This window comes from Pecten maximus, chromosome 2 (assembly GCF_902652985.1).
Source record: "Pecten maximus chromosome 2, xPecMax1.1, whole genome shotgun sequence".
NCBI lineage: Eukaryota > Metazoa > Mollusca > Bivalvia > Pectinida > Pectinidae > Pecten > Pecten maximus.
Window position 1 is genome coordinate 15,530,731 of NC_047016.1, and position 56,798 is coordinate 15,587,528.

At 36.6% G+C, this 56,798-nt stretch overlaps 4 protein-coding genes across 5 annotated transcripts in view; 2 read left to right on the forward strand and 2 right to left on the reverse strand.

The window, feature by feature from the left end:
- LOC117319255 (phospholipase A and acyltransferase 2-like) overlaps nt 1–3,360 on the reverse strand; it is a 19,134-nt gene extending 15,774 nt beyond the window's left edge. The window contains exon 1 of the mRNA XM_033874091.1: nt 3,302–3,360. The gene's annotated coding sequence lies outside the window, so the exon portion shown is untranslated. The remainder of the gene's footprint in view (nt 1–3,301) is intronic.
- Nucleotides 3,361–10,408: 7,048 nt separating this feature from the next.
- LOC117319265 lies at nt 10,409–15,845 on the forward strand. Of its 2 annotated transcripts, none has more exons than XM_033874101.1 (2): nt 10,409–10,705; nt 12,423–15,845. In XM_033874101.1, the coding sequence occupies exon 2, from the start codon at nt 12,458–12,460 to the stop codon at nt 13,958–13,960; it is 1,503 nt and encodes a 500-aa protein (XP_033729992.1). In that variant the 5' UTR covers nt 10,409–10,705; nt 12,423–12,457; the 3' UTR covers nt 13,961–15,845. The 2 variants fall into 2 exon arrangements, with proteins under 2 accessions (XP_033729992.1, XP_033729998.1); XM_033874107.1 differs by having other exon boundaries at nt 10,409–10,547.
- Nucleotides 15,846–18,706: 2,861 nt separating this feature from the next.
- LOC117319275 (WD repeat-containing protein 46-like) lies at nt 18,707–35,711 on the reverse strand. Its single transcript, XM_033874110.1, has 15 exons — nt 35,640–35,711; nt 33,220–33,375; nt 32,245–32,421; nt 31,939–32,016; nt 31,605–31,717; nt 29,742–29,829; nt 29,180–29,346; nt 28,414–28,564; nt 27,663–27,798; nt 24,164–24,263; nt 22,177–22,330; nt 21,689–21,836; nt 21,369–21,463; nt 19,965–20,057; nt 18,707–18,980 (listed from the first exon to the last, which is right to left on the reverse strand). The coding sequence occupies exons 1-15, from the start codon at nt 35,667–35,669 to the stop codon at nt 18,750–18,752; spliced, it is 1,917 nt and encodes a 638-aa protein (XP_033730001.1). The 5' UTR covers nt 35,670–35,711; the 3' UTR covers nt 18,707–18,749.
- Nucleotides 35,712–35,752: 41 nt separating this feature from the next.
- On the forward strand, nt 35,753–48,853 carry LOC117319284 (cell division cycle 7-related protein kinase-like). The gene is made up of 11 exons (XM_033874117.1): nt 35,753–35,818; nt 36,284–36,448; nt 37,854–37,940; nt 38,241–38,376; nt 41,712–41,805; nt 42,965–43,107; nt 43,482–43,644; nt 44,158–44,453; nt 45,157–45,239; nt 46,120–46,269; nt 47,806–48,853. The coding sequence occupies exons 2-11, from the start codon at nt 36,328–36,330 to the stop codon at nt 48,063–48,065; spliced, it is 1,533 nt and encodes a 510-aa protein (XP_033730008.1). The 5' UTR covers nt 35,753–35,818; nt 36,284–36,327; the 3' UTR covers nt 48,066–48,853.
- The last annotated feature ends 7,945 nt before the right edge of the window (nt 48,854–56,798 follow it).

The window sequence follows — 56,798 nt, forward strand, 5'->3', positions numbered from 1 at the left end:
CACCCCCTTATCAGGTTCCAAGAAATTGCGATAACAATATTTGATTATCGAATTACAAGATGGTAGCCTGGCGGCTATTTTGTTTTCTAGATCAGAATCTAATTAAATGGACACAACAACAGCCACAAGGAAACCCTACCATTAAAGTTTTAGAGAAATCCCCGAAGTACTTCTCAAGAAATGGTATCTCCCCTGAGAGGAACTCGCTTCCGCGCGAGGTCTAAACCTCTCTTAGGGGCAATCAGGACTCCCTGGCAATGCTGATATTACTGATATACTGAAGTAATCAGCTACGTGCTTGAATGGGCAGCGCGAACGGAAGTACAGGACGTTCGGAATAGTAGTAGTTTTCCTCGGAAGAATCCGGATTGTTCGAACAATTTCAAGATACAAGAAGCTTTATTTCATGTCGAATATGGCAATGGGTAACATACGTTCTCAAGAGCTTGTACTTCGACAAACATATAAGCATTATACTGCAAACATAGCAATTAGCAATATATATAAAGCACATAACATGATGCAAAGCACATGGACAAGACATATAAGCACAGAAAGCATTTGGAAATATAAAATTAACTTTGATATACAAAGAATGACATATCACGATTCACTAATTCAGTGTTAAGAGATTGATGGTTATGAATGAACACTTGCATTTCTCAGGCACAGGGTTACTAGAGTATATCCTGGATTTTTTTTTTTTACCTTTTGCTATGCAATGTACAGTATAAGCATATATGTATATTACACTTCATTATTTATGCTTGATAATGTGCTCTCCAATATTACCATCTTCCAACTTTTCGACGTTTATACACCTGGAATTGAAAATATACTTAATAATTCAAGCAATAATGATTATTCAATGTAGATTATGTTTAATTCGGCGTTTAACATAATTACGAAACTGTGGACTGATGCGTAGGGCTGCGAGATGTTAGTTTTCCGTAGACTAAATCACGACGAGACACTAGGTCGGTATAACGAATCACTATGCCTATATTTCGTTATTTAAGAAATAATTTAATTTTGCTTGTAACAAGCATTTTCATTGGCTCCAAAAATTATGTTATCATCTCATAACATAAATAATGACTGTGACGTCAGCGGAGTAATCGTTGTTCACGGGATTTTGTATTTATCGGTGTGTTTTTAAATATCTGGAGCAAAATAAACATGTTAAACTTAATGAAAATGTTTCTTATCGTTGTTAATTAAATTATAAGGGTTAACTGTAATATTTTTTTACGTTATTGAGCTTCGCGGTTTATTCAGAGTACACCCAAGTTTTTTGTGTTATTGCTCAATAACGTAAAAACAATATTACAGTTAACCCTTAAATAATTTGAATACATTTTATGTTATGGAGATATAGCATACCAAAAACGGATGTTCTCTAAAACATAGTACTGTCGTGGTGAAACCTTCAAATGTAAGGAAGTTATTTTGTGATATGAGTAATAGATCAATATCTGATATACACGTCTTTGATTTGATGTGAGATATCAGACAATATATGAAGAGGTATGGTCGTTTTCCGCTTATCCTGACCTAGGCCACGTACAGTGATAATACAGGTAAAATATCACGTGATCCAAGTGATTCCCACAGTACCAAAATAGATCGTCATGGTCCATTGGCGCGTTGTTTGTTGTCAACGGATTACATGCATGTAGTCAATCAATTCCATATGAAATAAAGTTAAATTGACATGTTAAATAGGAGTTTCCATGAATGCCGGTTACCAACGCTGCAGTTCATTTACATTTTACTTTGAATGTTTTCACTTTTTTTATCCAAGTGAAAATTTTCTATCTCAACATTTCTATCTAGTTCTTCATACTAAATATTTAATATCAAATATGCATCTAATGTTGAAAATACGTTTTAAATACGACCAAATGGTATCATTCTTAGAAACCTAACATATGAATAAGATACATCTTGGTGATTCGAACTTCGAACCTTCAGGTTGCTAAGCGATGGTTCTACCACATGAGCTATGCCGACTTACAGGAATGTAAAGTTTATGTTACCAGTTATAGTCAGTCTAGTTAATGCTAAAATCTAAATATTTTATCAACTTTTCGATACCAGCGCATGGAGGACCACTTTTTAAGAATAGGATTTTTGTTTTAGTTTATAGAATAATTTTTGACATTGTAAAAATTGGTCTACCGATGAGCTCTATGTCAAAAAATTATATGAATGCGAGAAAACCCCACTCGAAAGTTGCAAATAGCCCGATGATGCAACTTTACGATCATTTAATGAAATATCCATTGCAATGAACAAACATTTTTTTCGGAAATAAGTGTTTTTAAATGCTATAGATTTAAGGTTGTTTTTATTTTTTTGATTTTGAAAAAGGTCACCGTTAGTTCGAAACAGGCCAATATGCGCCATACCTCTTTCAACAAATGAGAGGCCCAGGTCCGGCTGATATGTCGGATGACCAATTTGGGAAAGAATACCCCTGCGCTCTTGCGGTCAAAGAAACCGAGCCAAAACAATAGAATTCTACAGTAGGACTTATGTACACTCTAACTACCCATACTTTGTTTGGGGGGACATGGACATATTCATAATGATAGGAATAACAATTGCAACTGTACTGTTAGAGATCAAGATCTTACCCATTGATAACTTGGCCTTTATTATACACAATTTAGCATACGCATGTTGTTCATGTTTAATAGATCTACATTGTTGTTCATTGTTGCAACTTTTACATTCCGATGACGTCACACTGTTTACAGGTTCCGCGTTGTGTCTCAACTGCCTGACAAGAAGAAATCCGGTTTTTTTTTTGGGGGGGGGGGGGGGGGGGGGGGGGGGGGGGGGGGGGAGGGTTAGGTGGGGTTTTTTCGCAGTTTTCTTGTGTTTAAATTGATCAGATAGTGCCTACAGAAAAATAACCCCAATCATGTTTGGATCGGCTGTCATGGCAACAACGTTTACTATAGTGTTGAATCTTCTAAATCATATAAGCTTAGAGTCTAGTACCACAGGGGTTTGTAATGAATGTTAATGATAAAAATCAAAAATAGAGCTTGGTTCAGTATGTACATGTGCTGATCCCGGCTCTATTTTTCATTTATATCATGAACATGTATTACAAACCCCTATGCCTGTGGACGAAACGCACACAAGGAAGACATGAACCAGTACATATGTTCGGCTATCCCACCATCGTTCCAAAGATATATTGAGACCGTGGCAGATCTACCATAGACGAACTCCTCGGATTTATACGTGAATCAAATCTACATGAAAGAAAAGATCTGCTGGATCTTACCTATGAGCGGCTTCTTGAACGGGCAGCGCGAGCGGAAGTACAGGGCGTTCGGAACACCTGTTAGATACTCGGAAAATGGAGACTCGGGATTGTTCGAACAATTTCCTTATTTATGCTTATGTGGTCTTTAATATTACCATCTGACCAGTTTTCGGCGTTTATACAGCTGGAATCTGCTTTAACGTATGCTGAGTAATTCAAACGAAAATTATTATTCAATGTAATTTATATTTAATTCGACGTTTATCAAAATGATAAACTGTAGCCTACTGGTAGACTGATGCGTAGGGCGGCGAAATCAAAAGGCCTGCTTTACCCGATCGGAACCCATTATTTAAGTTTCCCTGTATTGTTAATACATGTATCCCTGCATTGCTAATGTTTCCCTGTATTGTTCTTTAGACTATTTTCCAAGATAGAGTAAAACCGTAGCTGTGTGTACGCGCATACCAGCAGTCCTGTGACCTGCTGGACAGAAATACCAAGTGATAGGATTTTAATTCATTTGTCAAGCAGAACTATATCCATATATTGTATTGTGTCTGTGATTTATGTCGCGAACGGATCTGACAACTTCTAAGGTCAGGTAATTATCGATAAACCATAATTTCACGGGCTCCAGCTTCACTCCAATTTTCCGAAAAACAGCATGATGATTGTTTCAGTAGATATGTACCAGAAGTAATTGTTTTTAAATATTAAATATTAGCTCAGGAAATTCGAGGGACGAATATTGAATTTAGATATTTCAGGCTCGACTTGATCACGTTTTGCTAAAGTATTTTCTGTACCTAGCAGTGCCGTGGTAGTTTCCTCCTTTTTCTTTTTGGAATCGGAAGGTGAATGTATAGGCCCCCGTAACCAATTTATGGTTCCTGAAACAACTGATAATTATACTGATAATACCAGAAAGTAAATAGTTAGATGCCATTCCGGTTTTAAAAATCTAAATTACTTGAATCTTGAATGGTACGATTCAACAACCCAGCGTGTTTTCGTAATACGCCTGTCAGCGTTTGCAGTTGCAGCGTGATGTTGACTTTCACGTTGTTTCAGAAATGAAGGCATAAAATGCTTATACCCAGAATATGTCAGTTTCCACAAAACAAATCTAAAACCACCATCGACTATTATATAATCATCTTCATCTAAAAGGACACTCAAGCTCACGGCAGACTCTTATTTTTGCATCATTTTCAGAACCAATAAATGGACCAACCGTGTCTAATATATATCCATTTGGAAAGACCAATCCAAACTCAGGAATTTGACACAATTTTGATTTACTTTATTACACAATACGTCTTTTTCTCTAGAGTGATCGTCACATTTACCGATGAAGATATAAGTGCCATCCAGAATGAAAGTTACTCTGTTACCATTTATTAGCATTATTGCCGAGAGCTGTTCACGGTTCCATCCTGCCCATGCTATAAACTCGTCAGTAGCAATGTATTTATAATCAAATAAAGGAGAGGAATGTGGCATGTCAGCTTGTCCCTGTTAGAAACGGACACTGTGTCATCAGGTTTCAGTCCTTATCTGATTGGTTCGGTAAAATAGATAAGCCAATCAGACAGCTCCTTGCAAAACTGGTTTGAAAACAAAGGCACTCTCTCAGAAAACAGACGATCCATGCTTCAGAAATATACGGAGATAAACTTATGCCTTTTACCAGTAATACACATGTGGCTTATGTTTAGAACGTTACCTAAAGGTTAGATGAGAGTGTTAAATAGATAAATTAACTACAAAATACGACAAAATGTGAAAATATCGAATTTTCTATTTTTTTTACGATGGGGTTCGAACAATTTTCCGATGATTTCGAACGGAAGCTGAATACCTTTCTGTATTCTGTAGTACATTTCGGGGATAATTTTAACTCTGGTAATTACCAGGTACAGGTGCCTATGCTTGGACACTGATATAGAGCCTTGATAGGAAAGACTTTGGTAATAAAACAAATGTTGGAGTAGTACATTGTAACGTGGGACAAGCGAGGTTGTTCTCCAGTTGGGGAAAAGAAAACTCAATAACGGATATGTACAAAAATAGTAAATCTATATACTTATATACACAACACAACACAAAATACAGCAAGATAACTACAAATGTTCATGTCACACTCTCACATCTTACACACACTTAACAATGTCTCTGCACATGTCTCCTATGCTCCAGAAAACACTAGGTGGAGATCAGCTGCATACTACTGTCATATATATAGGACACAAGTCTGTTGGTCTGATGTTTACCCACGTGTGGCAATATCCTATAAGAAAATCACAGACTAAATAACATTTTGTCTGTCTGCACAGCCTCCTACACGAATGGCTGATATCATCGTGCGAATGGTGAATATACATGTATTGTCAATCACTGACATATGAGAACCCGTCGTCAGATCTATCTGGGTCTCCATAACTCGGCAAACTGCGCCTTGTCTTCAACATAGGGCTTTTATTCACTGAAGTCCAGTATGGCAGCATCTGGTCCTGTAATATGACTCAGGCGGTTTTGACCATCCGGCTTCACCTCTCTCCAGTCCACATTATTGCTGTTGAGATATAAACACACTTGCTACACACAAATACACAACCATAAATATGACATGAATAATGAATACAAGTATAGGAAATGTAATATTGACACTTTTTACCCCGAAAAAGTGCTGGTCCATGTATCAAGTTAATCATACAAAAACTAACCGTACGATCCCTATGGGCTTCCATACAATAAAATTTGACTAGCACTAAAGTTTTATAAAGTTATATGAAATATACAAATAACCTAAATACTTTCCAAATATCTAATACACATGTTTATATTTGGAAGTACGATTGAACAAATGTATATTAATCAATTACAACAGTTACAAATCATTGAACGATATGCATGATTGGACCGCACGTTGACATAATGCACGAACAACATTCCAAGGTAAAATAATCCCTTTTTACACAAAATAAACGATGATTATCCAATTTATATATAATTACTAACTGATAAAACAAAACTTACCACAGACTGTAAGGTTTCTGTGCCCGTATAATGTTAAAAACCCTCAAATCCGTCGACACGGCCTGTTAGAGCACTGTCATGGCTCCTGCTCGTGTGCGCTCACTCGCCCTCTACGGAACATCCGTTACGCCATACAGATAGTAACAACACGTCACAATATATACAGACACACATGACAAATATACAAATACAAGCGATTGTGACATACATGTGAGAATTATGAAAGTCTCCCTGAATGTTAATATTGTGTACGCAGGAACGGTTGTCAATTATCTTACACCAGTGGATAGGGTATAAGGTCACGTGAATTCATCAGTAAAGAAAAGGGATTAACCCCGACATTGCAAGACTTGTTAGAAAGAACCAGCAAGGGACTTACTAAAAACCAAGTTAAGCATGTGAGGACCTTGCTCCTTCGACATGCCAATGCCTTTGCAAGTGACAATCAATCTATTGGGAAGACTGGTGTTGTGAAACACAATATCAACGTCGGTGGTCACCCGCCAATAAAGCAGTCCATTCGTAGGCTGCCAGTTCATACAAATCAGAGAGTATATAAACATATCGACGATATGCTGGACAAGGATATACAATGTAATTAAACCTTCAACTAGTCCTTGGTCATCTGGTGTAGTTCTATTGAAAAAGACGGACGGCAACACTCGATTTTGTGCAGACTATAGGCGCCTCAATGATGCAACTATTAAAGATGCCTACCCACTTCCAAGAATCGGTGAATCGCTAGATCAGTTGTCTGGAGCGTGCCGGTTGTCCACACATGATTTATGCTCGGAATACTGACAAGTAGATTTGGAAGATGAGGATAAGCCAAAAACCGCTTTCTCGACCACATACTGGCTATATCAATTCAAGATAATGCTATTTGGCCTATGTAACCCCCAAGCAATTAGCAACTTTCGAGAGGCTTATGTAAGTCGTGTTACGGTGGGACATCTCATATGATGATATAATTGTCACCGGCAAAACGATTCAGGAAATGTTAAGCAATTTGGCGAAAATACTAGAACGCTTGGCAGATGCATGTTTGAAACTAAAAGCGAGGAAATCTACATTGTGTGCAAAAAATGTAGAATTCCTTAGATATATAATTTATCCTGAAGGGGTATCCACTGATCCGAAAAAATACACAAGCTGTCAGAGACTGGCCAGAACCTACACTGTGACGGAGGTGTGATCGTTTCTCGGCTACCTGACAGCAACGACTGTGGTCGATATTATTGTCAGGGAGGTGGGAACAAGGCTTTCCTTCTGTGATCCATTCCGATCAATGTAAACAGTTCGAGTGACAGCTTTTCTCGCAAATGTCCGAGATGCACATCAAAAAGACTCGCACCACCACATATCATCCGGAGGGTGGTGGTGTGGATGCAATGTTGGGATCATAGGTCAATGACTATCACACGGATTGGGATGATTATCTGCCTTTTATTACCATAGCGTTTCGGTCAGTGATTCATGATTTCATGCAGCCCCAATGCCTTCATGCTTAATATCACGTACGAGATGCCGAATAGCGTGATGAAAATCTCATCAAATCAACGGAGACAGTGCATACTCATGTCAGGCAATATTCCACTGGAGCAATGTTACGACAAAAAAATATATGGCATGATCAAAAACTCAGCTGGTGGTCTTTTTCGACTAGTGACCTAGTCTTGTTTACTTCCCAGGGTATCTTTCAGAACATTCTCCAAAGTTCACAAGCTATTGGAGATTCCTTTTGAAGTAGTCTGCCAATGCTCGGACGTTGCCTACAAGGTACATTGTGGGGCCCGCGGAACACTCCGAAAGAGGTCACGTGAACTGAATGCTACTAAGAAGACAGCAGCAGTTGGCAGGCGAGTTGTCCACTAGCAATGAACCGACAAAAGAAACCCCGAAACCCGAGCTTGGAGGGACTAGAGGGCTAGATTCCAAAAAGCAGTGAAGATGAAAACAGATCCGGTGATCTGTGATGATAACGAGACACTTGAAACTAGTTGGAATGAGAGTGAAAGCATCCCTACTGCGCAACGAACAGGACGATCACCACGCTGTCTGAACGCGTGACTGATTTTGATTAGAGTAGGCATTTGTGAATTTGTGCACATATGCTTCCACTACTGCTAGTAAATCCGATATTCAAAGAAAAGGCATAGCACGGAACAGTTAGCAAAACATATCTTCTTGTGAAGCAAGCAGCCAACCGGCTAATGAAGAGGAATCATGGAAGGCAAATGACCCTGGTGATCTCGCAAGCATAATTCTGAGGTTGTAGGACTCCGACGACGATGACGACAATGGTGATGACCACTCCGTTGATGCGGAACCTAATATGACGGTCATTCCCGATCCTAGAGTGAGAAAACCAACACAGCCAGAGCAAGTGTTTACACCCAAACAAGTATCGGAGAAGCTTCGTCCTGAGGATCCTTGGAACTGTATCCCTCAGAAAGTCCCTCGAATGGATTGACAGACTGCGTATAGCTTTTGCTTGCTGTGGTATTTAATAGAAACTAGATTCGTCATGCGGGATGCATGGATTTAAAGAGGGGGAAGTGTGATGGTTATGTGATTTTTTGGTTGGTGTTATTCCCCTTGAAGAACGTTAAGTAAACGTTTTTTGGAATGTTCATTGGTTTCTATTTAATAACTTAATTATGATTAGAGCAGCTTTATCAAAACCAATATTACCAGAACCATTTATCAATTACTTTCTATGGATATGATTTTGTGTGTGTGTGTATGTTGCAAGCTATTTTTTGTTAACTGAATAAATGTGATGATTATGCAAATGATCTAAACCTTGAGTTTTCACGTATGACTAGGATAGAATCAAAGTTTGGAGCTGGCTGTGGGAAAATGTATACAATTCTTCAAGCAGGAAAGGTAAGAACATTGTATACCAGAAGCTCATGCATAAGAGGTCGCCTGCAATGCTATTCTGGTTGTTATATTGTACGTTGCGTTCATTTGCATATATACAGTACCGGTAAGTGAACGGTTTAATTGGGAAAACCAGAAACTCCTGAATAAGAGGTCGCCTGAGAAGGCTACTCTAGTAAAACCTGCAGCTGATCGGGAATTTGTGAGCAGTGACGTGGGCAGTGGCTATTTACCTCGGAGCTGCCAGGGATCAGCTCAGTGACAGGGCGACTCGTAGCTAATGGTGATAAGTTTGGTATACTTCTCGGAATAACAATGGTAATCGACAGTATTAACCATGTGTTACTCACTGATATCATTTTTTTAGTTTCATTGAGGTATGGTATGAATTCGCGTAAAAAGATTCTTACAGAAGTTTCCAAACAAATTTTATTCATACCCCTATGAAACTAAAAAAAAAATATGACATCAACGCTTATAATTAAATTTCGAAATTGATTTTAACATGCGTTACGTACAATTTAAGTCATCTAATAAGGGATTAATTTTCAGAAATCAATACGCAACGTCAATGGTCACATTTTTCGCGCCATTTTCGGATTTTTTTTCATAGAATATACCGGATATATACAAGTCTCTGATTATCGGCCCCTGATTATGGATACAAACAATGGGAAATTAATATAGCTATGAATCAAAACTGATTGAAATATGTAAATGATGCATTCCTGTGATAAATATAGGGACAACTACACGTAAACATAACAACATAATTTGAAACTACTAACTACTTCAAAAAAACGTTATCCGGGATAAGCAAAGGTTTGCAGACGGAGACTAAGTTATGTTGGAAAATTGTGTGCGAAATGTTTTTGAGATGGAACGTCTGTATAATTCGAATTCAGTACAGTTCAATAAAGTTTATAACCTTTTCAGATATGTTTATCTATGTTTTTCACCCGTGAGTTTTTTCACTGCAATCTTCTTTCTCTTAAGACTCACATGTAATAATTAAGTCATAGACATTTATTTTAGTCCTATCCGGATTGCAAAAGACGACAACCGTCTTGTGGTTTATAGACTCATAGACTGCAAATTTGTTTAGTTTGTTTATATCATGGCTTTGCCATCCAAATGTAAATATACTATTATAGTTGGGGACAATCGGAACACCTCGCCTCCGTCTGCGAACATGACGAGGGGTTCCGATTGTAGTTGGGGATTCCCAGTCTCCATTCCCGGAAAACCTTACCTCGAAAGAGTGATAGGGCGACGCAAAATAAGATCAAATGTAGGCCTGGTAGACGATTTTGAAATTAATGACACTGTTGATAAGGTTAGCATACAGAAAAAAAATTGTTCTGTGATATTACGCTGTCATACTTTTTCATAATAACTATTCTTTAACCACTAAAATTGTTTGGTGCCTGATCATCTCTCCTCATGATCTGGGAAGCATCCGTGGTATCTCCCTGACATGGCACCAGTTATCGGGTAAGTTTCGACAAGGTCAATATATTGATGGACAGTTAGTGTAATCAAATAATAGATGACACTCTTATGAATGTTCTCCATATAATCCCAGGCGCCTCGTCTGTCAAAATACCTATTATAATTATTACGTCATGAATATACACAACGTACACTGGCAGACGACAGCATCATATACAAAAAATTCACAACAAAATAATACATCAAATAATAGCTGTTGATTACACAATCATTCTCATCCCAGTAGACCATGTAAAACCTTTAACATTGTTGGAATAACCCCAGAACTAGACATGTATATAACAGGAGAGGAGAAAATGTAGCGGCCAGACCGGGGTTCGAACCCGGGACCTCCGAACACTAGCCGGATTCCCTACCAATATTGAGCTAGCTGGTAAAAAATGATGGACCCAGTCCAGTCCCGCTACACACCTCCTTCTTTTTTTCCCAGTCTTCGCCCTCGAAGACACACGAGACCCTTATGTAGCCGGTCTGGCTGCTACATTTTCTCCTCTCCTGTTACATAATTGGCGAGCTTGCCTACCCATGTTTAAAGCATTAGGAGTATGCTTAGCAGGGGGATATCAAAACTTTGGGGCGAAGACCTGAAAAAAAGGAGGAAGGAATATAGCGGAACTGGACTGGGTCGATCATTGGTGACCAGGTAGATCAGTGGTAGAGTGTTCGTCTATACTTTGGAGGGTCCCAGTTTCGAACCCCGGTTTGGCTGCTACATTTTCTCCTCTTCTGTTACACTTATACAACCACCGTGGGTATTTTATTTGGGCGCCAATTGTGTAACAGGAGAGGAGAAAATGTAGCGGCCAGACCGTGGTTCGAACCCGGGACTTCCGAACACTAGCCGGATTCTCTACCAAATTGAGCTACCTTGTCACCGATGATCGACCCAGTCCTGCTACACATGCACCCATTCAGACATATCTCCGCTACAAAGAACACACACAATAACACAGTGGAACCTCCTTCCTGTAGCAGCAGTACAATGCACTTCAAGGCACATATCACCCTTCTCGCGCCCCTGCAATTCCTCCAACAGATCAACGTTAAAGCTGATGTAATCGTCATTTCTGATGGAATTGTTAACCATTAAGAGGAAAATTTGATTAAACATTATTGAATTTATCTGATCACTTTTTACTTCGTTCAACTAGCTAAAGGTATTTGGCCATTTTTTTTTGTTACATGGCGCCCCTCCTAAGTTTCTCACTGTGTAAACCTCTTAACGTTGCTGGAGTAATCACTTATAAATTATATGCATATAATTACATGTCCAAACCAAACTCGGTGTGAAGTTTGTGGTCTGGCATCCAAGAGTTGTTCAATTTTTAAAAAATGACTGGTATAGATTATTGATGAATTGACCTAGCGTTTTCAACTGCAGTCTGTCAATCTTTAAAATTCAAAGTCAAGTCTGAAGACATGCTCTTGTAAAAGTCTCTGTTACAGTTGACCAAAATTCAATCCAATACAGATGGACAGTAGGAATCTTTCAAACTGCCAAACTCTCGAAGTGACAAGTAAAAATTTAAACACTTATTCTTAATATATGAATTTTAACCATTCCTAGTCACAAGCTCAAATTGGATGCTGAATTTGTATAGGTGGTGTTTGTATGATATTGATTGATTTCCTGTTGAAAGTTGCATATAAACCAAACATTGTCAGGCATATAGATTAATCTGCATATTTTTATTTATAGGCACATATATAAGGCGCCGGTGATTGCAGACAGTCATGTCCGAACCAGAGGTGTGTACCATCTGTATGGATACATATAAAAACCCAAAGATTTTACCATGCAGTCACACAATGTGCCAGGAATGTCTAGAGAAAATGATAGCATCTGGATATAGATCAGATGTTCTTGTGTGTCCGATATGTAGGAAACAGCATCAAGTTCCAGAAGGAGGTGTAGGAAAGTTTATGCCGAACTATTTTGTTTCCACGTCATCAGAGCACTCCATTACATGCCATGTATGTGAAATTATTTTATCAGATTTTCAAAAGAAATCTGGAAGATGTTCATATTGTAATGGGCAAATGTGTGCTCCCTGCTATAAGAACCATAGACACCCCGAGAATGAGGTCAGAGGATTTCAACAGGAAGATGAATACAGTGACGGTTTGAATTTAGATGGCTCTCATCGCAACACTATGCATAACCTCATGATGCAGCTCCAGGGCAGGGCTCAGAGCATCTTAACTGGAAGCATGGTACATTCATTTCAGTGTGAACAGCAACAGGAACAGCAAACAAGAATCTCACGTATTGTGGTGACAGAGGATAACAAACTGTGGATCCTTGTAGGAAAGGGACCGTTCATTATAAAGTATGATTCCAAAGGCCTAGAACTTGATCGAAAGTTTGTAGATGGAATATTGTTGGACATTGCATTACACAAAGATGGTTCACTACTTATGATAATAGAAAACTATCACTCTGTGATGTGCTATACAGAGTCACAGATTAGGGAATATGTGAGTGCAGTAGACAGTCTCAGCCCACAGCGTATTCTCATGCTACCATCAGGGTTTCTATTTGTGAGTGCTGTAAACCTGACCTCTGATCAACGACAGAATGTCATCCTTGTGTACAACACTCAGGGTTCTATTATCAACACTATAGAGTGTGACCAGCAGGGTATGGCATTTGGCCCAATTACCTCCCTTGCCAGCAATCTTAAACATGGACACATTTGTATTGTGGATGAAAAACGACAATGTGTATTCTTCCTGAGAGAGGGTTTATTTCCCCTGATTTATACCCGTCCTAATGGATTTCCTACTAGAAATCGTGGAGGTGGATTTTCCAACCCAAGGTACAGGGGTTTTAGACCAAAATCACTGACTTGTGATTCTAAGGGAAATGTGTTTGTGTATGATGATGCATCAGGGATGATACATGTGCTGAATTCCTCAGCCAAACTTCTAGGGTTTGTTCTGACAAATGATGAAGAATTATCAGGAGATCCAAGCTGTATAACCATTGATAATACTGATAGGCTTGTGATTGGGGACAACACATCAGGGAAAGTTCGCATTTATGATATTGATGCCAATTACAATAATCTTGGTCAGATAGAGGAAGATGCTGGGTCATTTTTTGCATCAATTCAACAGCGCATAAATGATGCAGGAGATGGTGTTGTCCAGGAACTAGCAGATATCTCCAGCCAAATTAGTGTAAACCCGGATACTTTGATGAATTTGGTACTTGATAGACAACAGAATGTCTGAGTTAGTAGCTTCACCATTATACATAAAATTATCATAACTAACATATACATTATTTGTCAGCTTTAACATGGGGTAAATAATGAAATGTATAGAATTGTATTTGCAGTCTGTTTTGTGGAATAAACAAACTTCCACATTAATATTCAGCATTAAGCTATACATATTGATGTTATTATCCTGTATCAAGACTACCCCCTGACATAGATGTAACATGTTCCCTAGGTCTATCACCTGATAGGTATACAAATTGGTTTAGTGAGGAGGATCTCTACTGAAACCATTAAAATTACTGTGATATGTACATTTAATTAAGGTGCTATAATATATATCCACAACTGAAGTGTGTGTGTGTGTGTGTGCACAGGTGTCTGCTTCTGGTTAGTATTAATAGAAAGATGTATTAGCCCTACTACAAGGTGTAACTCTCAAAAAACCAGAAGTGGGGTGAGCTACGATTCCCTTTGAATTTAAGTTCAATTCGTTTAAACCACCAAATGCACGTAAACGTCAGTAAGGTACCTTGGTTTAGAATCCTTCAATATCAATGCATGTTATTCCTTTGTCATGTGACAATATTTTAAAGATGAGAAGATGGATCAAAAGCAATCATAAAAGCCGACGATGCATTGACTGTGGAATGGGAGTAATCTGTATACTTTAAGAGTGGTATGTAGGGGCAGTCTGATTGGTTGACAACTCTATACACAATACTATAATTGTCGACCAATCAAGACCACCTTTCAAAATCTATGTATCGACGATTCATAGATCTTCAAGTGTTACGCCTTGTTATAGTATGAGTAGGGTTTGATTTTTTTTTTTTTTTTTTCACTTAATGATACCCAGAAGCAAAGGCCTGTGGAAGGGTGTTTTTCTGCCAACTGTCTTTCAACTTCTAACTTATTACAATGTATGCTTGGTACACACAATACTTATGTGGACACCTTCTGTAGTGATGCAAGGGATCGCATTGGGGGCTTGGTGGTTCAAAGGTCACAAATTTTTTATATGAGCTCACCATGACCATATGTTAACTACACTGGTTGCTTGTGCCAAGACTTGAGTCACATCGGGTAGCTCTTCATTTCCGTAGGTCAAAGGTAGGTACAAAAATGTATCATATGAGCTGTTGCTTAAAATAGAATCATAGTTCCTTACATTCAATTGGAGAATATTGATCTGATTCTAATGAAACTTTTCATTAGTACAGGTTTTGATCTGAAAAGTGTATATCATTGGTAATTAGTTCTCGCATAAGCCAAGCAACCCCCTCCCCTCCCCTTGTGTAAATCACGAGTACCATATTTATTCTCGCAAAAGCCCTCAGTATTCTCATTAAATGAGGTTGCTGGCAAAAACAGCTTCATATTCCTTGATTTTGACATACATTCAACCAGATATTTTATAAAATCTACTGACTATCGTATTTGAAATTGCAGATAATTTAGATAGCAGATTTAAAGACGGCAAAATTAACTGCAAGAGAGGTATTTTCAAGCAACCAGTCTGAAACATCTAATTGGTTGAAAATTTGGACAAATGGAATTGTGTGATTTTCATCAAAGCTGGTATTGAAGTGTTATAATTATATAATTCATCACCACAATGACATTATTTAATTATTTAAACATAGTATTATTTTCAGTGAAATTTGTTGATACATGTACCCTACATTTATTCCAAGTCTATTTCTAGGCAATGACTTCCTGTGATTTCTGGCAATTACAATATCTATAGTTGAAAGCATGTTAGTTCACCCACCCAATTAAGATTGAAAATTTACTTATTAATGAGTATGTGCAATATAATTAGTGCTGTCAAAGCTTACAAAAACTGTACTGAGGAGTTTTTGCATTTGTGTATATTAAATAAATTAAGCAATGTTCACGTTTTTTGTATGTATTGCATGTTAACATAAACATCCAACTTCGAGCTGAGGTATTTAGCTCACCTGGACCGAAGGTCCGGTGAGCTTATGTCATGGCGCAGCGTCTGTCGTCCGTCCGTCGTCCGTCAACATTTGCTTCAAATTGCTACTAGTCAAAATGTTCTTATTGGATTTTGACCAAATTTGGCCAGAAACATCCTTGGCAGAAGGGGAACAGATTTTGCATAAATGGTGACTGACCCCCGAGGGGCCAAAGGGGCGGGGCCCAATAGGGGAAATAGAGGTAATTCCTTTAAATCGCTACTAGTCATAAAGTTATGAATGGATTTGAACCCAATTTGGTCAGAAACATCCTTGGGGGAAGGGGAACAGATTTTGCATAAATGGTAGCTCTGACCCTGGAGGGGCCAAAGGGGCGGGGCCCAATATGGGAAATAGAGGTAATTCCTTTAAATCGCTACTAGTCATAAAGTTAGCAATGGATTTGAACCCAATTTGGTCAGAAACATCCTTGGGGGAAGGGGAACAAATTTTGCATAAATGGTGACTCTGACCCCCTAGGGGCCAAAAGGGCGGGGCCCAATAGGGAAAATAGAGGTAATTCCTTTAAATCGCTACTGGTCATAAAGTTATGAATGGATTTGAACCCAATTTGGTCAGAAACATCCTTGGGGGAAGGGGAACAGATTTTGCATAAATGGTGACTCTGACCCCTGAGGGGCCAAAAGGGCGAGGCCCAATAGGGGAAATACAGGTAATTCCTTTAAATCGCTACTAGTTATTAAGTTATGAATGGATTTGAACCCAATTTGGTCAGAAACATCCTTGGGGGAAGGGGAACAGATTTTGCATAAATGGTGACTCTGACCCCAAAGGGGCCAAAGGGGCGGGGCCCAATATGGGAAATAGAGGTAATTCCTTTAAATCGCTACTAGTCATAAAGTTAGGAATGGATTTGAACCCAATTTGGTCAGAAACATCCTTGGGGGAAGGGGAACAGATTTTGCATAAATGGTGACTCTGACCCCTGAGGGGCCAAAAGGGCGAGGCCCAATAGGGGAAATAGAGGTAATTCCTTTAAATCGCTACTAGTTATTAAGTTATGAATGGATTTGAACCCAATTTGGTCAGAAACATCCTTGGGGGAAGGGGAACAGATTTTGCATAAATGGTGACTCTGACCCCCTAGGGACCAAAAGGGCGGGGCCCAATAGGGGAAATAGAGGTAATTCCTTTGAATCGCTACTAGTCATAAAGTTATGAATGGATTTGAACCCAATTTGGTCAGAAACATCCTTGGGGGAAGAAGAACAGATTTTGCATAAATGGTGACTCTGACCCCAAAGGGGCGGGGCCCAATAGGTGAAATAGAGGTAATTCCTTTAAATCGCTACTTGTTATTAAGTTATGACTGGATTTGAAACCAATTTGGTCAGAAACATCCTTGGGGGAAGGGGAACAGATTTTGCATAAATGGTGACTCTGACCCCAAAGGGGCCAAAGGGGCGGGGCCCAATAGGGGAAATAGAGGTAATTCCTTTAAATCGCTACTAGTCATAAAGTTATGAATGGATTTTAACCCAATTTAATCAGAAACATCCTTGGGGGAAGAAGAACAGATTTTGCGTAAATGGTACCTCTGAACCCAGAGGGGCCAAAGGGGCGGGGCCCAATAGGGGAAATAGAGGTAATTCCTTTAAATTGCTACTTGTTATAAAGTTATGAATGGATTTGAACCCAATTTGGTCAGAAACATCCTTGGGGGAAGGGGAACAGATTTTGCATAAATGGTGACTCTGACCCCCCAAGGGGCCAAAGGGGCGTGGCCCAATAGGTGAAATAGAGGTAATTCCTTTGAATCGCTACTAGTCATAAAGTGATGAATGCATGTTCTAAAAGCAATTCTTGAGGTCTTTCAGACCTTAGAGAGTCTGGACTTCATTAATCTTTAAAGCAGTTCGGATTACCACACTATAACCATATATAGCATTGTTAGAGATTTACAAATAAAACAAATTGAATATGAACATTATTTTGACATTTGGCCTAATCCAACCAGGTGAGCGATACAGGCCCCATGGGCCTCTTGTTCTTTATAAAATCAGAGGCGAGTTCAGCAGAATTGTCCATCACTATATGAGATGTTTCCCATTGAGATTGATGTCCTTGATAAGAGCAACATTGTTGATCCCCCAAATATTAATGGTGGATTCTAATTTGCTGAATTGTTAATATGGTTATCTGACAGGTAAAAGTGGGAATTGCTTGTTCTTCATTACCATATGATTCAAAATGTGATAAAGATTTCATAGGATACATGTGGCTGTATCTAATAATAGGTAATAGAATACACGTGGCTGTATCTAATAATAGAATACACGTGGCTGTATCTTATAATAGGATACACATGGCTTTATCTTTTAATAGAATACATGTAGCTGTATCTTAAATATGAACTGGTTTAAAAAAGCATGCTGGGTATTGCTATACATGTCCCCTACCGCTAAAAATAGTATCCTTGACCTTGATCCAAAACCCCTGAAGCTCGATCTTGATCTGTAAATACTTGTACTGAAGTTACATACCAACATACCATGACTGAGAAAAGAGTGGAAAACTGAGTGGATTGACTGGCAAACGGATGGAGAGAAAACCTATAGTCCCTTTGGTTTCACCGGTAGGGCCAGTAGGGAACTAATAAATGTAACATCTTCTTGTTATTTTAATGGCACTAGAATATCAGAATTCAAAATAATCTCTTACCAAGCTTTCACAAGTTCATTTTAAAACAATTTCAACACATGAAAACCTGCTAATCTGATCACCAACCTCTATGTGTAAACAGAACATGATAAAACTCAACTTTTACAACAAACATTTAATATAAACTGTATAATATTATCATGACTGTGTTCTTTCAAATCTTTTCAGCACATCCCCTGCTGTTGAATCTCTGTGTTGCGTATGCTTTTTACTGCGTGCTTTTTCCGTTTTCTTTTTCATTTCTTGTCGGATTGCCTCCCTCTGTTGTTCCTCAACCACACCCTTCTTTCGCTGTTCTCTCTTCCTTCCTTTATTCTTTCCTTTCATCTTGTACTTGGGAGTGTAATCCATCAATTCTGGCTTCAAGGACTGAAAAGGTTTAATTGTAATTGCTTTTAATGATGAATTATGGAATTATTTTATATATAGAAATGGCAGAGCACAAATGTTTTGAATGTTAAACCCCAGTAGTTTACTGTCAATGATTTTTTCATGGCATGCACACTGTGACTCTAATACTTGTCACTGTATTCTATTCTATAGTTAAACATGCTTCTTTGGCACAGTTGGTAGAACTTTGGAATATCACAGATGGGGACCTGGGTTTTAAAAGGCACTTGACAGGAACGTTTTTCCACGTTCTTTCAAACACTTGTACCCAACAGTTTTTTGTAAGCTGGTACTGTAACTATGGTAACTATATTAACAAGAGGCCCATGGTCCTTAACGGTCACCTGAGATTTGAAATATATTTCAGTTAATTTGGCCCCGCCCATCAGTCATCTATGAACAGTGTTTGATTCTATCATATCTGAGAGTAGAGAAGAAGATTTTTGAAATTTCAGTCAATTTGACCCTTTTTAGCCCCGCCCATCAGCCCCTGGGGGTCAGTAAGGACCAACATGTGCATACCATTAATCTGTCCACCCATGCTGATAATGTTAACTGATCAGATTGAATTCCATTACAAATCCAACAAATAAAAGTCAAAAATGTGATTTCCCTATATAAACTATAGTAAAGTTTACCCCCTCCCCAGGGGCAAACTTGAGACCCTTGAGTCATGAAATTCACAATTTCGGTAAAGCACCTTAAGACCCTTCCATCTATGAAGAGTGTTTGATTCCTCCATATCTGAGAGTAGAGGAGAAGATTTTTGAAGTTTTAGTCAATTTGACCCTTTTTAGCCCCGCCCCTCGGCCCCCTGGGGGTGGGGACCATATAATTCACATTTTGGTTGACCTTTAGCCATTGAAGCTTCCTGCCAAATTTCATTGACGGGCAAAAGGCAATTAGAATAGGTCACTTGAGACTTTGTAAGTCTTTGTGAGTAATTATTTTTGTCATCCATACCTTGATCTTACTCGTCACCTCAATCCTCTGCTTGAAAGTTTTGATGTCAATCTCCCCAATCTTGTCATTCAGATTGATCATATCTGCTGGGATCTGTATTTCAAATAAAACACTCATTGTAGGTATTATAATACAAATATAACGTAAACAGTTTATTAATGCCAATCAATTCATAGCTACCATCTATAATAATAACACTTAAGCCTTTATAGATTGTACAGGAAACTGATGATTGATTAGAAACAAAATATCATAATCTCACAACACACTTTTGTCTCAAATGAGACATTTACACAAACAACCGAGCTGACCAATTATAGCAGGGAGAGGCCTGCACTGAGCTGACCAGTTATAGCAGGGAGAGGCCTGCACTGAGCTGACCAGTTATAGCAAGGAGAGGCCTGCACTGAGCTGACCAGTTATAGCAAGGAGAGGCCTGCACTGAGCTGACCAGTTATATCAGGGAGATCTACACCAAGCTGACCAGTAATGGCAGAGAGAGACCTGCACTGAGCTGACCAGTTATAGCAAGGAGTAGCCTGCACCAAGCTGACCAGTTATATCAGGGAGAGACCTACACCAAGCTGACCAGTTATAGCAGGGAGAGGCCTGCACTGAGCTGACCAGTTACAGCAAGGAGAGGCCGGTACTGAGCTGACCAGTTACAGCAGGGAGAGGCCTGCACCAAGCTGACCAGTTATAGCAGGGAGAGACCTGCACTGAGCTGACCAGTTATAGCAGGGAGATGCCTGCACTGAGCTGACCAGTTACAGCAAGGAGAGGCCGGTACTGAGCTGACCAGTTACAGCAGGGAGAGGCCGGTACTGAGCTGACCAGTTACAGCAAGGAGAGGCCGGTACTGAGCTGACCAGTTACAGCAAGGAGAGGCCGGTACTGAGCTGACCAGTTACAGCAGGGAGAGGCCGGTACTGAGCTGACCAGTTATAGCAGGGAGATGCCTGCACTGAGCTGACCAGTTATAGCAGGGAGAGGTCTGCACTGAGCTGACCAGTTATAGCAGGGAGAGGTCTGCACTGAGCTGACCAGTTATAGCAAGGAGAGGCCGGTACTGAGCTGACCAGTTATAGCAGGGAGATGCCTGCACTGAGCTGACCAGTTACAGCAGGGAGAGGCCTACACTGAGCTGACCAGTTACAGCAGGGAGATGCCTGCACTGAGCTGACCAGTTACAGCAGGGAGAGGCCGGTACTGAGCTGACCAGTAATGGCAGGGAGTGGCCTGCACCAGCTGACCAGTTATAGAAGGGAGAGATCTACATCAAGCTCACCAGTTATAGAAGGAAGAGATCTACAAGGCGGAGCTGACCAGTAAAGGCAGGAAGATACCTGCTTGTATTGGCCATCAGGTATGGGAACTGACAATTCATACATCAGCATAGTATACCTTATCTAGCAACATCTTGACCTCGGCCTGGCGTCTCTGTTTTTTACTCTGGAAAGGGTTGGCCTCCAGGCCATCAAAGTTTGGCTCACCAGCACCTGTAGGGTGACAAAAAATTGTAAAATATAAAGATATGGTTTTACCAAACTTGTTAAAATGTTATCCTAACTAGCTCAATGAAATAGGACGAAATATTGAGTAACAAATGTATACCTGGGTATAGTAAATTCTAGAGACAACAATTTCAAATGCTAAAATGAACATATCAAAAGGCATTTAGCCTTGATACTTTAAAATTGGCACTTAATAAAGTAAACACATACCTGGAATGAGCAGACTTTCAAAGCCACGTTCATGACCTACACCAAGTACATCCTCAAATGGACAGAACTGGACATTTGACACTGATCCCGGGAGCTGATGACACATATAAGGGGAAGTAACTGTCTGTCTACAGCAGTCCTTGTATACCTGTAATAATATAGATTAATATAACTTAGTTCAAATTTATCACTAAAAGTGAAGTAAAGTACAAAACTCAAATAATCTTCAACTTTTATAAATCTAACCTTTATGTATGTATGTGTCATTTATTTTTATATTGGTAAGTCCTACATATTCTGTAATTAGTTGACAGTCACAACACTACTAGCACTGTATCTAGTCCTAAAACCAGCCCTCCCATTATCAAAGTTAACATCAATTGTTTGCAAGAATGATGTATTTAGTGGTTTGAAACTTTTAATGAACAAATGGTTTTCAAACAAATTCATATAAATTCAACGTACATATAATTTTTAACACACATTACCTCAACTATATTGCCCTTGCTGACAGCAAGCATGTCCCTTTGACTGAAAGCTAAAGAGCTAGCTCCAATTCCAATTTGGTAGGACTGCAGCATCTTGTAAGTACGGATATCCCAAATCTTCAACTTTCTATCTATGCCTGATGTTGCTATGTATCTGAAAATAATGACCGATAGTTAGAATAAATACAGCGAAAAACCTGATTAGCATAAAATGGTTCAAGCAGTTAAAACAGAAAATTAATGGCCTCCTGTCTCGTCTTCTACTAGGTCAGGAAATGGATGGATATCTTATGAAATGCATGGTCATGAATAGTGAGGAAAATACTCCTACATACCTTGACATTAAGAATTGGAACATCTACCCTCAAGGTCACAAAATGACCCTTAAGAGACCCCAAGGTTTTAACACAATTGTAACCCCTCTGGTGCAATATCATCTCTATCCTTCATACCAAAATAATACAGATTTATATATAATTTTACCATTATATTTTCTGAAGGCAGTCTGACTAGTAATTATGCTTTATTAGAAGAAAATATTGCCATTAAATCTAATTCAACACCCAAGAACAACAGGCTATCAGTATGCCTCTAATGAAGAAATGAAACGAATCAGACTAAAATATTCAGTGTATAATCAGACTAAAATATTCAGTATATAATCTGACTAAAATATTCAGTGTATAATCAGACTAAAATATTCGGTGTATAATCTGACTAAAATATTCGGTGTATAATCTGACTAAAATATTCGGTGTATAATCTGACTAAAATATTCGGTGTATAATCAGACTAAAATATTCAGTGTATAATCTGACTAAAATATTCAGTGTATAATCAGACTAAAATATTCGGTGTATAATCAGACTAAAATATTCAGTGTATAATCAGACTAAAATATTCGGTGTATAATCAGACTAAAATATTCGGTGTATAATCAGACTGAAATATTCGGTGTATAATCTGACTAAAATATTAAGTGTATAATCTGACTAAAATATTCAGTGTATAATCTGACTAAAATATTCAGTGTATAATCAGACTAAAATATTCGGTGTATAATCAGACTAAAATATTCGGTGTATAATCAGACTAAAATATTCGGTGTATAATCTGACTAAAATATTCAGTGTATAATCAGACTAAAATATTCGGTGTATAATCAGACTAAAATATTCGGTTTATAATCTGACTAAAATATTCGGTGTATAATCAGACTAAAATATTCGGTGTATAATCAGACTAAAATATTCGGTGTATAATCTGACTAAAATATTTGGTGTATAATCTTACTAAAATATTCAGTGTATAATCAGACTAAAATATTCGGTGTATAATCAGACTAAAATATTCAGTGTATAATCTGACTAAAATATTCAGTGTATAATCAGACTAAAATATTCGGTGTATAATCTGACTAAAATATTCAGTGTATAATCTTACTAAAATATTTGGTGTATAATCAGACTAAAATATTCGGTTTATAATCTTACTAAAATATTCAGTGTATAATCTGACTAAAATATTAAGTGTATAATCAGACTAAAATATTCGGTGTATAATCTGACTAAAATATTCAGTGTATAATCAGACTAAAATATTCAGTGTATAATCAGACTAAAATATTCAGTGTATAATCTGACTAAAATATTCAGTGTATAATCAGACTAAAATATTCAGTGTATAATCTGACTAAAATATTCAGTGTATAATCAGACTAAAATATTCGGTGTATAATCAGACTAAAATATTCGGTGTATAATCAGACTAAAATATTCGGTGTATAATCTGACTAAAATATTCGGTGTATAATCTTACTAAAATATTTGGTGTATAATCTTACTAAAATATTCAGTGTATAATCTTACTAAAATATTCAGTGTATAATCTGACTAAAATATTCGGTGTATAATCAGACTAAAATATTTGGTGTATAATCTGACTAAAATATTCGGTGTACAATCATGCACAATATTTTAAAACATACTTTCCCTGAGGGTCGACAGCTACAGACCGGACACCATTCCTGTGACAAAGCATCTTCACCAATGGTTCCTTCACATTTGGAGACCACATTGTAACAGTTCCTGGAAATATTCAACATCCATTACTGGTCAAGACTGACAAGAAAATTGTAGGGATAATTTGCACATGATAAAACATTTCTGGCTGTTCTCTGCACTTTAAAAAACTTTTTCTTATGACTTTTAAAACTACTTTAAGCAACTTTCCTGTGATCAGTTATTCCATGTCAATATAGAATTAGACCACCTGTATATAACACACTGGAGACACCAGAACTGGAGTCTCACTGGATCATAGATTGTATGCAAAATACACAAGTGTGACTGGGTAGATACACAAGTGTGACTGGGTAGATACACAAGTGTGACTGGGTAAATACATACGTGTGACTGGGTAAATACACCAGTGTGACTGGGTTAATACACAAGTGTGACTGTGTAGATACACAAGTGTGACTTGGTAAATACACCAGTGTGACTGGGTAAATACACAAGTGTGACTGGGTAAATACACCAGTGTGACTGGGTTAATACACAAGTGTGACTGGGTAAATACACAAGTGTGACTGGGTAAATACACAAGTGTGACTGGGTAAATACACCAGTGTGACTGGGTAGATACACAAGTGTGACTGGGTTGATACACAAGCGTGACTGGGTAAATACACCAGTGTGACTGGGTTAATACACAAGTGTGACTGGGTAAATACACCAGTGTGACTGGGTTAATACACAAGTGTGACTGGGTAAATACACCAGTGTGACTGGGTTAATACACAAGTGTGACTGGGTAAATACACCAGTGTGACTGGGTTAATACACCAGTGTGACTGGGTAAATACACCAGTGTGACTGGGTAGATACACAAGTGTGACTGGGTAGATACACAAGTGTGACTGGGTAGATACACAAGTGTGACTGGGTAAATACACAAGTGTGACTGGGTAGAAACACAATTGTGACTGGGTAGATACACAAGCGTGACTGGGTAGAAACACAATTGTGACTGGGTAGATACACCAGTGTGACTGGGTAGATACACAAGTGTGACTGGGTAAATACACAAGTGTGACTGGGTAGAAACACAATTGTGACTGGGTAGATACACAAGCGTGACTGGGTAGAAACACAATTGTGACTGGGTTGATACACAAGTGTGACTGTGTAAATACACAAGTGTGACTGTGTAAATACACAAGCGTGACTGGGTAGAAACACAAGTGTGACTGGGTAAATACACAAGTGTGACTGGGTAGATACACAAGTGTGACTGGGTAAATACACAAGTGTGACTGGGTTAATACACAAGTGTGACTGGGTAAATACACCAGTGTGACTGGGTTAATACACAAGTGTGACTGGGTAGATACACAAGTGTGACTGGGTAAATACACCAGTGTGACTGGGTTAATACACAATTGTGACTGGGTTGATACACAAGTGTGACTGTGTAAATACACCAGTGTGACTGGGTAAATACACAAGCGTGACTGGGTAGATACACAGGTGTGACTGGGTAGAAACACAATTGTGACTGGGTAGAAACACAAGCGTGACTGGGTAGAAACACAATTGTGACTGGGTAAATACACAAGTGTGACTGGGTAAATACACCAGTGTGACTGGGTTAATACACAAGTGTGACTGGGTAAATACACAAGTGTGACTGGGTAGATACACAAGTGTGACTGGGTAGATACACAAGCGTGACTGGGTAGATACACAGGTGTGACTGGGTAGAAACACAATTGTGACTGGGTAAATACACAAGTGTGACTGTGTAGATACACAAGTGTGACTGGGTAGATACACAAGTGTGACTGGGTAATACACAAGTGTGACTGGGTAGATACACAAGTGTGACTGGGTAAATACACAAGTGTGACTGGGTAAATATACAAGTGTGACTGGGTAAATACACAAGTGTGACTGGGTAGATACACAAGTGTGACTGGGTAGATACACAAGTGTGACTGGGTAAATACACAAGTGTGACTGGGTAGATACACAAGTGTGACTGGGTAAATACACCAGTGTGACTGGGTTAATACACAAGTGTGACTGGGTAAATACACCAGTGTGACTGGGTAGATACACAAGTGTGACTGGGTTGATACACAAGCGTGACTGGGTAAATACACCAGTGTGACTGGGTTAATACACAAGTGTGACTGGGTAAATATACAAGTGTGACTCGGTAAATACACAAGTGTGACTGGGTAGATACACAAGTGTGACTGGGTTAATACACAAGTGTGACTGGGTAGATACACAAGTGTGACTGGGTAGATACACAAGTGTGACTGGGTAAATACACAAGTGTGACTGGGTAAATACACAAGTGTGACTGGGTTAATACACAAGTGTGACTGGGTAAATACACAAGTGTGACTGGGTAGATACACAAGTGTGACTGGGTAGATACACAAGTGTGACTGGGTAAATACACAAGTGTGACTGGGTAGATACACAAGTGTGACTCGGTAAATACACAAGTGTGACTGGGTAATACACAAGTGTGACTGGGTAGATACACAAGTGTGACTGGGTAAATACACCAGTGTGACTGGGTTAATACACAAGTGTGACTGGGTAAATACACCAGTGTGACTGGGTAGATATACAAGTGTGACTGGGTAAATACACAAGTGTGACTGGGTAAATACACAAGCGTGACTGGGTAAATACACAAGTGTGACTGGGTAGATACACAAGTGTGACTGGGTAGATACACAAGTGTGACTGGGTAGATACACAAGTGTGACTGGGTAGATACACAAGTGTGACTGGGTAAATACACAAGTGTGACTGGGTAAATACACCAGTGTGACTGGGTTAATACACAAGTGTGACTGGGTAAATACACCAGTGTGACTGGGTAGATACACAAGTGTGACTGGGTAGAAACACAAGTGTGACTCGGTTAATACACAAGTGTGACTGGGTAAATACATAAGTGTGACTGGGTAAATACACAAGTGTGACTGGGTAAATATACAAGTGTGACTGGGTAGATACACAAGTGTGACTGGGTAGATACACAAGTTTGTATGCTGTTCACTGGTAATTTCTGCTGGGATTGCCTTTTGATCACTTCGTTATTTTCGGTCAATTTTATGATGTATATAAATATTTCATACTGTCTGGCTAATAAAATGCAAACCTGTTGTTACATAATCAGGGTTGAGCAAATTATTTTAATTGGTCCAGCTAGTTCTATATAAATTGAGGAGTATGATTTCCATCCAAACATAACTATCAAGTAAAATAGTTGCTTTTGTTCAATTTTCACAAACAGCATCATATCAGATCATAACTTGTGTAGTATATTCCCTTGAATAGTTGTTTACTCAATCATGTAACCTTGCTTTCTATCAAGAAGAGGTGAAATTATATTTTCGTAAATTTATTCAACCAGAGGCAAATAAAACCCATGATATTAAATTGTTAGATATTTCTTACCCCCAGCATGTCCTAAACACAATGTTGCATTGCTTGGGTTCTGACACATCACATCCAATCTGCCTAAACCAGTCGTATGACCGGCAACCTTTTCACCTATTGACACATCAATCCAGGACAAATATCCCTTTGAACTCTAAAAATAGAAATATGTAAATCAATACATTCATACAGAAATTTCATAATGACAAGTGGTTTACAATGGCATTTCCTGATGTACTCCTGTACATCCATATATATATATATAGTAATGATAATAAAAAACACAAACCAGAAAATCACAAGCGCTTTCACATGCTTTGAGAGCAAGCTCTTCAGGTGTAAAATATATATTGTGTAATTTTTAGCTATTATGTTACTAACGGTTACTGTCAGATAACTACAAAGATATAGAAAGGCACCATATTTAACCATATTTTGAAAGATGAATGATTTTTAAGAATATCTTGCAACACTTTTTTACATACAGTAATTGTAAAATGTTAAACAGATTTCAAAAAAAGTGTTTATTCTTTCTTGTCTCTACACCTGTAAACATACCTGAGAGTAAATACCTGCTCTTCAAATCTGGTAATGATCATCATCAGTGAAATTTTCTCACATACAATGGACTTAAACCTGTCACAATTACTAGACATATGATCAGCCTACCTACTCAGGAATATTTTATTGTCTGGCAACAAAAGGTATCTGTTTCATTTTTTAATCATTAACAATACATTTTTCCGTCTAATAGAAAGGCCATTCTTACTGAACTGGCTAGTAGGAAGTGGAAGGGAAGGAACTCTAGTCGTAAGGCACTGTCCAACATCTTCAGACAGTGAAGCTCTATGCCCTGGTTGTCGTAGATGTATGTCCATTGTTTCTGAGCTACAGCATACATTGTCTCCTGATGAAGCCACCTGAAAACCAATTATGTTTATATCTATAAAATACATTTACTTACAATCAAAACTTTATAATTCTAATGAAAATTTGTTTTCAATAATGATTTAATTTTACATAATTTAAGTTCTTAATACCATTACATCGCAGTATAGCCATCTCAAATTGTTCTTTGTGGTTAGCAGACTTTTAGCAACCAGCCAATGTCTTTCTCAACTCCCTGAGGAGCATACAGACAGATTTTGGCACTAATGATATTTCAAACACTGTCCCATCATCTACTGATTTACAACTGAGTCAACTGGAACTCAACAGAGTAAAGTATCTCATAGAATGTTACAGGATACAACATATTGTTCATGCCTGGACTCTAACTACTGATAATGTAGCTCAGCATCCTACTGTTTAGACCCCCATGCCCCCCAAAAGGAGAATTACTTAACATAAACTACAAAGCACCTGTATTCCAAACTATAAACCTCTCACATATCCAAATCACTTCAAAAGTCAATGTTTCAAATGAAATGAGTTTCAAAGAGTTAAAGTAAGGTAATCATTCATCTTGTAAAAAAAAGTTCTGAACATAAAATTTGTCATAAAACAAAGTATGATTGATAGCTATTTATACATACTGGATATCATGAATTGTTTCCATGACATTGATTTCACACAATAATTTCTTCGTCAGCCAATCAATGGCTGCTATGTGGCCTTTAGCTCCACCCATCAACAAAAACCGTCCGTTCCTTGTGTACTGAGAGCGATACGGTCCAAATTCATTCAGTCTCAATTCAAAATGCTAAAAATATGACAAACACATAACTTTTTATTTGATACATTCAATGAAATACTAAAAACCTAATTAAGACAAATATTTCATTTTTCAACAATGCTAGCTTTTCATAGTAAGATATTTACTTACTGTAAACACAGAGTTCTATGATACAAATTATCTTAATCAAAATTTGTCAAAATAGTCTTCATAAAAAGACTAACTAGAGGAATCAAAATTGGCTTCATTATAATCCTAAGTTTTAATGATTTTATTACTAGAGAAATTCTGTACATACATGTATACTATTTCTGTAATCATTATTTCTATTATCCTTTTCACGTAGAAATTTGCAGAAAAACATGGAATTTAAGCTTTGCACAATAATCATCATCAAATTGTATTTGCCACTGATTGTTCACCTTCTGAGCACTCATGATGTCCACTGCCTCTACAATGTCCCTCTGTGATATTTCAGTTGTATGTGTGCCATCATCTCCTTCAAGGTAGCTACAACAGATTTGGATTTGTTCGTTAAAACTGGTCATTGACCATAAGTAGCACATGTATTGCATGATTTGGTAGTGACTCCTATGATGGGGATAGCCAAAATATGTTTCACACAGAACAGGTCTGAAGTTTTATATGTTTGGTGGTATTTGATTGGTTTTTGAGCCAGAACAAGATTCTCTGTAACAATCGTCCCACAGTCTCTGTCCATGAGTGTCAGGACCGTGGGTTACCGACGATGTACCAATCGTCCCATGGTCTCTGTACATGAGTGTCAGGACCTAGGGTTACCGACAATGGACCAATCGTCCCACAGTCTCTGTCCATGAGTATCAGAACTGCGGGTTACCGACGATGTACCAATCATCCCATGGTCTCTGTGAGTGTCAGGACCGTGGGTTATCGACGATGTACCAATTGTCTCATGGTCTCTGTGAGCGTCAGGACCGTGGGTTACCGACGATGTACCAATCGTCTCACGGTCTCTGTGAGCGTCAGGGCCATGGGTTACCGACGATGTACCAATGGTCTCACGGTCTCTGTGAGCGTCAGGGCCGTGGGTTACCGACGATGTTCCAATCGTCTCACGGTCTCTGTGAGCGTCAGGGCCGTGGGTTACCGACGATGTACCAATTGTCTCACGGTCTCTGAGTGTCATGACCGTGGGTTACTGACGATGTACCAATCGTCTCACGGTCTCTGGGAGTGTCAGGACCGTGGGTTACCGACGATGTACCAATCGTCTCACGGTCTCTGTGAGTGTCAGGACCGTGGGTTACCGACAATGTACCAATCGTCCCACGGTCTTTGTCCATGAGTGTCAGGACTGTGGGTTACCGACGATGGGAATCATAATGTTTGCTAGAACTAAATCATTTTTTCAGTGGTCCTTGCTTGATGAACCTAGAATCCTCAATTTGAGTGAGTCAAGGGCTTAATTCCTTCAAACACATAGGGAGGTCTGACATGACTAAATCAGAGAGTAGCCCTGTCTAATGTAAAATCTTACACTTCCTCAGAGACAAAATGTTATCCTTCATCACTAAGATGAAACCTTAACCTACAAAGACAAAATTTTACACTGCATCACAAAGACAAAGCCTTCCCTTCATCACAAACAAGAGGCCCATGGTGGGCCTTAACAGTCATCTGACTCTAAAAGACCCTTGTACTGTTGTAGCATACATACTCAGTAACATAGTATAGTGTCACTGACGGCCATAGCAGCAACCTTGGATTTTTGACGGACCAAAAATTAACAACACTTGATCAGGACCATCTCAGGATCATTGTAGCTAATAGCTAAGTCTGAACTGAATCCCACTGGTGGAACATGAGAGGAAGCTTGAAATAGGTGTTGTTCAGGAAAACCATGATTGCGCAATCATGTTATAAAATAGCTATCGTGACTGCCATGTCAAAGTTTTTACGAGGCTGAAAAATAACAGCACTTTGTTGGCTCCTCTTCCTTAACATTTTCACTGATTTCCAGTTCAATGGCACCAGTGGAACTGGAGAAGAAGTTTCAAATGTGTTTTTTCAGATGACAATTATGCACAATGACTACAGGTCATCCTGACCCTAAAAAACCCATCTTACCCTTCCTCATTAAGGTGAAGCCTTTCCTTTCCTTACTCACACAGGATATCATGACATCCTACCTCATTCAGGGGAAATCATTACCTTAATCATTACCTTGCCCCACTCAGACAGAAAGCCTTACACTTCCTTTATAAACAGAAAACCTTCCATATTTCACACAGTGATAGTCTTACCCTGCCTCTTCTGTTAACAGGTATTCTGATCTGGCTGCCTGTTTTACAGCTGCTTCCAGCTTCTTCTCCCTCTTATGGAACTCACCCCTGGCCCACTTTGACCTGGCCCACTTCTACACAGTAAAACAATTCAATAATGGAAAACACTTCAACATAATTGCCTGAAATCTTAACCAAAATGTACATACATGTAATTTTATATGCTAATTAAGGTTTTCAGAACTTGTATTTGATGCTGTCCTATTTTTAAAAGCAATTACACTGTATTCACTTTCATTTCAACTTAGCATTACAGAAAACATTCTCACATCTTAGATGGAGAGACAACACTTACTGTGGTAGTTTGGTTTCTTCTCTGATATTTTTTCAATCTGTCTTCAGGTAATGGAGCTTCACCAGGGAAAGGGTCCTCCTAAAGGGCACCAAACAACTTTATAAACAAGTACAAAATTACATTGCCACAATAGCTTCAAATTGATGGAATTATTCCCATATTGATACATTAATCAACTTTATTTTCACTATAAAACATCATGTTTCACTGATTAAGATGTAATCAAACACCAAAATCAACATCAAAACTCTTTAATAGGCAGGGATACAAATAAAATCAACTTTCATTTAAATACATCAATTCTACCTTTTTTCTGAAGTCTTTGTATTCTCCTCCTTTTTTGCGTTGGTATGACTTTCCATGTCGCTGTTCTCGTTGTTTTTCTAGAAATAGCTTTCTACTTGAACCCAAGTCAAAAACTTGTACTTCCCCTTCTGGATCTGCTATGTTTGGATTTGCCTTCATTCCTTTATGTTTCCCTTTCTGAAAAAATATAATTACAATAGAATACTGAAAAATTCTTTAAGAAGAAAACGTAATGATTTTCCAAGTACCTACAGTCTATACCAAATGTATTCACACACAAAGCTTTAACTTATCTAAAATATGTTGAACATACTTACTTACCTCTTTCAACATTGTAATAAGTGAGAAAAGCACAAAAATTATAACATTGAAATGATGCAAAATATCTTTGAGAGAAATTGATTTGATAGAGCCAAATAAAACCTGCGGTAAACTGGCACCAAGGGTCTGTGAACTCAAATTGAGTCAAACAATGCTGTACATGTATACAATTTCAACACTGTCAACCTATTAAATTCAGCTACCAAATATTAGATGAATGGAATGATGAACAAAAACAAAAGAAACTTTTGATGATGCCACAATAAATGAACCAATATTAACATGTTGACATTGATTATCTCGAGGCTTTCAGTTCACTCTGGACATTTTGCAATTTCAGAAGTTATAACACAAGTCTAATGGGTCACAATATGTCAAAGGGATACCATTATATCCTCACAAACACAAAACTAATTCTGGAGAGTCATGCACTCAACGTCAAAGAAGTTAATACAAAAAGTACATATCTCAAACCACTGAATCTCTTTTACTTTTTATTCTGATCTAAAGAATCATCTAAATACAAAAAAAAAAAATTTCAATAGTTCATTTCATGAATTTGTAGTTTTACTTTCAGCAAATCATTCTGAGACAGAAGCCCTTGACAATAACAAACTTTACACTAACACATTTACAGTACTGGAAATAGTTTACCTTCTTATCTGTGATTTTTTCATTTTGCTGTTTTTGTTGGGATACTTGACTGGAACTAACATCAGACTCTCCAACCCCTTCCGATGGAACAGCAAAATATCTATTTGCTGTCACTGCATTGCCACCTTTGTTTTTCTTTTTGATTCTGTCATTGTTCTGAAACATAACATATACATTTAGTATGTACACACCAATACACCACACACAGTGTACTTTAATTGCAGTAATCCGAACACCTGATGTGCCTCGCATGACAAGTTTACCTGCTGTTCCTGCATCAAGATGAAGAAGAGTACTGGTATACACAGACAGTGGATAGGATAATCAATGGAAGTGTGGATGGGGGTTAGATGAGGGGATAGGTAAAAAGTGGGAGAAACCGTAGAAAGAATATTTTCAACGTAATGCAACAAGTTCGAATTCTGTGATTGGATAATAATGTTATGGCAAACAGGCAAATTAACTAACACAATAAATTTACTTTAATGTATTAATTTCCTTTGTTTTTCCATTTTTATTTTCATTACTTTTTCTCGAGCTACTGCTTTTGAACAAGGGCTAACATAATACATTTCTACCACTTCTACCATATAGTGACCACCTTCAACCAGTTGAAGATTTTGTCACGTGAGGGGTTTGGTTTTACAAGTGACAGACTATGTTTATACATAATAAATAGAATATGTTATGAAGAAAAAGTTTATGTTTGCAATGTATTGATATTGTTATAACTACAATATATGCTTTAAATGGAACATGCATAAGATACGTAACATGCAAGTAGGCCAGTTTCATAGTCAAGAGATGTTAAATCTTCTTATATCTCGTTTGATGTGTGCTAGCTGAATGGCAATGGAATGGGGTTTATAGCATGCACATTAGTCAAAGACAAATTAAGACATAATATACAGAGAAAGATTATTATGAAACTTCACTAGTGTGCAAAATTGGGTAATTTCATTTAATTGTGTCGCCAAACTTTCATCAGACAGCTGCAGCAATTTTTTTTTATCTGCAACAGTTTTTATCAAGAGTAGAGATATACATGCCATTACCTCCCGACGTGAGACAAAATCTCCCTTATTTTCAAGTCATTTATTTCCTCCCGAGAGGAGAGCCCAAATTCCTGTATTTTGTACATGTAATTCCCTTCAGTATTTTGACCAACGCCATTTTTGTTTACAATTCGGTAGTTTTTTCCACGAGATTTAATGAGATTTGGCTAAATTTAGCGATCACATGATCCATCTGTTCACGTGATCACTCAATCAAAATGACGCCTGTTGGACACGGCTTTCAAATTCACACGAAGCTCTGGCTAGTGTAATGTTTGCGCTAGAATATCTATCACCATGAAATAAATGCAAGTCGCTTACAAACAACTTTAACCCTCTTTGCTAACAGACTTGAATTATTGTTTGCTTTCTTTTAGGACTATGCTTTGTTGATGGTAATAGATACAGAGCCTGGTCAGATGCAAAATCACACATGCTTCTCATATAAAATGTGTATCGTGGATCAGTGATGTCATGATGAAATCCAATATTTTCTTTGATAAAACTTTCAAAATTAGCACATCTGTTGGTCGTAGTGGTCAATCATGATGTTTACAATGGCTGTACCGTCCATGACAGAGACAATATACAAAATCTGGAATGATCATGATAAGATTACTGCAGTCTCCTAACATGAACAAATTCAGTTCTCATGACTTCATGTATACACTTGCACACTTGGAATATTTTTATATCTAAAAGGTCCAACATAAGGGGTCCCACAGACCATGTCATGGTGATTTTTACAACTGATGAGAGAACTCTAGACTAACTTTAAAATGACATAAAGATATCACATCAAAATAGTCTAGTTATTTCACATACCCATTATCACAAAACAGCTGCTTTAACTTTAATTTGGAAAGGTTTAGCCACATAGGCATGTCAAGTCTTATATTAAAAATAGCAGAAAAAAACTAGATTATAGATATGTCTGGCTATTTTGGAATATAAGACTAGACATGTCCCTGTTGTTAAGCGCTTCAATACTTTCATTACTTTGATCTTAAACCTATGCTATATAATGTGTGGTGTTGGTGTATGTTTTCTCTTTCAGATGATTTGATAGTGTGTCTAAGTACAGTTATCTTTGTGAGGCTGGCTAAGCTTTGAGACCACATACGTCTTACCAAGTATCACCAAGGACTAATATATAAAATATTTAAGTTATAAGTCCATATCAGTGTACGTGTGCATTAGGCCTAAGCTTACACCAGTACTGTACTGTAGCAGTGCTTGGACGATCAGGATGCACTATATATAAACTCTATATGTATCCTTCTGTCATGTGTTTTGCGTGTCAATTTAACTATACTCATGAAAACGTAAAGACCTACTTTTGTAATTAAATGGTAATTGTCTTACCCCTAAGTTTTCGCCTCCTAGAATATCCATGATCAATTCTCCACATGTGCTCCTCACTTCCGTATCAACACGCGCATGCGATTTTCAGACAGGAAACGTTTTTTGATTGGTCAAAAGAATTTGGCGCTGGTTTCAGTGTTGTTGTTTCCCTCTGAAGCTGGAAGAAGGAATTTCGTCTGGTAAGTTTTCCGAAAAAAATATTGAGTCCTGGAATAGCGCATATATGTTCAGTGAACCATATCTTTTAAATTGTGTCTTTTATGATATTAGTTATTCAAGAACTCAAATATTCTCGATTTATTTGAAGGATATATGCCCATACTTAATTTTATAAGAAAGCTGAGGGCACGATTGGAAATGTTTGGAGCCTGACTGCATGTAGATTCTTTCCCCTTAGATAAATCATTTGTTTAATGTTATATTTACAATTATAAGTTTAGTAATCCACAGGCACTTGTATACGGTAATTAACACTCAGATTTTAAATAAAATCATATATCCTCATATACAGATAATGGTCGATAACACTCAACTTGGTTGTGGCGGAAACATATTATATAGATCTATCAAAGTGTCTGTGAATATTATTCAAGAAACTCCAGTAATAACATTATAAATGTGAAAAGTTTGATTTACGGCTTCAGACGGCTGACGACCCAACGCCCTCAAGTTTGAAATCCAGTTCAATATGAGCAGTACTACAGAGGATATTCAAATATATAACACCAGCCCAGAGGACTACAGTTTGTCTGACCATGGTTTTACCCCCAAGAGGAAGAAGTCTCCGCCTGCATGGGAATCGCTACCAGGTTGATAAATGCTATATAATATAGTTGTCATTCAATATAAAAACAATTGGTCCTGTTGCCCAGCTTTCTTTTGACCCAAACATAATCCAAATGTACGATACTATCTGATGTTTTCTTATCATGAAGCCACCTCTGACAATGCTGACATTTATGATGTTTTGAGTGGTACACATGGGCGCTAGTTAAGAGTTAAAAGTAACTGGCATTCTAAAAAAAAATCTGATATGGCCTGGCTTACATCAGAATTCCTTCCATACTAAGTGGAAAGGGAGGGGGGAGCGTGGGCGACCAACCCTCGAGTTTGGCATTTGGTCATATATTTTCAACTATCCAATAACATTGTGTGGATGGAAAACATATAGATTTTATGTTAAAACATTGATAATTTTTTGACATATGATACCTGGCCATACAGTACATACATGTCACCACATGTATATGATGTAAAAAGATTGGTTCACTCACTTTTTAATTGTCTCTGTTATAATTGGTTTGGTTTAATTTGTTTAACGTCCTAAGGATGGCCTCATGCGTGTGATATGCATGCGTTTGGTGAGTGTGTATGTGTGTTTTGGGAGGCTGCAGTATATTCATGTTAAGTCTCCTTGCGATAGCCTGGAACTTTTGCCAATTTATAGTGCTACCTCATGATCACTGAACATACTGTCGAAGACACCCATCAGGACACCCCACTAAATCACATTATACTGACAACGAGCGAACCTATCGTCCCACTTCTAATATTCTGAGCCCTAAGCAGGAGTAGCAACTACCATTTTTAAAGACTCTGGTTTGTCTGGGTGGGTATATATCTTGGCTAGGGGACAGAACTCAAAGCCATCCTCACGGGGGCAAATGCTCAGCTAAACACCATTGTCAAGGGAGACATCAGGAAGAAGAAAGTTGGGTAAGAAAGAAGAAAACAGATAAGATCCCAAATTTAGTTGCCTCTTATGATCATGCAATGGGGGCAGCAGGTACAATTCTTACACCCTACCTGCAGGGCAGCTTTGCTGTATTAAAACTTGAAAATCAAACAAAACATGTTTTGATAATTTATTGAAACTTGAATTTAATATTTCATTTTCATATCAAACAGGAACCAGACTTACATAATCGATAATAGCCATTGGTATGGAAAATATTAATTCCATTAAGCAACTAGTTATGCTTCACAATCAGTCAATGGCATTAATATTTCAGAAGATGACTTCTAATTAGTGGAGTTATTGTGAAAAAAGATATATTAAATATGTATAGACTCCAATTTTTTCTTCATGAACCCTCAGAATTCTTGTCTAGTAGCCAAAGGACCTCCAGTTTTAAAATGTGAGGTAAATTCATATGTAATGTGTCTTCTATTGCCACACAGCATTAAATTAATTAATATACATATTTGTTCCAGTTGACGTTCAGGAAGAAATAGGATGCATGTACGAATTTTTACCTGAAATTGAAGAACACTTTGTTGTCCTAAATAAAATAGGAGAAGGTATGTACAGTAATATATTTTTCACAAAAAGAAGAAAACTTGCAAGATATTACAAATGCACATATTCAAACATTGCTTCCAGTCATATCAAATGTTTCCCTTAAGATGTCAATTGAAAATTAGCAATAAAAAGTCTTATAACACGTTCATGTAGTATAATGCTGGTGCTAGGTGCTGTTACTTGGTAGCCGCAAAAAAATGTAATGCTGTAAAATTTAAATATACACACGAAGTAAATTCCATATTTGTATTATTGCTTTTTAAGTTGCAATAAATAAGTTTGATATTGTAATTTTTCAGGAACATTCAGTTCAGTTTTTCTGGCCAAACTGAAACACTACAGTGAGGTGAAACAGTTGTTTGCTCTGAAGCACATTATTCCCACAAGTCATCCTAGTCGGATTGAGGGCGAGCTCAAATGTCTACAAGAAATTGGGTAAACAGCAAGTTTTATTGACATTCCAGGACTGACTCAACTCATTAGGTCTATTCCATAAGATATCTACCTGACCCAAGGATTCCACAATAAATCACTTCTATCCATGGTTGGATTGCCTTCCTATTACTTCTATGTAGTTTATTTAATTAATTCAATGGATGGTACCCCTTACCCAAACCTGGAATCTTGGGGTGGGGTAGACGTTTTACTGGAAAAGCCCTTAATTAGATACACATCTATAGATCTATAAAATGGCCTTTTCCATATGACTTTCCGGCCTCGAATTAAAGATTTTTTGTCACCTGCTAAAAACAGCAAGTGCCCAAAATTTCTACTTGCTAAAATACATTTTTTACTTGCTATTAAGCCTTCGTTTGTATGTAAGGATGTATATCAATATACGTGTACATGTTACTGTAGTATAAACATTATAGTAATAGCTAACCTCATATTTTCGTAAATCAATTTATTAACAGTATTATGCATTACTTAACTATGGTAATACAGTCTCCGATACAAGCAGTTTGTAAATTGAAGAGTCAAGAAACTTCTATAATAAAGTTGATGATTAAGAAGAGAATATAGAATACAGGGGTCGACATTAACTTTTTTCTGCACTTGTCCCTTTGGACAAGTGATGAGATAAATTCACTTGTCCGAATGAAATAATCACTTGTCCTACATGTGTTTCTACTTTCCATCTGTTATGTGTAAACAGCGAGATTATTTATTATAAAGTAGAGGTAAGCACTGCAAGCCATAATTTCGACTCATAATAATTACTATAACAACAATAAAACAGCAAGAACGTATTATTACAAGTTATTTAAGTTGTACTAAACCATCCTTTTTTTACCTAAAAGCAGATGAATGAAGTACTTTAAAATAATTAACTTTCATGAAGAACTGTTGGACTAAACTATAAACAAACTTACTACTGTGAAAACATTAAAACATGTCACCGTTTTCTAGGGCACGGCAGTCTGCTTCATCTGTAGCCTCCTTAATTATATCAAAACTGATTCATTTTTATTACGATTCAAGCAGACGGTATCTGTCGTAGTATCAATGCTCTCACATGTACAGCATTCGCATGCGTTTCAAACATACTAGTGATACCGATTACATGTTTTCGAGAGCCCTCGGAAGTCTACCATCATTTCTATGTAGTTCCGAATGAAGCTTTAATAAGCATGATCAACTCACTTCCGTTCGATGGTTAACACAATTTAAAGGAGTTTTTACTCATTTACAGTGAGTATTGAATCGGTTTTAACTTCAGAATATAACATAAATAAAACACAATGACAGATTTGTTACTTGTCCCGTCGGACAAGTACTTTAATGATTTCACTTGTCCGACATCAATTTCGTCTGGTACCGGACAATCGGACAAGCGTTAATGTCGACCCCTGGAATATATACTAGTTTAAACATTGAAAATTGAACAACAATGTATTGAAATTTGTTAATGAATTTATAGTATATATTATGAAAGGCCCAATACACGTAAATTTGTTTCTGGCATCTATTATCCTATTGTTTTATTTGCATTTTATGCACTTTTTAACTTTGAAGAACTTATCCTGAAGAATTAAAATGAACAAGAAGTTATCACTTAGTGTGAGCAAATTCTTTAATAAGTGATATTAATTATTTATTCATTTGATTTCTGTTTAATTTTTATGAACATCTGTCGTACCATGTAAATCATGCCAATCTGTTGAACAAAGTTGGGTCGCTGTCGGTTCGGTAACTCGTCATACCGTTACAGAATGTCTGGTATTCATATACATCAAATAGTGAACATTTGAATTGTAGATAAATATAAAAAAAAATCATAGATTTTCTGAAGAAATCTCTTTCCGATAATTAAAACAAGTCGATCAGATTGCCTTCAGATGACGACCTCCTATCTAGGTTATTACCTAACCTGAATAATGTGTAGCGATCTCAATTACAGACACAATTATATGCTACCGAACGTACAGCGTAAATCCTTCGTGTTTACCTCATTATAATATGAGATGCGCGTCAAAACTCCTGGTCAGTTAAACAAAAAATTCATGTTTTTCACATTGAAATTGATTTTGAGGTTGAATCATTATTCTTCCCTTTTTTTTTGTCAGGTGCCACTTCATCACTATCGCATGTGTCACTAGTTTTTCCTTTTAAAAAAGACGTAATTTTTCTAGCAGACATATTTTCTGCCATGACTAGACCACTCTGACAGACACTTGTAACATTTGGGCTAAGTCCAGTAAGTTTTAAACGTTTACGTGAATGTGCACAGGAGCACAAGTCTGACAGACAATTTTTTCAGATTTGACAAGTTACGATGTTGCGATGACCAAAATCTTGATGTGTAAATATAAACAACTGCATTTTTTCACGAAAAACACGTATTTATTATTTTGTTATGATAGTTACATTTTGTATCTGATGAATCTACTCGCTAATCTCGGAATTCAGCTCGCAAATAGCGAGTAATAAAGCGTTAAATTCGAGGCCTGACTTTCCTGAACGACACTTTTAATAATGCCGTTATGCTAGTAGCTTCAATGACGAGTCCTAGGACAAGACACCAGGCTCAGCTGCATCTATATATAACTCTCAGTTTGTTTTGAAAGGTGCTAATATCTTAAGTGTCTTTTGTACAATCCTTGTACTGTATATCATGTGATTGTAGTATTATGTAGTCGATGTACATCTGAGGTATTTCAGTAAAACCACACTTACTTGAACCTACATTCCTCAAATATCTCATATTCGTTGAGCTGTTCGCTTGGTCCCAACTGCGTCCTTATATATTCTTTGTAAATTAAAAGAGAAATTTTAAGAGATAAGGTATCTGATAAAAGTTATCCCACCATTCCCAATTATTAAACACCCCATAAAAGACTATTGGAAGATACATAATGTTTAGAGCACTTCCAAATTGAATTTTTCAGTTATTTTCTTGGCATTTTAATTTGTGCTTTTTCCCATCACATGTTAAATTTCCAGACTGATCTGCCATTTTGAGTAATGACACTTGAAATTTGTTCTGTCCATTTGGGAGAAATTAATCAATCTTTCTGTTGTCATTTGTGCAATTGTGTGGTTTTTTTTTGTCGCTAGTTATAGATGTTCATTGTAGAGATTGAAGAACTGAAAGTACAGTAGATGTTTGTCAATGCAATATATATGTGTCAAAAAGTAGATATGAGGAAAGAAGGGAAAAAATCAATCTTACAATTAACAATATAGAACTTTCAATGATTGTGACCGATCTGTTTGTAATATCTTGTTCTCCAGTCTCCTGAACTATTCACCATTGTTTGTTTCCCCAGCGGCTGTGATAATGTGATGGGTGTAGAGCTTTGTATAAGAAACAAGGACCATGTCGTCATTGTTATGCCTTATTTTCCACATGAGAAGTTCCAGGTATGTATGTTAAAATATATCTCTGACATTGAGAAATATACTCCAGTTCTATGTAACTTCAAGAAGACTCAAATCCAAAATCAAGTATTGCCTGCATGTAATAGAAAACAAGGCACATATTTATTAAAGGGGGGGGGGGGGGGGATAATGATTGCAAAATATTTTTGATAATTTGCCATGAGACTACATCAGATGAAAACTGTTTGTAGATCTGTTTATGTTAAAAAAAATGTTTGGAAATTTACCTGATTTTTGCTAGCAAATAAGAAGTATCAGTTACAATTAAAGAAGGCTCCTTTTAACCAAAGGAAACTCTTTCCAGTTGTAAAATAAGACAAAAACATAACTGAATCGTATTAGATTATTATCACTTGTTAAAGAATGTGAAATCTAATGGTGAATTTTGTATAAACTGTATTCTAATACCAGTTAATTTTAATATGATGTACAGGACTATGTCCAGACACTGAGTGTGTATTCTAATACAAGTTAACGTTAATATGATGTACAGGACTATGTCCAGACACTGAGTGTGTATTCTAATACAAGTTAATATGATGTACAGGACTATGTCCAGACACTGAGTGTGTATTCTAATACAAGTTAACGTTAATATGATGTACAGGACTATGTCCAGACACTGAGTGTGTATTCTAATACAAGTTAACGTTAATATGATGTACAGGACTATGTCCAGACACTGAGTGTGTATTCTAATACAAGTTATCGTTAATATGATGTACAGGACTATGTCCAGACACTGAGTGTGTATTCTAATACAAGTTAACGTTAATATGATGTACAGGACTATGTCCAGACACTGAGTGTGTATTCTAATACAAGTTAACGTTAATATGATGTACAGGACTATGTCCAGACACTGAGTGTGTATTCTAATACAAGTTAACGTTAATATGATGTACAGGACTATGTCCAGACACTGAGTGTGTATTCTAATACAAGTTAACGTTAATATGATGTACAGGACTATGTCCAGACACTGAGTGTGTATTCTAATACAAGTTAATATGATGTACAGGACTATGTCCAGACACTGAGTGTGTATTCTAATACAAGTTAACGTTAATATGATGTACAGGACTATGTCCAGACACTGAGTGTGTATTCTAATACAAGTTAACGTTAATATGATGTACAGGACTATGTCCAGACACTGAGTGTGCCTGAAGTGAGGGACTACATGAGGAACCTATTATTAGCCTTGCGCCGAGTTCACCAGTTTGATATCATCCATAGGGACGTGAAACCAAGCAACTTCTTGTATAACCAGAAAACAAAACAGTAAGTAGGGAGGTGAAATCAAGTAACTTCTTGTATAACCAGAAAATCAAAACAGTAAGTAGGGAGGTGAAATCAAGTAACTTCTTGTATAACCAGAAATCAAAACAGTATAAAGATCATTTCACCAAACATACAAAAATAGAAGTGATTGTTATCTCATGTGTAACTATAAAATTGAAAAGCATCATTTCGTCGTTTTGATACTAAAAACATTTTTATTAGAAATGTTATTTTTTCATGTATAATATTCAGAGAAACAATAATTTCCCTCAGAATATTGAAAATCGTAATAACCACAATGTAACAAGACACAACATTTATAGTAAAACTTACATATTGACCAAATGTTTCTTCTTTTTTTTTTTTTTATTCAGATATGCACTCGTAGATTTTGGACTGGCTCACAAAGCTCCGATATCACAAGCAGCTTTAGCAGAGAGCCATAGCAAATTATCACAATCTACATCTGTTAGTAGTAATTCTTTATCTCCATCTAAACGAAAAGTTCTCACTCCGACTCAAGAAATCAACATACAGGTAAATATCAGCTATAAATTCTGTTTGACAACCTGAAGCAGAGCTTTTTGGGGCCGGCAATAGAAGTTATTTCATATTTAAGTCAACTTCCAAAAATTTACAATTTACTCCTGAAAAAATCTTTCCAATTCACCAAGTTTCTTTCCAAAATGAGACAAAAAGGCCCTTTCCCAAGCCATTGAGAATAAGCCATGTGAAGGAAGAAAATCACCAGATACCAAGTGCAGGGTGAATTAGATAATCCTAGAATCTGATGGCAATGTGTTCTTTGTACAAATATGAGTGAGTGAATAATTTTTTTTGAAGACAAGTCTTTTTTTCTTTCTTTTTTTAATAGATTAGTTGTTAAAGGTATGGATTGGTGAGCAGTCTGTCTAAATTTGCCTTTGTCAGAATAGAATAGCATGGAAAACATGCAGAAGAGGGATACTCCACCAAGTATTTGTGAAGTTGTCATAAATGTGAGCCCAGAAGTACAGCTATGACATATGTCTTTTCTGTTTTAAATTGTAGAACATCCAAATAGATACCAAGAGAATAGGACAGACACCTTCACCGGGATTTACTAAGCTAGAACATTCGCAGACAATTAAATGTCGACAGTTTACACCTCCTACCCCTGACATTGCCAACAAAGTCTTCACAAAGCGTGTGAAATCTCCACGCAGAATGCTGCTAGCAAAACGTGCCTTAATGAAGGATAGGGAGGCAACTTTGACAAGGACTGGTTCATCACAAGGTCATTCATCTGGGCTGTCAACCTGTCAGTGCTATGGACAGCCTATTGTGTGTACTATGTGTACAGCAAGGTAAATGACCAGTAGGCTTTCCTATCTATAAGGGATAAAGCCTAAAAGATTATAATTCTTCCTCTATATTTAAAATTGTCTTTATTACACCTCAACCTATTGTTCTGATGTATAACTATCATTCTTACAGAAGAACTCTGTAAAAAGTAAAGTAATATATTTCCAAAGGGAGATAATTCTGTACACACATGAGATTAATGGAAGAAGATATGGTGTTTTATCTCATGGTAATGTGATGTGTTTATATAATTCATTAATGGCCATGAGAGAAGGGCAATATGAAAGATTTTTTCCTTGTGGTTTCAACGATAACCAAATGACCTTCAAGATTTGGATGGGCAGATGTTGGCCATTGTTTCACATAATGGAGATTTCATATATTTTCACAGAAAAGTGCATAAACTTTCAACAATACATGTTGATGGACTATCATAACGCTGCAATATCCTTGCCATCATTGAGTCAAAGTTTGTGTTTGGCCAATGGCCATGGACTTATATACAGGTGTTATATTGTTACATAAATTTACTTTCAAAAGTTTCAAGATAATATGGCTGTCAATTAAAAAGTGGTGTTTTTATAAATTAGTCATGCTCCTTAAATCACACAAGATTCTTGATATTGTGATTTGTTATAAATATGCATTGCTATTACTGAATCACCAATATACATTGTCTTTTACTGATTTCTGTTTAATTACCAGGAGTAACCAGCAAGCTCCGAGGGCTGGTACACCAGGTTTCAGGTCGCCAGAGGTTTTAATGAAGTGTCCAGACCAGTCTACAGGTATACTAATCTATCAACACCTTTCAATCAGATCCCCTTGTTACACCCCTACTTTAGTAAGGCGTTTGCATAAACACTGCCTGTGTGTCTAACTGATAAACTTGTGTACACAATATTTCACTAACCCACACACATCAATGAAGTAGTTTTCTGTTTTATTCCTTCATGGTAATACCATGGAAGCAAATAGTCAAAATCACTGATCTTAGTGTTTCGGGAGTCTATTTCAAATACCAATTAAGCTTATTCCACAAACCTTGTACAAACATCATTCAAGTGTTGTAGTAGTGCCTTCTGCTATATATCTCTTTGGTAACCATAGAAACAAATAGTCAAAATCACTGATTTAAGCATCTCTAGACCATATGATATTTCCAAGACACTTCCAAATGATTCCTCACAAATTCCTACACACATCATTCTTGTGGTCTAGTTCATGTAGTTCTTTCTATTAAAAGGTGTTTTTAGTTTTGATATTTCTTTAGTTACAATGGAAACAAATAGTTAAATTCACTGATTTCAGCCTTTCTGGAATATGTCTCAACTGTTTAACACAATTCATTAAACTTTATGCACATACCGATTGAGTGGTTACCAGTTTCTTACTTTGAATTGAAGGTTTACTTCAGATCTGGATTCCTCCACTTTGCATGGCTCCAGTGTGTTGATTGGACTTAAATCAACACTTCCATTCCATCATTGATATGACTATTACCTCTAAACATCCTATCAAATAATCAAAGCAAGATACTGCACCAATGTTCAACTTTGTCATTGTTTATATGTGTATCATCAAATCAGTTTTGTGCATGGAGGTTTTACATTTTAAGTTTTTTTTTTTATGTGTGACAAATATCAGATAGTTTGATTTGTGTTACAGCGGTGGATATATGGTCAGCAGGGGTGATATTCCTGTCCCTCCTCAGTGGACGGTATCCTTTCTTTAGAGCCAACGATGACCTCACCGCCCTTGCCCAGATCATCAGTATCATGGGCAGTGAAGAGGTTATAGCCTCCGCCACAACATATGGTAAGTGTAGAACATTGTTTATCTCCATATTGTTAGGTGACACAGAGCTGTTATTTCATCCAATCAAATAGTAAGAATCCATTTTTAAAAACCAAATAATTCATAGTTAATGTAAATACTACTTCCATGCCCCATATTTTCTATTGGCAAATCACTCTACATGCATATGTATGTACATGCATAAAGTTTTTTATTTGATTTTGCTAGAATGTTACAAAACTTTGTACTGTTAGGAGAAAGGTATGATTCTTTCGTTAGACTTATGAATGGAAGGAATTAGCAATTTTTGGCAGGGCTATGGTCTTACTTTTCCAGTGGCGTAATCAACAATACAATTTTAAGATTTGCATTGAGTCCAGTTTCTCAAAAAGTTCAACTTTAACCAAAATTGGTAAATAATTAGATCACATAGTGATTGATTTGGCAATTGTGGAATATCATCCAGAATTTATGATCCATTGAATCTGGAAATTAGGGCGCCTGGGAATCTGGAGTTTTAAAGTTTTGTTTATCTAAGTTTCTCAAAAAGCATCAATGTTATTTCAACCAACCAGGAATATAGTTGTAATGTAGTATGGACATCTCAACACAGGTTACAAATGTACATAAATTTTATGCTATATTGTTCGGTTAAAAAACTGAGAAATTGATGAAAAAATCTTTATTGCTTCTCCAATTGTTATACTAATTAGTTAATGGTCTAATTGGAATGAATTCTATCATATATCATATGTATTTTCCTGTTATTTTTCAGAACCAAAATATTTTTGAAGTAAAAATGACATTTTTAGTTGAATTTTAGGAATTAGTGCATGTTTGCGTAAAACTTACTATATTGACAAAGTGGCACAAATGAGACGTAAATTTTACATGTTATTCTTGTTTACAATGCCTTCTATATTAAGGTGAAATATAACTTGATGAATAAAAACATTCATGCTCACTGCAAATAGTAAGAAAATCATGAATACTAGGGAAATTTTTGAAAACCTCATGTACATTACATATATTTAATTTTCTTTTCTTTTTTGCTGTAATTACCCTCAAGTCAGCCCCATCTGCTAGTGTAAGGTAAAAGTTTAGGATTAAAATGGGGGAGGGGGTCATTTTTGAACCACTTTTACCTGTAATTTTATGTTATTTTATGTTATTTTATGTTATTTTAATGCTAAAAATGATTATTTTGCAAAAATGAAGAAGGGGGTTTATTTGTAGATATATATGGTAATCCACAAGTACTTTTTAGCTTAAATTTCATGTTTTTATATTTTATACACCATGTATTGCATGTGGTTTTTATAGCTTGCAAGGTTCTAATTGTTTGACAGTTGGAAGTTGCATCTGATATGCAGACACCGATTCAAATGGATTTGTTTCAGTTAATTTACCAATAATGTCTAGTTAACACGACTTATCATATCAATTAAAACAGATTCATTTAATCAGTGTCAGCATTACTTTGCAATATGATGATACAAAGTTTGTGTGTTAACATTTTAATACAAGATCATTGGTGATAAACGTTTTTTGTTTCAGGCAAAAATTTAGTTTGTAATCCACCAACACAAGCTTTGAATATGAAGAACTTATGTAATAGACTAAGAACTGGTCCAAGTTGCAGACAGAACCGTTCCAGCAGCAAACACAACCAACAGGAAGAGATCAGAGTGTTACAATCGTGGGCTAGTGTTCCGGACTCAGCATTTGATCTTCTTCACAAACTACTTGACTTAAATCCGTCCACTAGAATAACAGCAGAAGAAGCCCTGAAGCATTCATTCTTTTCTGTGTCCTGATGTCATTTTCTCTATCAGTGTTTAATTATTCCTTCAGCAAGGCAGCTTTAAAGTTTCTACATTAACACACTGATGATAGGTGATTTTCGGTTCACATATCATCCAAGAACTGTTGAACTTATACCACATTAGTGCATCTGTCATCTCATCAACTTAAAAAAAAGGTTACGATATCCTGAACAGCTGAGTGGATTCAAATGTGATCCGACACATAAATGGGTGAAGTAAACTTAATGCTGTAAAAACATAGGGCTTAGAGGGCCGAGGGGCAGCACCCAATAAAGGATATATCAATGATAGATTAAAGTATTTTCAACTAAATTTGCCATAAATGCAATAATTTGGAAACTTTTCCTACCCTTTTTATTAAATTGATTTGATCCCGAGCATGCTTCATGATATATTTTTTGACTAGATTAAAATCAATTTTTTTTTTTCCAGATTTATTACAGTAAAGTTGGTTTTGATCGGTTTAATGTTATTTAAATGCTTGGCTTAGTAAACTTTCATACAATTTAGCTGTATAATATCATGATGAATATACTCCAAAGGATCGGCTCTAAAAGTTTTTGAACATTTTACCAATGCTGCCACTGGTAAACAATCACTGTTTTCACCCTTGTTACATACCTGTTTTGTGCAACTTTGTCAACAATTGTTGTATTCATTCTTGTTTTTATTTATTTATTCATTTGTTCGCATTACATCAATGGTGATAGTGGTTGAAAACTTAGAATTACTGAACTTAAATACTACATAGACTACTATAGTGAATAAGGTAGGATTGTTGTAGCTGAAATTCTCTATAGACTTATTTGGTGAATCGGGTATACATGCAAGTGGCAAAACAAGAATATTATCTTAATGTAAGATTAGTTATAATTTAAAAGTAAATTTTTATTATTGCCGGTATTATTTTTTTTTTTTTTAACAAAAAGACATTTTTAGTGTTTCCTTAGATTTGATTTGTGTGCTTAATATTTAAAATAGTATTTGAAAAATCTCCAATGAAATTTGAAATAGAAGTATTACATTATACTTATAAAAAGCTCAATTATTTGTATGTTGGTAGTTTTAATTAAATTATAGACTGCCAATGAGTTGTGTGTGTGTATACATGTACTCTACATTGTATGATATTCATAAAGGGATCAATACATTGTCAACTGTCATACACTCTAATTAAAAAATATATATAATTATATAATAAGGTACATAAAATGTCGGTTAACTTTATAATTAAAGATTTAGATTTGAAGTATCTGTTGTTAGTCTTGTGGATTCTGACGACTGTCTGGAGTTGGACTCCCCCTTGTCATACATAGTGATATTTATCTGGTTTGAGGATTCTGGTCCAAACATTCTCAACATACGTCAAAATTTTGTTGATGAATGTAAATCTCTCAAATCAGATGTCATTGTTCATAATGTATGTATCACAATGCCTGCAAGTTTTAAAACAAGTACCCGACAAAAGAAATACTTTTAGTTTTTCTGAAGACTTAAATTGGTTGGCTGACATGTAGCTTCTCTCTGGCCTGGCTCAGTCTTATCACAATTTCTCAAGATCTTTAATGTGGCCGTCAGTCATTGTAAAATTTCAAACCTGTAGTTACTGCTAAATCAGAGATGGTACTGAAGTTATATCTCTCAAGTAGTTAACGGCTAAATCAGAGATTGTACTGAAGTTATATCTCAAGCAGTTAATGGCTAAATCAGAGATGGTACTGAAGTGATATCTCTCCAGCAGTTAATGGCTAAATCAGAGATGGTACTGAAGTTATATCTCTCAAGTAGTTAACGGCTAAATCAGAGATTGTACTGAAGTTATATCTCTCAAGCAGTTAACGGCTAAATCAGAGATTGTACTGAAGTTATATCTCTCAAGTAGTTAACGGCTAAATCAGAGAATGTACTGAAGTTATATCTCTCAAGCAGTTGATGGCTAAATCAGAGATGGTACTGAAGTTATATCTCTCAAGTAGTTAACGGCTAAATCAGAGATTGTACTGAAGTTATATCTCAAGCAGTTAACGGCTAAATCAGAGATTGTACTGAAGTTATATCTCTCCAGCAGTTAATGGCTAAATCAGAGATGGTACTGAAGTTATATCTCAAGCAGTTAACGGCTAAATCAGAGATTGTACTGAAGTTATATCTCTCAAGTAGTTAACGGCTAAATCAGAGATTGTACTGAAGTTATATCTCCAGCAGTTAACGGCTCAATCAGAGATTGTACTGAAGTTATATCTCAAGCAGTTAACGGCTAAATCAGAGATTGTACTGAAGTTATATCTCTCAAGTAGTTAACGGCTAAATCAGAGATGGTACTGAAGTGATATCTCTCAAGCAGTTAACGGCTAAATCAGAGATTGTACTGAAGTTATATCTCTCAAGTAGTTAACGGCTAAATCAGAGATGGTACTGAAGTTATATCTCTCAAGCAGTTGACGGCTAAATCAGAGAATGTACTGAAGTTATATCTCAAGCAGTTAATGGCTAAATCAGAGATTGTACTGAAGTTATATCTCTCAAGCAGTTAACGGCTAAATCAGAGATTGTACTGGAGTTATATCTCTCAAGTAGTTTACTCCTGAGTCAGAGATGGTACTGGAGTGATATCTCTAGAGAAGTTTACAGCTAAATCAGAGATTGTACTGGAGTGATATCTCTCAAGCAGTTAACTGCTAAATCAGAGATTGTACTGAAGTTATATCTCTCAAGTAGTTAATGGCTAAATCAGAGATTGTACTGAAGTTATATCTCTCAAGCAGTTAATGGCTAAATCAGATATTGTACTGGAGTGACATCTCTCAAGTAGTTTACAGCTAAATCAGAGATGGTACTGAAGTTATATCTCTCAAGCAGTTAACGGCTAAATCAGAGATTGTACTGAAGTTATATCTCTCAAGTAGTTAACGGCTAAATCAGAGATTGTACTGAAGTTATATCTCTCAAGTAGTTAACGGCTAAATCAGAGATGGTACTGAAGTTATATCTCTCAAGTAGTTAACGGCTAAATCAGAGATTGTACTGGAGTTATATCTCTCAAGCAGTTAATGGCTAAATCAGAGATTGTACTGGAGTTATATCTCTCAAGTAGTTAACGGCTAAATCAGAGAATGTACTGAAGTTATATCTCAAGCAGTTAACGGCTAAATCAGAGATTGTACTGAAGTTATATCTCTCAAGCAGTTAACGGCTAAATCAGAGATTGTACTGAAGTTATATCTCTCAAGACGTTTACAGCTAAATCAGAGATGGTACTGAAGTTATATCTCTCAAGACGTTTACAGCTAAATCAGAGATTGTACTGAAGTGATATTTCTCAAGCAGTTAACGGCTAAATCAGAGATTGTACTGAAGTTATATCTCTCAAGCAGTTAACGGCTAAATCAGAGATTGTACTGAAGTTATATCTCTCAAGCAGTTAACGGCTAAATCAGAGATTGTACTGAAGTTATATCTCTCAAGTAGTTAACGGCTAAATCAGAGATTGTACTGAAGTTATATCTCTCAAGCAATTAACGGCTAAATCAGAGATTGTACTGAAGTTATATCTCTCAAGCAATTAACGGCTAAATCAGAGATGGTACTGAAGTGATATCTCTCAAGCAGTTAACGGCTAAATCAGAGATTGTACTGAAGTTATATCTCAAGCAGTTAACGGCTAAATCAGAGATTGTACTGAAGTTATATCTCTCAAGCAATTAACGGCTAAATCAGAGATTGTACTGAAGTTATATCTCTCAAGCAGTTAACGGCTAAATCAGAGATTGTACTGAAGTTATATCTCTCAAGCAATTAACGGCTAAATCAGAGATTGTACTGAAGTTATATCTCTAGAGAAGTTTACAGCTAAATCAGAGATTGTACTGGAGTGATATCTGGTTTATTTTATTACAACACCTTGTGTGCGTTCCACTGGGTCCTTGGAGAGGGATGTATTTATTGATTTTCTAATTACATAATTAAGAGGAGAGAGCAGAAAACCTAGGAAAAGATCAAACTTAAAAAGAATTAATGAAGATGATATAGATGCCAAGATCTTTATATGATCTTATTGTATTCTGTATACTTACTCATTTTATATTGAAAAAAAATGGGGTTTTTTTTGTTTTTAGTAATGGTTGCTCTGGATACCAGAGTGGCTTATGTGATGGTATATCCGTTATTCATCCATACACATTTCCTGATCTTCCTTCTCAATGAGACAACCTCCTCTAGTGAGTAAGACATGGTCCATGGTTGTCCTAAATTGAAAAAAATGACTTGTGCTGTATGCAAGACTATTTAAAAATGCTGCTTCATATCCTAATCAGAAAGTCGTGATGACTTTCATTAGAAAATGTAATTATTACATGGTCCTAACTGAAATTCTAACCCATGCCAAATTCTAGATGTACTCCATGGATGCTATTTTGAAAATCTTCCTTCAGTATTACTGAACGGAAAGTCACCAAGAGACGCACTTTAACCAACGTGTTGTGTCTACTATGGTCCACAGTTTGTCCGCATTGCTCATTCAACATCATTACTTATTATAATTAAAAAGCAATATAGGTGGCACAGTAGTAATTCACTTGTCTTTCACCTAGGAGGTCTATTCCCGAACGGACGTGAAATGGTATGGAGTCACCTGCCCGACCATGTGGGTTGTCCACAGGTATGTACTTCGGTTTCCTCCCTCCCGCGCTTCTATCCGGACCAACAAGTATGGCTAATATTGATAAACTTATTTCTCATTTGTAAAATAAATAGTTAACATTAAAAAAAATCGACAGGACTTCCACTGAACAGTTGTTTTTGGTCTACTGCTGATGCTGACTAAAATGTATATCCATGTTACATAAAAGATGTACACCATCTTGAAAATGCTTCTCTCCTGAAAGGATAAAAGACTTATTGGTCCTGGTTGTCCACCATAGCTCCATCTCCTGAAGAGAAAGGCGTGTGAAGAGATGACTTTCTACACCACGTATACTGCCGTTGGATGGTAGGGTATATAGTATTGCCCTTGGCCCTCATTCAATCATACTTTGTTACGTCCTCTTACTGATACAGAGACTTCGGTGTGTAGTTGTATGGTGATAGTATGCTAATGCAGGTCAATTTCTATATTCACCAAAACAGTATGACCGATGAGAGTCTTGTTTGGGTATTAACAACAAAAAGGCCTAGTCAATATGTGTATAAATCTGTTGTTTATAATACAATGTTCCAGTCTTTCGTGTTACTCTACTTGTTCCGAAAAGTCATGAGTGCACCTCTTCACATAGCACCAAGAAACACTAAACTTCTTTGTTACCAGCTGGGGTATTCTTGTTGCTGCTGAACAATTAAGTTACCCAACACTCTCCTAATTTCAATAAGATGCAGATTATTAATACATGGTATTTAATTGAAAAAAAAAGGTGCAAATGTGGACGTAGATCCAGTTTTCCATTGCCTCGACACCCTACTTCTGTGTCCCCATCCCGTATAATTTCGTGTCTGTTTATCTGCAGTTGTTCTGTTGAAGCTTCTCTTCAACTTCTACTACTACCACTACTACTACCACTACCACTAACACCACCACCACCACTACTACCACTACCACTACCACCACCACCACCACTACTACCACCACTACTATTACTACTACCACTACCCCCACTGCCACTACAACCACCACCACTACTACCACTACTACTATAAATATATATATATGTGTGTGTGCGTGTGTGTACTAATAATAATCAGTTTTCAAGACCTCTGTTCATTTATATTAAATTGCTTAAGTTTTTATCTGATTCCTGTCCCTGCTGAGCACCGATATATTAATAAAATAATAAAATATGAATCAATGCCTTGACATTTGTTTCTGATTCCTTTTTGTATCATTTCAAAAACTTCAAATATGGTGCAGGCATCTTTATTTTTTTTTTTTTTTTGTATAATAATCTTTCGTAAGGTATCGTCAGTTTCCATAAACTATTTGGTTTGGCCCTGTTAACAGCCATGGTCATTTAAGAACGTGTCTGATTTTGGAAGTGGAGGAAAGCCGGAGTTCCCGGAGAAAAAACGACCGACCTACGGTCAGTACCAGGCAACTGCCTCACGTGGGTTTCTACTTGATACATAAATGTTGATTAATTTGGTTTTAAAAAATAGAATCGACTATGAACTAAATCCCAGGTAACGACAATTAATGCAAAAAGTTCGAAAGCTGATTTCATTGTAAAATTCTCCGATAAGAGGACGCAGGATTATATATATAAACAGATATATATATGTTAATAGTGAACTTTTATACCGTGTTTTAACATGCATGGGAAAATAAACAAAAACATCAATCACATTTTACAAGATGATAAATATGTATCTATAGATATGTATTATACATCATGACATCAGATTTACTCTCTTCGTCCTCAAAACATAAAATATTTGTAAAAATAAACATGTAATAATAACGTACAGTACCGTGATACACCAGAAGGGAAAAGTCGTATTTAAACGATAGTATATATCTGGTTTAAATTTCATTTGGGATTCCAAAATTCGTGTACAATTACAAAGATTGTAAGATCAGTTTATTCAGAAATGGTTTAATCATATAGAGAACTCCTCAAGAGGACGTACATATTCTATTTTCAAAACAAATTTTGGATCTGAAAAATACCTAGTAAAGCTAAAATTTCCAATATGCATTTATCAATAGAAACAGGAAGATGGATAGGGATTACAAAAGAAAATACAGCCTGCAATCATTGTTCTCATGACAATGGCGATGAATGTCATTATCTTGTCAAATCCGAACATGTTAATGTAGTCAAGTTTAGGCGTAAATTTATTCCTAATTATTACTGTAATCATCCTAATATCAACAAAATGCAAGGTCTTTTTACCATAATATGTAATATTAAAGTTTTGTCAAATATGAGCATTTTTTTGGAAGAAATAGAGATATTACTTAAACAACATTAGAACAAAGAATTACCTTAAATATACATTTCTTAGACTATTATATATCACAATTATTATTATTGTATTGCGCCATGTTTAAAGTTTGTATAATTCTATATGTAATACTGCTAATTAGGTAATATAATGATACAAAAAGGAAAAAAATGTCTGACTATATCTGTATATATATAGAGAGGTCTACATATCATGTAGACCTATAATAAGTATAAATTTATGTACTCATTGTACTCATAGGTATATACGATATATATTGACTTATATGTGTATATATAATATACATATATATATAGATGTATGTATTACTTATAGTAACAAGGTAATATGATATTAACCATGCCTTACTATTCCTGTATAGATATAACTAAATGACTATAATATTGTCTGAAATAACAAATTATTTAGAAAGTGAAAGTGATAATTATATTGTGTAATGATTAATGTGAATCTGCGTCCGAGTTGAATAAAATAAACCTGTTTTTGAGGACAGGCGAGCCGTTCCTTTACCTTAAATAATGATGTAGAATTATTTGAATATATCACAGGCGTCTGCTTCTGATTAGCGTTTATAGATAAAAAAAAACATATTAACCACTACCCCTACTATGATATAGTAGAAATAGGGCAGGGAATAGGGGTATAAGTTCTTTTCTATAAATACTGACCAGAAATATACGCCAGTAAGTATATATTACTAGAGGTATTCAGTCATCGAAAAAAACACTGTCGGTATACAGTGATCATGAACTTTCCCAGCCTCACTCCGCGAAATATCTATATAGTTAAGCTTTCTGTTTGTAGTTATTTTTATTACTCATTATTTGTTTTAGGATATGTGATATTCTCGTGAAAATATATCCTATTTTCAGGGAAACGACTCTCAATTAAAATCAATTAAAAAAAATAGAAAAAGAAGAAAACTTAATTCCTATTGAGGAGATATTGACGTTCGTTTTCCGTCAAATCATTATTTTCGTAGCGATGATAACTATCAGTCGATGTACACATAAAAATCACATTTCTCGCGTGATAGTTCATACGATTTTGTATTACACGGTATATAGATAAAATAATATTTTGTGAGGAAATCTCGTAGATCCTTGTGTTTAATAAGAAGTCGCTAGCATTGTATCAGTTAACTAAAACACTAATAAGCAAAACAGTAATGAAACGTTCAGGTACAAATGTATTTCGATATGGAAACGTTTTCATTCCGTATCCAGAGACGGATATCCGGCTTTTAAACACTAGCTCTCGACTAGTTGCACATACCAACTGTTTGTAATTAAAATCTGATAATGAATAACGTTATAAGCCGCCAAACGAGCACTACATATTAGCAATAATAATATGATCAAGCGTTGATGAAGATGATAGGCGATAACAAGATGCTTGGAGCGAAATGGGCGCCTATTGTTGGTTTCGACGGACCGCGATGTAGCTTTCCTCGTGGTCATGCCCGAATGATTTCGGTTTCGGTTTTGAAGAGGTGTGCATTTATAATCAGGCAATATTTGATCCGATCGGTGTACATTAGAATAAGGATAAATTAAATTGACTAGTTGCGGCAACAGGTGTCTCTACGACCAGCATCAACGAGCTAACTCAGGTACGCAAAGTCTTGTCAGCTTAACTAGCAAATAAATAAAATTCAAAACATTGAACATGTATATGTTGTTTTCATGTATAGATATTGAAACGCATTATTTTTATATCCCGATATGATGGAATGTCTGACTTTATAACAATATTATGTCACAACAGTCA

Bases quoted from the DNA above. Each gene is read 5' to 3' on its own strand.
- LOC117319265 (XM_033874101.1), top strand. From the start codon at position 12,458: ATGTCCGAACCAGAGGTGTGTACCATCTGTATGGATACATATAAAAAC.
- LOC117319275 (XM_033874110.1), bottom strand. From the start codon at position 35,669: ATGGATATTCTAGGAGGCGAAAACTTAGGG. The intron at 28,565-29,179 runs GTATGTATAAAT...ATTGGTTTTCAG, and splicing joins GAAACAATTCATGATATCCA to GTGGCTTCATCAGGAGACAA. The intron at 27,799-28,413 runs GTAAGAATGGCC...TTCTATTTTTAG, and splicing joins ACTTCCTACTAGCCAGTTCA to AGTTCAAAGGGATATTTGTC.
- LOC117319284 (XM_033874117.1), top strand. From the start codon at position 36,328: ATGAGCAGTACTACAGAGGATATTCAAATATATAACACCAGCCCAGAG. The intron at 44,454-45,156 runs GTAAATGACCAG...TTTAATTACCAG, and splicing joins TGTACTATGTGTACAGCAAG to GAGTAACCAGCAAGCTCCGA. The intron at 45,240-46,119 runs GTATACTAATCT...TTTGTGTTACAG, and splicing joins GTGTCCAGACCAGTCTACAG to CGGTGGATATATGGTCAGCA.